Source organism: Bidens hawaiensis, unplaced genomic scaffold, assembly GCF_021521415.1.
Source record: "Bidens hawaiensis isolate Kalapana, Puna unplaced genomic scaffold, B.hawaiensis_p1.1 tig00005873_1, whole genome shotgun sequence".
NCBI classification, from domain to species: Eukaryota; Viridiplantae; Streptophyta; class Magnoliopsida; order Asterales; family Asteraceae; genus Bidens; species Bidens hawaiensis.
In genome coordinates, this window is record NW_027491386.1 from 296,206 (window position 1) to 368,294 (window position 72,089).

The 72,089-nt window shown below is 35.1% G+C and overlaps 1 protein-coding gene across 1 annotated transcript; it reads left to right on the plus strand.

Moving 5' to 3' along the window:
- The first annotated feature begins 28,382 nt into the window (after window positions 1-28,382).
- LOC143630979 (WUSCHEL-related homeobox 9-like) lies at window positions 28,383-32,593 on the plus strand. The gene is made up of 5 exons (XM_077099853.1): window positions 28,383-28,676; window positions 28,974-29,774; window positions 29,873-30,093; window positions 32,518-32,529; window positions 32,576-32,593. Exons 1-5 carry the CDS (start codon window positions 28,568-28,570, stop codon window positions 32,591-32,593), a joined length of 1,161 nt encoding a protein of 386 aa, XP_076955968.1. The 5' UTR covers window positions 28,383-28,567.
- Window positions 32,594-72,089: the final 39,496 nt, after the last annotated feature.

Here is a 72,089-nt window from a genome sequence, read left to right on the forward strand (position 1 = left end):
CAACACGTGGTGTGACACGTGTCTCAGTTACTTAGTGGCTACGTCCCGTAGCACAATGGCCAAAAGGGCAGTTTCATCGCGTAGCGCGACACCATCCAAATTATCCAATATTTCCTTGTCCTTCCCATATCCCGATGGACCTGGATTATATCCATCACGTAGCGTAACGGGCAACCAAATTATGTTTTTCTCGTTTTTCGTGTTGGTTTTCGTCGTATGTATTTGTGGAAGCTTTGATTTCTAACTATTTTGAGAATATTTTTGATCCTTCAACTTTCCAATGTTGACAATTTAATCCGAAGTTTTCGGGATGTTATAGGGGTAGTTTAACATATGGGCCATGTATTGAACTCGGTCTGCCCAAGACACATATTATTATTGATGTAGCTAGTACGTTATGATCTAAGTCGGGTCATACCCAATAACAAGCTATACAAACACCAATAATATTTGTTTATAGATAATATGATAATAGTAAATACATATTAACACTTATGATATTTGGAAAAGGGTTTCTAAATACATTGTACTTGTGAAATAAATAAATCATATGGATTATTTATATTTTTAGAGAGGACATTTCATAATGTATTTAAAGCGGTTAAATAACTATATGTAGGGCTAATTACTCTAGCATGTTATTTATGTTATGTTACATTTTACATAACATAAAGTTTTATAACATAAAATAAAAAAATTTTATTTTGAAATTGGGGTGGGGCCATGGTGGCCGCCCCCTTTCACTTTCTCTCTTTATTTGTTATTTGAAACAACATGCATGAGATGGGATAGGCCAAGTTGGGTGGTGATTCAAAAAAACTCACAACACTCTCTCTCACACATACAAGATAAAAAATTTCTCTCTTCCTTCTTCTCTCAAAGTTTTGGCCAAACAAGAGAAAGAAGAAGGAGATTTCAAATGTAAATTCTAGGTATAAGGGTGTTTGTTGGAAGCTTGAGGGTATACAAGCTTGAGGTTTTCTCCTTTGAAGACTCGTCATTCAACCATCATCTTCTTCAACCTTCTTAACTCCTTGAAAGGTTGACATGCATGTATATCTTATGGTTGTTTGTGTTGGTAAGCATGTAGTTCGTATATGGATCCGGGTTTTTGGGTTTTACATATAAAATCGGATTTATATTCATCTAAATAAGAAGATTTAAAATTATTTTATCTGCTACGTTTTTCATATAAAAGAGGTTATATGACTTTGATAATCTTGTTAAAACCCAACAATGGCATCAGGAGCCGCTTATACGAATGCATGCTTCAATAGACTAAATATTTTCGGCTTTATGGTGTGGTTCACCATATGGCCAAAAGTTTTTTGGGTTTTTGGCCTTAGTTTTTCAAGATTATACTTTACATGCATGTGGTAATCTTGAAGAATTAAGTCATTTGGAAGAATTAAGAATTAAGTCATTTGGATTAAGTCAAGAAAGGAAGCACAAATAAAGAGGATGAGTCACAACACAAAATGGACACTTAAAGCATTTGGATGCGGGATCAAGTGGGAGTTTACTGACACGAGCCTTGTGTCATTTGGGTCCCTTAGGAGAGACTTTATTTGGCACACTTGTTTCGGTCAACAAGTGTTGCTAAGATTAGGTGGCTATGGTTATGGACTTGTGGTTGTTTATTTTATGCTTGCTTGGTTGATTTATATTTTGTTTTATCATATTTGCAATATGGATAGTTAACAACTTAAAATCAACAACTTGAGTAAAATCGGTTCCTTAGAAATCGTTAGGTAATAAAATTTATTTTATTAAAGGCTATTGATTTCATAATAAAATGGGTTTTATTAAAAGAAACTTTGAAAATGGGTTTTCAACTAAGCACGATACATTTGAATGCATGCAAATGCAAGATACATAATTTGTTTTCCAATCTAAAATTTAGAAAACGAAAATCCCTTTAATAAAATAAGTCAAACACCATCCTCTTATACAACACTCGAATCACTTGGGAACTCGATGTAGGATAAAGGTCACCTAACTACATTGGAGGACACTTGTGATTTTGAGTTAGGTTTACTATATTTGTGGGATAAAGGTCACCTAACCACTTATATGTGTAAATTCACACGTGTGTGTATGTAGGACGACCTAATTTGGAAACCATATGAATAGGGTCACCGAAGCATGGCGTACAATGGTGTTGATAGGATTACACATGCCAACTAAACATAAGATGTTTAACCGATCCCATAAAACTAGAAGTTGCAAAGGGTTGCAATCTTCAAACATTGACTACCTTGTTAATTTAAATGGTAGGATAAAGGTCACCTAACTACTATTTGAATGTAACGTTGGGTTCTAGATTTTAATAATTAATTGACTAGGAGACATAAAAAGTATTAACAATTATAAATGATTAATGATATCGAAAATACTAAAATTGAGCTTTGTTAAATTATGTAGATGGCCGCAATCAACAATCCACCTAACGCAATTATCCCATCCGTTCATAACCTCTCACTAAGAGCCATACTTGATAAGGATCGTCTCAACTATAACAATTTCATGGATTGGTATCAAAACTTGAGAATCATTCTCAAGCAAGAAAAGAAATCCTACATATTAGACGATCCCATTCCCGATGAACCTAACACTGACGATGTAATGCCTATAACGATTGGGGTAAACTACACCGAGGATTCGGTGCAAGTTTCTTGCCTCATGTTGGGAACTATGATTCTCGAGATTCAAAAGGATTTTGAACATCATGGGGCATACGACATGATCACCCAACTAAAGGAAATGTTCCTTACACAAGCTAGGGTGGAATGCTTTGAAACGGTTCGAGCGCTTCATGCATGTCGTATAGAAGAAAACCAATCGGTTTCATCTTATGTACTTAAGATGAAAAGCCACATTGATCGACTTGAACGGCTAAATTGTCCCGTCTCAAAAGAGTTAGCCACGAATTTGATCCTTAATGGACTAACCAAGAAATTTGAGACTTTTGTTATGAACTACAACATGAATGTATAGGACAAGAGCATTGGTGAGCTTCACGCAATGCTCAAAACGGCCGAACTGGGAATGGGTAAAAAGGTTTTACCGGTTCTCACGATCAATGAAGGTGGAAATAGAAATAGGCATCACCCGGAACCTAAAGCAAAGGTTTCCAAAGGTAAGGGACACGTCAAGGGTAAGTTCAAAGGGAGGGCAAAAGCGGAACCACCCAAGCTAAAGGTTAGGTGGAGGACCCGTGTTTTGGTTGTGGTGAGATAGGACATTGGATGAGGAATTGTCCAACCTATCTCAAAGAGTTGAAAGCGAAGAGGGATGTGGGGCAAACCTTGGGAACAACTTTCATGATTCACATTGATCTTAATATTATTTCTTCTAACACATGGGTATTGGATACCCGATGTGGAACTCATATTTGCAATTGGTTGCAGGAGTTCAAAGGAAATGATCATATCAAGAAAAGAGACATAAGTCTCTTCATGGGCAACGAAGAAAAGGTTGATGTCGAAGCCCGAGGAGACTACATTTTGAAGCTTTCAGATGGTTTGGAAGTTGTTTTGAAAAACATTTTGTTTGCTCCTTGTTTAACTAGGAATATTATCTCCGTTTCTCTTTTAAGACAATGTGGTTACGATTTAAAGTTTGTAGATAATTGGATTTGTGTTTTTATGAATGATGTTTTTTATTTTAAAGAAATTCCGTCTAATGGCATTTATGAATTAGTTCATGATAATACATCTTTTGATAACACGTTGTACCAATCAAGCACCAAGAAACTCAAAGTGGATTTGAGTAAGAGCTATCTTTGGCATTGTCGCCTTGGTCACATAAACAAGGATCGCATATATACACTTCAAAAGAATGGTCTTTTGGAATCAAATTAAGATGATTCATTTGATAAGTGTGAATCTTGTTTACAAGGAAAGATGACTGAAGAACCCCTTAGTGGAACAAACCAAAGAGCAAAAGACTTATTAGGTATCATACATTCGGATATACGTTGTCCTTTTAAAGAAATGACAAGGAATGGTGAAAGATACCTCATTACCTTTATTAATGATTATAGTCGTTATGGGTATGTGTACTTGTTAAGACACAAAGATGAAGCTTTTGAAATGTTCAAAGTCTTCCAAAATGAAGTATAAAATCAACTCAATAAAACTATCAAAGTACTTCGTTCGGATTGAGGAGTTGAATACCTAAGTGATGCCTTTCAAGATCATCTTATGAGTTGTGGGATCATCTCACAACTTACTCCACCCGGAACACCACAACATAACGGTGTGTCTGAAAGGAGGAATCGAACTCTATTGGATATGATTCAATCTATGATGGCTAGAAGCACATTGCCTCTATCATTTTGGGGTTTCGCATTGCTCCACGTAGCCCGTAAATATGGCCCCAACCAAGAAAGTGGACAAGACACCTTTTGAAATATGGAATGGAAGGGTTCCATCATTATCATATTTAAAGGTATGGGGTTGTGAGGCTTATATTAAGAACAACACCCAAAACAAACTTGAAAGCCGATCCACTAAGTGTATCTTTGTAGGATATCCCAAAGACTCTATGGGATATTATTTCTACAACCCAACCAAGCAAAAGGTGTTCATTTCTTGAGAGGTCGTGTTCTTGGAAACTAAGTTCCTTATGGAAGGAACTAGTAGAATGGTGGAACTCGAGGAGGATCGAGAACTACAAGCCGGTACACGTTTGGTTGATACTAGTAATCAACAAGAGGTTGTTGAGAATAATCAAATGGTTGATCAAGACACACAAAACGTTTACAAATCTGGTAGAATTAGTCATCCACCCGAAAGATATGGATTTTTCATGGATGGATGCTATGTGGTAGATTCAGATGAACCCACCACATACCATGATGCAATGTCACAATCCAATTGTGAGAAATGGGTTAAAGCCATGAACGTTGAGATTCAATCCACGCATGACAACCAAGAATGGGATTTGGTTGTACCACCTCTTAATTCTAAACCGGTTGGAAATAAGTGGGTTTTCAATAAGAAAACCGATATGCATGGAAACTTGGATACTTACAAAGCAAGACTTGTAGCAAAGGTTTTAGTCAAACTCAAGGGGTTGATTATGATGAGACCTTCTCTCCTGTGGCAATGCTAAAGTCAATTAGGATATTGTTTGCCATAGCTTCATATTATGACTATGAGATTTGGCAAATGGATGTCAAAACCGCTTTTCTAAATGGGCATCTTGAAGAAGATGTGTATATGGTTCAGGTTTTCTTGATCCAAAACATCCTAGTAAAGTATGCAAGTTAAAGAAATCAATCTATGGATTGAAACAAGCATCTAGAAGTTGGAATCACCATTTTGATGAATAAGTTAAGGAATTTGGATTCATCAAGAACGCTGATGAAGCTTGTGTGTATAAGAAATCTAGTGGGAGCATCATCACTTTCTTAGTATTGTATGTTGATGACATACTACCATTTGGAAATGACATTCCAACCATGGAAGGTGTAAAATCCTGGCTTGGGAGTTCTTTTTCCATCAAAGATCTTGGTGAAGCCACCTATATTTTGGGAATAAAGATCTACAGGGATAGATCAAGGTGGTTGATAGGTTTAAACCAAAGTACATACATTGACAAAATCTTGAAGAGGTTCAAGATGGAGAACTCTAAGAGAGGTTTGGTACCTATTCAAAGAGGAACGATATTCAGTGCATCTCAATGTCCAAGCTCAAAGGAAGAGCAAGAGAAAATAAAAGGAATCCCATACGCATCGGCGATAGGATCCATCATGTATGCAATGATATCTACTAGACTGGATGTGTCATGTGCCTTGAACATGACAAGTAGATACCAACAAAATCCGGGAAGTAGGCATTGGATGGCGGTTAAGAGTATATTGAAATACCTTAGAAGGACTAAGGACATGTTTCTGATATATGGTTCAGGTGAAGAGGAACTCGTTGTAAAGGGTTACACGATACAAGTTTCCAAACCGATCGAGATGATTCTCGATCACAATCTTGATATGTTTTTGCTACGAATGTGTAAGGCCCCGTTCCTGGTAACCCTACTTTGGTGTTGGATTTACTTATAAACACAGTTCTAAAATCAGAGTAAATTAAAAACTTCACGGAATAATTAAATACTTCAAACATCACATTACAAAACATTCATTCTTGTCTTAACATACAAATTGTCTTTTCATAAGTAATTAATTAAAACAGTCTTGACACTTCTTCGTAGATGCCAATCTCTTCCGTCCATGCCATGTGTCCCTCCTCGAGCCAACTGCCTCAATCTATTTGCCTACATGCATACTAAAAGTCAGCTACGCTGAGTGAGTTCTAGTTAATCATTTAACATACAATACATTCATATCCTTACTCATACGCATCCGAAGATACGTATTCATACCTTATTTACTCTTACTTCTTTCATACAAACTTTATATATATACACATACGCTTACCTACTTTCCTTCATAAAGCCTTGTAATTTACCATAGGCTATTCTATCTCTACCATCACAGATATTATTAGGGTCTGGTCCCTTCTATCTCAGATATTATTAGGGCCTGGTCCCTTCTGTCACAGATATTATCAGGGTCTGGTCCCTTCTGTCTCAGATATTTTTAGGGTCTGGTCCCTTTGTCTCCAATAACCATACCTGTCACGTCACTCATTCATACATTCATTTTCATTCATGCATACTTTACATATCTTCTGGTCATGGATATACGTATATGTACATATTCATTCGTATAAACATTCCATAATAACATTCAATACTTAGTCGTACATATAACATACACATATCATACACTTACCATTTAAGTTAGGTGTATTAACAACTATCACAAAGGACTATGCACACATCCCCAAAAACATAACGGATAAAGGGCTAGAAACTCACCTGAAGTCGGTTTCTCTCGCCGTTAATAGTTATGCCCTTCTTTAGCTGTGCACGGCTAACTGTATAACGCATTACGAGTTTCAAATATCCATTACTACTATTTCTTATATCTAAGTCAATGACACCCTCAACTAACGGGGGTCCGGGGATAGCGCCCCTGGTAGCTGGGTCTAAGGGCGGCAGCCCCTAGCAGAGTCCAAGGGGCAGCGCCCCTGGCTGGGGTTGAGCACCCCTTTCCTCCACCACTCTCTCCACCTCCGCCCCTCAGCCTTCGGCGCCTCCTCCGGCCACCACAGCCGATGGCTAATTTCATAGTCGACCAACACCGCCGCTGCCGCTGGTTAATTTCACCATCGGCCACCACCGCCACCCCACACCTGCCGGCCACCAGAAACCTTAGGTCACTATTGCTTCTTAATTCCGGATACCACTGCTTTGATTCGTCACCAAACTACAAGAAACGTCCCTCAAATCATCTTCCCTTTTCATTTTTTATACGAATATTTTACAACATAAATAGGGTGTTAATTTGTTATCGATTCTTCTATTCGCTCTTTGATGAAGATACACCCACAATCCTTCCAACTTAGTCTTCACTTCGATCTTTATCCTCAAATCGTTTGTTGTTCTGTCGCAAAACATCCTCGGAGTTTCTCCCAAAGGTCTAGTTCTTACCTTAATTCTTTGTAATTATCGATTATCATTTCACTATCATTATTATTATTATTGTTATTATTATAGTTATTATTATTATTATTATTATTATTATTATTATCGTCTTCGTCGTCGTTGTTATTATTATTATTATTATCAAGTTTTTGTTTATTATTAATTTGTATTGAACAGATGAGGAATACTACGGGTGATGAGTTCGAGTGAGGCATTAACCATAGCTTTTTTCTTTATTTTATGTTTTCTAGATGATTGATAGCCACAATAGGCAAAGAATGGAGATAACTATGGTGATGCTCCGGTTGGCTTTCGATGAAAAAAGGAAACGAATGAGGTCCAATCATAAACCAGTAGCAGGACCTTAACCTAAGAGGACTATTTGGAAGGCAATAATTTTATCGTTATTTTGATTTAAATTTTAATTAGTTTTCTATTGTAACCATTTTATATAATAATGATATGTTTTGCTCCAGGTAAGTCGGCATTTGGAGGAAACAAAAAAACTAAAAGTAATCCGCGTGACACGTGGGGCTAAACCAGGATTCCAACATAAAATCCTACGTGTTACCATTTAAACGTAGTTGTGCAAAGGTAAGAGATTGGAAGAGACGAATGGTGTTTTAGAAGATATGTCGAAGGCAGGTGTGTTTCTGAATCGGGGAATTAGGAAGTTTGATGTGAATATCATATTAACATTGTTCCCTCAAGTGGCGATATTTTGGAGTTTGTTTATAGAGTGGTTGTTTGACTTTATTTGTTGACAACAGGCCAAAATGTACTGAGTATCTGCTGTTCACTATTTTTACAAGCTGCTATTGCTGATTTTTACTGTTTTAATAAGACAAAACGTGATGAATTTGCTAAAACAAACTGAAATTTGCTGTTAAACATACCTAAACGCATTGTTTAATTGTTGTCTGCTGTAAACGTGCTGAATCTCCTGTTTTAGTGCTAAAACTTGCTGAAACCGGTGTAACACATGTGAAACGAGTCGTTTAACGCGCTAAAAACATACTAAACTACTGATAAATGAGCTGTTTAACATGCTGAAGTTGCTGCAACGTGCTGAAAACATGTTGTTTAACACACTGAAACGTGCTGAACTACTGATAAACAAGCTTATTAGGTGCTGACACATGCTTAAAGTTGCTGAAACGAGCTGTTCGTGTTCGTTTATGTTTGTTTGTTAAAAATCTAAAAGAATTACGCATCACAATTGAAATATCTCAAACATTAAAATATAATGAACATTACAAGCTAATTGTACTAAATCAAAATGAAATAAAACAAGTCACTACAAAAAATAAAATAGCAAAATGATTAAAATCAAAAACCTAAATAAACCTCCGTAACATGGGGGCCAATACCCAGTATGTGTGTATGTGTGTGTGTGTGTGTGTAGGGGAGGGTTATCCTAAAAACAAGTAGTTTCCAATGAAGACAATGAATAAATCATAGCCAATGGATTATTTTAATCAATTGTTGAGATTTAAAATTACCAAAAATCAACATAGTTTCCTAGAATTGTTTTTTCACCATATGTTATAATACCAATGTCAAAATCTATTGGTTTTTAACATTGCTTGAAAACTTCTTATTTTTATTTAAACTCTTATAAATACACATATATAAAGGATTCAGTTCATTTCAGAAGTATTATTAGTGTGAGAAGTGCGAGAAGTGGTTCTAACCAATCACATTATTTCTTTTTAATTTTTGATTGTTTAAATATAAGGGTATATTAGTAAAATATGATTGTCTTTTTTTGGTAACTAATACTAATTAAATTATATGTAAGTTACATTTCATTATTTCTTTATATTCATTATTATTTGTCTAATCTTTAATTCTATTTTTCTTCATGGTAAATCGATCCAATTTTCAAGACACTACTGTAATTTTCCATATTCTCCGGTTCATTCAAAGTTATTATTTTGATTAATAATTTCAATATTGCTACTACATTAATTTTGCTATTGTGTATTCTCGTATTGTTGTATTTTAAAAAAATTACTAATATATATAAATATGAACTTTGGTTCCGCAAGTGCCCTATTGGGCAACTTGACGGTGTCGTATTAGTTCGTGAAATTTGTTTTTTTATTTAGTTCAGTTATCAGAACGACCACAAAGGAAACCAGCTAAACATTAATTTTTTTCGTTTGAGTTCTAGATAATAGTTCCAAAATTTTTTTTATTAGTTCATGAAATTTGTTTTTTTTATTTGTCCAGATAATAGTTTCAAAATTCAATAGCGCTAATAATTACACAGAGTACTTAAATGAACCTACATAGTACATAAATGAACCTACACCTGAATAAAAATGCGCACACACAATTAAAAATACCACCGACAAAGTATATATACGAACGTAAACAGTACATAAATGAACCTACATACGATAAAAAAAATTACACATATACATTACATATATAAACATAAATAGTACATAAATGAACCTACAATGATAAAAATTTATACATACACAATTTGAAATACCATATACACAGTACATATACGAACCTACATAGTACATATACGAACTTACACAGTACATAGTACATAAATGAACCTACACACGATAAAAATTAGACATGCACAATTAAAATACCACCTACACAGTACATATATGAAACTACATACTACAAAATAAACTGTTTTTTTATTACATTAAACAACAATATATGGATCCTACTTAAATTTTTATATCACAAATACTGTACGTGTATGTATCATACACACACTATATGTATGTGAATCCTACATAAATTTTTATATCACAAACACTGTACGTGTATGCAATATGCAAGCTAGTCTGAAAAAAAACCACTAAAAACAAGAAAAAAGACTTTCATAATAATAGATAATAATAGATGAAATAAAAGAAAATTAAATAAATCACAAATGAATTGAATTTAATTAATTATCAATCAATAAAAATTAAAGGTAAAAGCTTTAAACAAGGAACATTGGGAGTTATACTCTTCTTTTATTTTAATTGTGTAAAACAAGTTACCACATTACCCTTTTTAATTAAAATAATCCCTATAATAAATTCTTATTAATTGCAAAAATGCAACTTTCGTTAATGACCATTGATTAGTAACATCAATGGTTGAAATCGACTTCTCGTACTTCTCGCTATAATATCACTTCTCGCAAGATCCATCCCCATATATATATATATATATATATATATATATATATATAAATGAAACCTCTTTAAATTTCTCAAGCCATCAAATTGCTTTATTTATAAATAAAGGCTTCTCATGCATTTGACCCGAATTCACAGGTATGAGTCTCACCGAACTCAAATAGCTCTTAAACGGGTTGTAACATCTCATTATATTAAAAATTAATCTTATCAGACATTTGATATGAAAATCCTATAAAATAGGGATACACTAAAGATTAATATCCGATTTAAAAAAAGATTATTTTTAATTAAGAAACAATTTTATAGTAAAAATAAAACGGGTCATGGGTCTCACCAAACCTAGATAGCTTTTAAACCGGGTTATAATATCTTATTTATTTGTGAAACCCTTTTATTGTCAAATCCTAAGTATAATATTAACTTTCTTAATAAATAAAATTAAAATTCTAAAAAATATATAAATAATAGAAATGTAAGACCCCGAATCCCGGGAATCCTACAGTTGGTAATCACATCCACAATTTCACCAAATATTTAAAACCAAACATTTCATTTTATTTAAAACCAGTTCAGAGTAATTTAACAGCGGAAATTCATAAGCATAAAAAATTCCCAAAACCGAAAAAATAGCAAATGATAAACAGTGGGAAAAACTTAAGTATCTAAAATCCCAAAACTGAATATAAAGTGATGTGTTTGTTTTATTTTAAAGTCCTCTAGTAGAAATGCCTTCAACTCCGAGTAGCATCCAGCACGTCCAAGCGGTAGCATCCACTCTTTAACCTGAAAGTCAATCTAACATACACACAAAGTCAGCTAGAGTTGAGTGAGTTCAAGTTTTCATAAACAATATTCATACTTTATTTCAAAGTTATAGCTCGAAACAGAGGAGAGGATAATAATAAAATACATAAATTTAGTTCACCAAATAATACATACATCGTCGAACACACGTACACGGGCCTCTCCACCACGAGTCAAGACTCGAGTAATATATTTGACCCGGACGCGGTAAGAACTAAGCACGTGACACGAGCCTCTCCACCACGAGTCAAACCCGAGTAATATATTTGACTCGGTCACATCTTACACATCCAAACACGTGATATGGGCCTCTCCACCACGAGTACAACCCGAGTAATATATTTGACCCGATCACGGTTTAACATACAACGTTCCTCTTCACCACGGGATTTTAAAACCCGAATAATATATTTGACCCGCCAAAATGATGATCACGCCACACGGGCCTCTCCACCATGGGATTTGAAAACCCGAGTAATATATTTGACCCGGCCGTAATCACCATGCACACACACATCAATAAGCCTACTCACATCATTCTCAGTCACAAGGAACTAAATGTCATCACCCAACCGTAGGCTATAAGGTAACACATACTCATACATATATAATCCCAAAATATACCATATCGTAAGTAAGCCATCCTTAGTCACGAATGGCTAACTAACATCGGTAATCATAGGCCTTATGGTAACACATGCACATACATACTTATGTATATATATATATATATATATATATATATATATATATCATCCCAAAATATACCATATTATAAGTAAGCCTATAGGCCATAAGGTAATATATAATAATCAGTCCAATACATGAACTAAGTAAATAGGTCTACTCGTATTCAATTACTACCAAGCCTATTAACATCCTCGAGTCTAGTCCATAACTAGGTATATAAGCTTAATGAATTTATGACCAAACGAGTCTAAAATATCCTAAGGCACAGAATGTAACTCACACTAGATTTTCATAATTGCACAAACATTATCAAAACAATGCAATGACCTTCAAATTATTTTAACGAGTAAAATCGGGTAAAACTGTAATTGAGTGTGTATGCCAGCCCAAAACGTAAAAAGAGTTAAAAAGGGGCATCATGAACTCACCTGACACGAGGCACACAATCAATAACGAGCTAGCGAACCTCTAATCAAATACGTAATTCACAACCTATCGGATTGCACAAAAAGATTACTAACTAAACTGTACTGACTCGTTTATCCTACGAGGTGTACTAACATGGTTTGAGTTACCTAAGCCCCTTCCTTACCACTTTCAATTATAACAGCCCCCGGGGCCTTATATTTACCAACACAACCCTTAGATACTCCCGGGAATAAAGAATTCCCAAATTACCCCCGGAAGCGCTAGGGAAGATAAATATGCGCGTTTAAGAGTTGCTTCGGAACTTAACATCCAACTCAGCCCCATGTGGACCCAATTTGATAAATTCACAGCCCATAAGTCCACACAACGCTACTCGAGTCAAATGGGTCGGTAACTCGCAAGTACAACGCACTGACTATTCAATAAACGCAAATGCGCGTCGTACCGACCCGTTTGAGTAACCGACAACCAATTCAGCCCCAATAGTTATAAAAATCATTTTCCAACAGCCCGTACATTAAACCAAAGCTATCTGAACTGAATTGGTCATCACTTACTTCATCCCTCGCGTTAAACGCAACAATCTACCATTCTAGTCAACCGAAAACTATCTTTCAAACAACAACTAGTTGACCAAACAAACGAACACCAAAGGACTTGATTTTAAAGTATGTAATACTAGACATACCTAGGAAGATGTTGGTGCAAAAAGTCACTTCAAACAGCCCCGACAAGAACACAATTGAACATCCACCGGTTAAGCCTAAAACGAACCTATCGATCAATAACAAATATAACGTGTAGATTTTAGCATGTGAAGATGCATTTAATTACATAGTATAACCTTTGAAATAAATTATTAAATTTTTACCAGACTTTAATAAGTGTCTAAGGTTTATAAAAATATTTTTATTATATTTTTGTAGTGGACACAAAAATCATAAAAATTCCTCCAACACAGAAAGGTATGTGCAGCTATTTCAGTGCACAACAAAATGGTTTTATTTTTATAAAAATCATTACCCAGCCAAATTAAACGATTCCAATTGGGTTTGGTTCCTAACTCAAAATATTAACTTCCAGTAGTGGAACCAACCAATTTGGACTTGTCGAAAAGAGTTATGATGTCGGGAAGACAGACCAGAATCCGTCATTCCGAATCAGCTTTGACACTCGATCTTATAAAATCATAAAAACCATTCAAATCTCGTCCAAAAATTACATATTATACCTTTCTTGAAACTAGACTCAAAGTAGAACATCATAGAAACAAAAATAAATAAAAAACAATAAATTTTCATCGAATTACAGACCGAACAATAAACGAGTACGAATCTGTCAGAAATCGTTATAACCAAAACTCAACCTTAACGACCAATAAGCGCGCTAATATGATCAATTAAGCTGTAAGAGACTTAGGGAACATAGAACTAACCTTCAATTGAAGTTTGAGACCTTAATCATGGCTGCACAAAAGAAAAACGAGGGTGGGGAGGCTGGAGTAGGCTGCCGATCGGACACGGGAATGGGGGGTTAGGGTTTGTTTATTTTGTTATAAAAATCTTACCCTCAAGCCCCTCCAATTATAAAGGATTGACATCTTGGTTGAAAAGTTAAATAAATTAACATACCGGGATGATGAGAAGGTTTACGAGGAGTGTCGGTTCAATTCCCGAGAAATATACATACTTTACAAGTTTTAAATTTTTGAACCGAAAATTAACGGGTGTTACAAGAAACGAATAATGTAAACCAACCTGTAATACGGGGATAAAAACTAATATATATATATATATATATATATATATATATATATATATATAGAAAAGGGTTCAAATAAAAAAACAATTATTTTGTGAGAAGTGTAAAAGGCTTTAAAATAAATCAAACCATATAAATAGGAAACTATACCATGTAAATAACACACTATACATGTTTTAGAAACTACCAATCTCAACTACTAGATCCTAGATCCAAGGCCTAGATTTATTCTTATGTTTCTTCCAAAACTGTTGTTTTTTACGTTACCCCTACCACACACACACACACATATATATTTATATATATGTGTGTGTGTGTGTGTATGTATATGGACAAATTCAAGAGGGAACTTAAAAAAAGTGAGAAACTTGTAAACTCTACATTTTACATGTACACAAATACTAAAAAAATAATTTTTATGTTAAAAACACACTTTTACATAATTTTTTAGAGCTTTTTACGTATAAACATATGTACAAGCCGTTTAAAAAAAACTTTTTTTTATTTCAGTTAAAAAAGGTAAACAAAATATTTTTTACAAAATTAATTTTTTTTATTGAAATGTCTTCTACATGTATTTATAAGCAAAAAGTCTAAAAAAGTTTATGCTAAAACTAATTTTTTTTGGATTTTAATTTTATTTATCGCAAAGAAATTAATAATATATTTAGGATTTGATGATGAAAGGGTTTCACAAATAAATAAGATGTTATAACGCAGTTTAAAAGCTATCAAGGTTTGGTGAGACCCATGACCCATTTTTTTACTATAAAATTGTTTCTCGATTATAAATAATATCTTTTAGAAAAATAAAAATAAAAATCGGATATTAATTTTTTACATATCTCTACTTTATAAGATTTTTATATCAAATATTTGATGAGACTAATTTTTAATATAATGGTATGTTATAAACCGTTTAAGAGCTATCTGGGATTGATAAAACCCAAACATGTGATTTTGGGTTAAATGCATGAGAAGTCTTTATTTAAAAATAAAGCAATTTGGTGGCTTGAGAGAATTTAGGGAGGTTGCGTTTACATTTATACATACACACACACTTGGTTTTAACCCCCGTATTACGGAGGTTGTTTTACATTTTTTGTTTTTTAATATTTATTTTTTAGATTTTAATTTTCTTTATTGTAAGAAAGTTACTAATATACTTAGTGTTTGATAATTAAAGGGTTTTACAAATAAATAATATGTTATAATCCGTTTAAAAGCTAGCTGGGTTTTGTGACCCATGACCAGTTTATTTTTTGTCTATAAAATTATTTTTTAATTATAAATAATATCTTTTTTTTGAAATAGGATATTAATTTTCGGTATATCCTTGTTTTATAGGATTTTCATACCAAATATTTGGTAAGATTAATTTTTAACTTAATGAGATGTTATTACCCGTTTAAGAGTTATCTGGGTTTGGCGAGAACCCTACCCATGAATTCGGGTCAAATGCTTAAGAAGTATTTATTTACAAATAAAACAATCAGGTAGCTTGAGGAAATTTAAGGAGCAACTAGAGAGCTTTTAAAGGTTTCATTTATATATATATATATAGGCAAAGTATAGAATGAAAACCCACTTGAGTTGTGAAAACCCGCGAAAACCCTATCTAACATCGGTTTTTTTTTTTTGTTACATGTAATATATGTTGTAACATTTAATACAAAACATTAAAAAAAATTGTTTTGCGATTTTTTAACATTTTTTTACTAATGTTTTTATATGTTTTTAGGAGGGAGAAGAAGTTATATTTATGTTAACATTTTTTATTAACTTTAATTGTGGACCACAAAATTTAATATTTAATTAAAAAAATATGGTTAAGAATGGGTTTCTAGAGTTTTCACAACTCAAGTGGGTTTTTATTTTAACCTAACCCTATCTATACTATATATAATACATGAGACAAGTGTAAATTAAGACACTTGATTTTAAGAGTTTTACAAATCCTAATGCATAAAGTATATGTGTAAGAAAGGGTAAACTTGTCTTTTAAACACAATTCATGTAACACCCGTTAATCTCGGATCAAAGATTTAAATCTTGTAGAGTATGTATAATTCTCGGGATTTAACCGACGTTTCTCGGAAGCCTTTACGTCATCCCGGTACGTTTAATCGTTTAACTTTTCTTCCAAGATGCCAGATACTTTATACTAGAGGGACTAGAATGAAACTTATTATATTATAACATAAACAAAAAACCCTAACTCCCCCCCCCCCCCTCTCTTGCTGTCCGATCGGCGCACACACCCCCCACCCCTACGAATTTTCTTTTCTTCGGCCAATTCGTGAGCGTAAAACATCAAATTAAAGGTTAGTACTACGATTCCCCAAGTCTTTTACACCATAATTGGTCGTTATAACACGCGTATTGATCGATTAATGGCTTGTTGTAGGCTAACCGGGTGGCTGTCCAATTGAGTTTTTTCGGGACTGTTTTGAGTGAGGTTTTTGCACCAAAATCCTCCTAGGTATGTTTAGTATATCATACTTAAAAACCATATTCATTGGGGTTCGTTAGATTGGTCAACTAGTTATCATTTGAAAGATTGTGTTCAGTTGACTAGAATTGTAGTTTGGTGCGTTTAACGCGAGTGTTGAAGTGATTAACAACCAATTCAGCTCGGGGACACTTGGTTTGATGTACGGGCTGTTGAAAAATCATTTTTATAAGTTATGGGGCTGAATTGGTTGTCGGTTACTCCAACGGGTCGGTACAACGCGCAATTGCGTTTATTGAGTAGTTGGTGCGTTGTACTTGCGAATTACCGACCCATTTGACTCGTGTAGCGTCGTGTGAACTTGTTGGCTGTGATTTTATCATGTTGGGTCCACACGGGGCTGAGTTGGATGTTATTGGCCTAAACGACTTTAAACGCGCGTATTGGTATCACCTAGTGCTTCCGGTGGTAATTTGAGAATTCTTTATTCCCGGAAGTGTCTAAGGGTCGTTTTGGTGAATGTGAGGCTTCGGGGGCTGTTGTGATTTAGTTTGATCAGGTCGAGGCTTTAGGTGACCCGAACCCCGTTAGAACGTCTCGTAGGATAAGCGAGTCATCTTGATGTCATTAGTATTGATTGAATGTAAACCGGCAGGTGTTTGAGTCTTGGGATTACTTAGGGATTCTCTAGCTCATGGTGAATCCGTGTCTCGTGTCAGGTGAGTTCATGATGCCCCTTTTAACTCTTTTAAGTTTTGGGCTAGCATGCACACCTAAACGATTTTGCTTGATGAAACATTTAAACTATTTTATATAGGCTTGCTCATATATGGTTGGCATTGGGATGTTATAGTAAATATATATATATATATATATATATATATATATATATATATATATATATATATATATATTATTGTATGGCCAATATTTGGCGAAGTTGTAGTCGTATCGACTACGGATGTTGCGTATGCCTACTTTGTGTTTGCATACGTTGATGAGATGTTACATGTTTGGGTTGTACGTTTGCTCGGCCCTGATGTTATTATTTGGATGTTATATATATATATATATATATATATATATATATATATATATATATATATATATATATATATATATATATATATATATATATAGTGAGAGAGAAATGCACTTATAAGGATGTTTATTTATATGTATGTATATACATGTAGACATAAGGATGATTATGTACTGAAGATGATGGCCTAACTGATATATCCCTTTTATAGTTTAAAACCTTTGGAATGACTATCACGATTTTTACTTATTGATGTTACTTATTTAAAACTTGAACTCACTCAGCTTAATCTGACTTTGTGTGCATGTTAGTGTGAGTTTTAGGTTAGGAGATAGATGTATTATCGCTTGGACGTGCACGAAGCTACTTGGATGGTGGAGGGCATGCCTGGTCGGATGTTTCAATAAAAAATAAACATTTTCTTTCAATATTTACTTAAATACATTTAAATTGGTTTTGGGCATAATTCCCGGGTTTTTGGGAACTTATTTATTATCTATGTTTTCCGCTAAATTATACTCTGAATTGGTTATTTTAATAAAATGAATTATTCTCAAGTTTAAATATTTTTACAAGTATTTTGTATGAATACCAACTGTAGGGTTCCCGGGGTTCGGGGCCTCAAAATTCACCTAACTTACAAGTTTGCCCCCTCATCTGTAACCATATTATGTTTTTAACTTTAATCTTAAACTAACTTCCCACCACGATTTTTAAACGACCATAATTGTTTTGTACGCTAATATTTTTGTAAAAAATGTGCACCAAAAAATCGAGCATTTTATTCTTTTTTATTTGAGTATGATATTGTTATAATTCTTTCAATTTTAAAATTTAATAAGTTACGTAGGGGTGTTCGATGTTGGTTTTTTATGGTTTGTAAGTTAAACTTGTGAGCCCAACCATTAGCATCGAATTTTCTTCCTCCAAACCAAAATTGAACCATTGAAATTGAAACCGAATCGTTACCAACTCTCTTATATAAAACAAAATAGGAAAAATGATAATTTTAGCTACATAAATGGTAAAGATTAATGGAACACCTAGGATGCGAAGTTATAACAAGAACTAAGATTATTAAAAATTATATTGGAATTAGGTTAATTTAAAGTTTTAATAGTCATGTTTACTTGTATTAAAAGAGACTATGTTCAATTATATCCTAACCATCTATATCTATATCTATACTATATATAATATATGAGACAGGCGTAAATTAAGACACTTGATTTTAAGAGTTTTACAAATGCTAATGCATAAAGTACATGTGTCAGAAAGTGTAAACTTTTCTTTTAAACACAATTCATCTAACTTACAAGTTTGCCCCCTCATCTTTAACCATATTATGTTTTTAATTTTAATTTTAAACTAACTTCCCGCCACGATTTTTAAACGACCATAATTTTTTCATACACTAATAATTTTGTAAAAAAAGTGCACCATAAAATCGAGCATTTTATTCTTTTTAATTTGACTATGATATTGTTATAATTCTTTCAATTTTAAAAAATTAATTAGTTACGTAGGGGTGCTCGATGTCAGTTTTTTATGGTTTGTAAGGTAAACTTGTGAGCCCAACCATTAGTGTCGATTTTTCGTCCTCCAAACCAAAATTGAATCATTGAAAATTGAAATCGAATCGTTACCAACTCTCCTATATATAACACAAAATAAGACAAATGATAATTTTAGCTACATAAATGGTAAAGATTAATAGAATACCTAGGATGCGAAATTATAACAAGAACAAAAATTATAAAAATCATACTGGAATTAAGTTAATTTAAAGTTTTAATAGTCATGTTTACTTGTATTAAAAATAACTTTGTTCAATTATATCCTAGCTATCTATATGTATACTATATATAATAAATTAGACTAGGGTAAATTACGACACTTAATTTTAAGAGTTTTACAAATCCTAATGCAAAAAGTATATGTGTAAGAAGAGGTAAACTTGTCTTTTAAACACAATTCACCTAACTTACAAGTTTGCCCCCCTTATCTTTAACCATATTATGTTTTTAATTTTAATCTTAAACTAACTTCTCACCACGATTTTTAATATCATCATAATTTTTTCGTACGCTAATATTTTTGTAAAAAAAGTGCACCATAAAATGTAGCATTTAATTCTTTTTAATTTGAGTATAACATTGTTATAATTCATTATATTTTTAAAATTAATAAGTTATGTAGTAGTGTTCGAATTCGGTTTTTTATGGTTTGTAAGTTAAAATTGCAAGCACAACCATTAGTATCGATTTTTCTTCCTCCAAACCAAAATTGAATCACTGAAAATTGAAACTGAATTGTTACCAACTCTCTTATATATAACACAAAATAGGACAAATGATAATTTTAGCTACATAAATGGTAAAAATTAATGGAACACCTAGGATGCAAAATTACAACAAGAACGAAGATTATAAAAAATCATACTAGAATTAGGTTTATATAAATTTTTAATAGTCATGTTTACTTGTATTAAAAAAAACTTTGTTCAATTATATCCTAACTATCTATATATATACTATATATAATACCTGAGACTATGGTAAATTAAGACACTTAATTTTGAAAGTTTTACAAATGATAATGCATAAAGTACATGTGTCAGAAAGGGTAAATTTGTCTCCTAAACACAATTCACTTAACTTACATGTTTTCCCCATCATCTTTAACCATATTATGTTTTTAATTTTAATCTTAAACTAACTTCACACCACGATTTTTAAACGACCATAATTTTTTCGTACGCTAATATTTTTTGTAAAAAAGGTGCATAATAAAATCGAGCATTTTATTCTTTTTAATTTGAGTATGATATTGTTATAATTCTTTCGAATTTAAAAATTAATTAGTTACTTAGGGGTGTTCGATGTCGGTTTTTTATGGTTTGTAAGTTAAACTTGCTAGCCCAACCATTAGTATCGATTTTTCTTCATCCAAACCAAAATTGAATCATTGAAAATTAAACCCAAACTGTTACCAACTCTCTTATATATAACACAAAATAGGATAAATGATAATTTTAGCTACATAAATGGTAAAGATTAATAAAACACCTAGGATGCGAAATTATAACAAAAACTAAGATTATTAAAAATTATACTGGAATTATGTTAATTTTTTAATTGTCATGGTTACTTGTATTGAAAAAGACTTTGTTCGATTATATCCTAACAATCTATATCTATATCTATACTGTATATAATAAATGAGACATGGGTAAATTAAGACACATGATTTTTTAGAGTTTTACAAATTCTAATGCATAAAGTACTTGTGTCAGAAGGGGTAAATTTGTCTTTTAAACACAATTCACCTAACTTTCAAGTTTGCTGCCTCATCTTTAACCATATTATGTTTTTAATTTTAATCTTAAACTAACTTCCCACCACGATTTTTAAAATCACCATAATTTTTTCGTATGCTAATATTTTTGTAAAAAAGTGCACCATAAAATCGAGTATTTTATTCTTTTTAATTTGAGTAAGATATTGTTATAATTCTTTCAATTTTAAAAAATTAATAAGTTACGTAGGGGTGCTCGATGTCGGTTTTTTAAGGTTTGTAAGTTAAACTTGTGAGCCTAACCATTATTGTCGATTTTTCGTCATCCAAACCAAAATTTAATCATTGAAAATTGAAACCGAATCGTTACCAACTCTCTTATATAAAATATAATAGGAAAAATGATAATTTTAGCCACATAAATGGTAAAGATTAATGGAACACCTAGGATGTAAAATTATAACAAGAACTAAGATTATTAAAAATTATACTAGAATTAGGTTAATTTGAAGTTTTAATAGTCATGGTTACTTGTATTAAAAAAGACTTTGTTCACTTATATCCTAACTATCTATATCTATATCTATACTATATATAATACATGAGACCTGGGTAAATTAAGACACTTGATTTTAAAAGTTTTAAAAATGCTAATGTATAAAGTACATGCGTAAGAAGAGGTAAACTTTTTTTTTTATCACAATTCACCTAACTAACAAGTTTACCCCCTCATATTTAACCATATTATGTTTTTAATTTTAATCTTAAACTAACTTCCCACCACGGTTTTTAAAATCACCATAATTTTTTCGTACGCTAATATTTTTGTAAAAAAAGTGCATCATAAAATCGAGTATTTTATTCTTTTTAATTTGAGTATGATATTGTTATAATTCTTTCAATTTTAAAAATTAATAAGTTACGTAGGGGTGTTCGATGTCGGCTTTTTATGGTTTGTAAGTTAAACTAGCGAGCCCAACCATTAATATCGATTTTTCATCCTCCAAACCAAAATTGAATCATTGAAAATTAAAACCGAATCGTTTACTAACTCTCTTATATATATCAAAATAGGATAAATGATAATTTTAGCTACATAAATGGTAAAGATTAATAAAACACCTAGGATGCGAAATTATAACAAAAACTAAGATTATTAAAAATTATACTGGAATTATGTTAATTTTTTAATTGTCATGGTTACTTGTATTGAAAAAGACTTTGTTCAATTATATCCTAACTATCTATATCTATATCTATACTATATATAATACATGAGACAAGGGTAAATTAAGACACTTGATTTTAAGAGTTTTACAAATGCTAATGCATAAAGTACATGTGTCAGAAGGGATAAACTTGTCTTTTAAACACAATGCACCTAACTTACAAGTTTGCCCCATCATCTTTAACCATATTATGTTTTTCATTTTAATCTTATACTAACTTCCCATCACGATTTTTAAAACCACCATAATTTTTTCGTACGCTAATAGTTTTGTAAAAAAAGTGCACCAAAAAATCAAGCATTTTATTTTTTTTAATTTGAGTATGAAATTGCTATAATGTTTTCAATTTTAAAAAATTAATAAGTTACGTAGGGGTGCTCGATGTCGGTTTTTTAACGTTTGTAAGTTAAACTTTTGAGCCCAACCATTATTGTCGATTTTTCGTCCTCCAAACCAAAATTTAATCATTGAAAATTGAAACCGAATCGTTACCAACTCTCTTATATATAACACAAAATAGGACAAATGATAATTTTAGCTACATAAATGGTAAAGATTAATAGAACACCTAGGATGCGAAATTATAAGAAGAACGAAGATTATAAAAAATCATACTGGAATAAGGTTAATTTAAAGTTTTAAACTTTGTTCAAACATATCCTAACTATCTAACACATGAGACTAGGGAAATTAAGACACTTAATTTTAATAGTTTTACAAATCCTAATGTATAAAGTACATGTGTAAAAGGGGTAAACTTTTCTTTTAAACACAATTCACCTAACTTACAAGTTTGCCCCCTCATCTTTAACCATATTAAGTCTTTTATTTTAATTTTAATTTTAAACTAGCTTCCCACCCCGATTTTTAAACGACTATAATATTTTCGTACGCTAATATATTTGTACAAAAAGTGCACCATAAAATCGAGCATTTTATTCTTTTTAATTTGAATATGATATTGTTATAATTCTTACAATTTTAAAAAATTAATAAGTTACGTAGGGGAGCTCGATGTCGGTTTTTTATGGTTTGTAAGTTAAACTTGTGAGCCCAACCATTAGTATAGAATTTTCTTCCTCCAAACCAAAATTGAATCATTGAAAATTGAAACCGAATCGTTGCCAACTCTCTTATATATAACAAAATTGGAAAAATGATAATTTTAGCTACATAAATGGTAAAGATTAATGGAACACCTAGGATGCGAAATTATAACAAGAACTAAGATTATTAAAAATTATATTTGAATTAGGTTAATTTAAAGTTTTAATAGTCATGTTTACTTGTATTAAAAAAGACTATGTTCAATTATATACTAACGATCTATATCTGTACTATATATAATAAATGAGACAAAGGTAAATTAAAATACTTGATTTTAAGTGTTTTACAAATGCTAATGCATAAAGTATAGGTGTCAGAAGGGGTAAACTTGTCTTTTAAACATAATTCACTTAACTTACAAGTTTACCCCCTCATCTTTAACCATATTATGTTTTTAATTTTAATCTTAAACTAACTTCACACCACGATTTTGAAACGACCATAATTTTTTCGTATGCTAATATTTTTGTAAAAAAGGTGCACCATAAAATCTAGCATTTTATTCTTTTTAATTTGAGTATGATATTGTTATAATTTTTTCAATTTTAAAAAGTTAATAAGTTACGTAGTGGTGCTCGATGTCGGTTTTATGGTTTGTAAGTTAAACTTGTGAGCCCAACCTTTAGTATCAAATTTTCTTCCTCCAAACCAAAATTGAATCATTGAAAATTAAAACTGAATCGTTACCAATTCTCTTATATATAACAACATAGAAAAAATGATAATTTTAGCTATATAAATGGTAACGATTAATGGAACACTTAGGATGCGAAATTAGAACAAAAACAAAGATTATAAAAAATCATACTGGAATTAGGTTAATTTAAATTTTTAATAGTCATGTTTACTTGTATTAAAAAAAACTTTGTTCAATTATATCCTAACTATCTATATATATACTACATATAAAACATGAGACTAAGGTAAATTAAGACACTTAATTTTAAGAGTTTACAAATCCTAATGCACAAAGTATATGTGTAAGAAGGGGTAAACTTGTCTTTTAAACACAATTCACCTAACTTAAAAGTTTGTCTACTCATCTTTAATCATATTAAGTTTTTAATTTTAAACTAGCTTCTCACCACGATTTTTAAATAACCATAATTTTTCCGTACGCTAAGATTTTTGTAAAAAAAAGTGCACCATAAAATCGAGTATTTTATTCTTTTTAATTTGAGTATGATATTGTTTTAATTATTTCAATTTTAAAAAATTAATAAGTTACGTGGGGATGCTCGATGTCGGTTTTTTATGGTTTGCAAGTTAAACTTGTGAGCCCAACAATTACTATCGAATTTTCTTCCTCCAAACCAAAATTGAATCATTGAAAATTGAAACCGAATCGTTACCAATTCTCTTATATACAACAAAATAGGAAAAATGATAATTTTAGCTACATAAATGGTAAAGATTTATGGAACACCTAGGATGCGAAATTACAACAAAAACAAAGATTATAAAAAATCATACTGGAATTAGGTTAATTTAAAGTTTTAATAGTCATGTTTACTTGTATTAATAAAGACTTTGTTCATTTATATCCTAACAATCTATATCTATACTATATATAATACATGAGACAAGGGTAAATTAAGAAACTTGATTTTAAGAGTTTTACAAATGTTAATGCATAAAGTACATGTGTCAGAAGGGGTAAACTTGTCTTTTAAACACAATTCACCTAACTTACAAGTTTTCCCCTCTCATCTTTAACCATACTATGTTTTTAATTTTAATCTTAAACTAACTTCACACCACGATTTTTAAACGACCATAATTTTTTCGTACGCTAATATTTTTGTAAAAAAAGTGCACCATAAAATCGAGTATTTTATTCGTTTTAATTTGAGTATGATATTGTTATAATTTTTTCAATTTTAAAAAATTAATAAGTTACGTAGGGGTGCTCGATGTCGGTTTTTTATGGTTTGTAAGTTAAACTTGTGAGCCCAACCATTAGTATCGAATTTTCTTTCTCCAAACCAAAATTGAATTATTGAAAATTAAAACCGAATCGTTATCAACTCTCTTATATATAACAAAATAGGAAAAATGATAATTTTAGTTACATAAATGGTAAAGATTAATGGAACACCTAGGATGCGAAATTAGAACAAAAACGAAGATTATAAAAAATCATACTGGAATCAGGTTAATTTAAATTTTTAGTAGTCATGTTTACTTGTATTAAAAAAAACTTTGTTCAATTATATCCTAACTATATATACATATAATACATGAGACTAAGGTAAATTATGACACTTAATTTTAAGAATTTATAAATCCTAATGCATAAAGTATGTGTAAGAAGGAGTAAACTTGTTTTTTAAACACAATTCACCTAACTTACAAGTTTGCCCCCTCATCTTTGACCATATTATGTTTTAAATTTTAATTTTAAACTAACTTCCCACCACGATTTTTAAACGACCATAATTTTTTCGTAGGCTAATATTTTTGTAAAAAAATTGCACCATAAAATCGAGCATTATATTATTTTTAATTGAGTATGATATTGTTATAATTCTTTCAATTTTAAATAATTAATAAGTTAAGTAGGTGTGCTCGATGTCGGTTTTTTATGGTTTGTAAGTTAAACATGTGAGCCCAACCATTAGTATCGATTTTTCGTCGTCCAAACCAAAATTGAATAATTGAAAATTGAAACCGAATCGTTACTCTTATATATAACAAAATAGGAAAAATGATAATTTTAGCTACATAAATGGTAAAAATTAATGGAGATTATAAAAATGAAGATTATAAAAAATTATACTAGAATTAGGTTAATTTAAAGTTTTAATAGTTATGTTTACTTGTATTAAAAAAGACTTTGTTCAACTATATCCTAACTATCTATATCTATAGTATATATAATACATGAGACAATGGTAAATTAAGACACTTGATTTTAAGAGTTTTATAAATACAAATACATAAAGTATATGTGTAAGAAGGGGTAAACTTGAATTTTAAACACAATTCACCTAACTTACAAGTTTGCCCCCTCATCTTTAGCCATATTATGTTTTAATTTTAATCTTAAACTAACTTTCCACCATGATTTTTAAACGACTATAATTTTTTCGTATGCTAATATTTTTGTAAAAAAAGTGCACAATAAAATCGAACATTTTATTTTTTTTAATTTGAGTATGATATTGTTATAATTCTTTCAATTTTAAAAAAATATTAAGTTACGTAGGGGTGCTCGTGTCGGTTTTTTTATGTTTTGTAAGTTAAACTTGTGAGCCCGACTATTAGTATCGATTTTTCGTCATTTAAACCAAAATTGAATCATTGAAAATTGAAACCGAATCGTTACCAACTCTCTTATATATAACAAAATCGGAAAAATGATAATTTTAGCTACATAAATGGTAAAGATTAATGGAACACCTAGGATGCAAAATTATAACAAGAACGAAGATTATAAAAAATAATACTAGAATTAGGTTAATTTAAAGTTGCAATAGTCTTGTTTACTTGTATTAAAAAAGACTTTGTTTATTTGTATCTTATCTATATCTAATAAATATAATAAAACTTGTCAAATGCATACAAATTTAAGATTGGTCTGATTTCATATGGCCGGTTTTCAGCATAATCCGTGAACCAAACCTTTAGCTACGGTTTTAAAGTTTTGAAACCAACAACCGAGTGAAAGTAAAAAAAAAAACGACTGTGAAACCAAACTAATGACTGGTTTAAAAGGTTTAAAGGCTTTAAACCAAACCATGAATACTTTTAATTGTTATGTGATTCACAGGGTTTGCGTTTGGACACCCGCCAAGTGAAAGTAAAAAAAAAAAAAAAAACGACCGTGAAACCAAACTGATGACTGTTTTAAAAGGTTTAAAGGCTTTAAACCAAACCATGAATACTTTTAATTGTTATGTGATTCACAGGGTTTGCGTTTGGACATCCGCCGCATCGCGCTGGCACCCGCCTATTATATATATATATATATATATATATATATATATATATATATATATATAAGGGTGAGATCAAATAAGAACTACTCTTACAGAGAAAACTTAAAACTCATAAATAATTAATTTTATTTTTTTTAAATAAATCATAGTTTCTCTTTCTCCCCCTTATTCTTCTATATTGATGTTATTCAAAAAAAAAAAAAACCTCGTCTGTGTAATGCACATGTGCAATAGTGTGTATTGCACATATATGCAAGAGTGTTGATTGCATAGAATACAAATTATTACACATATTTGATACACAATATTGTATAAATAGTGTGTATCAAATATGTGCAATAGTGTTGTATTCTATGTAATACAACACTTTTATATTTATGCAATACACATGATTACACTTACGCACTACACAGACGAAGTTTTTTTATGAACGACATGAATGAAAGAAAAAGAACAAAAAAATATTTATTTTTTTTTTTAAATTAAAAATAATTCTTTAACAACTTTTAAGTTTTCTTTTTTAAAAAAGTTTTCTTTTCAACTATCAACACACATACATATATATATATATATATATTTATTTATTGCAATATTGTTACTCATCAAATATATATCAAATATATATAAGTTATCACTCTATGATTACTTTTTTATAAAAATAGTAAAATATAAAAGTTGTTCGTAGTCAATAAAGTAGCGTTCACACGAACGGTTACAATTTTTATCTTCTCTTTATCCATTAAAAAATATCCAAAATTGTAACCTTTTGTGTGAATGATAGTCATTAAATTAATTTGATCAAATGCTGAGATATTTTTACTGTATTTTTAATAAATAAATAATAAACTAATTTCTATGTAACTGAACTTAAATGCTGGAGTAGGTGACAAGTCTATGGACTATATATATGGCTTCATAAAGGAATGTTATATTTGTCTAGACTTTTTCATTGTTCTTCACTAAACCAAAAAAAAAACACCATAACACCAAATGGCTATATATAAGAAGCTAATATCTTTGTCTCTGACTTTAACTGTGTGAGAACTGAAAAGAAGTTCATTTCATCAATCATCACACACATACATATCTTGCAATTTAAGATGGCTTCATCAAATAGGCACTGGCCAAATATGTTCAAATCCAAACCCGCATACACCGCTCCTCAAGAACAACAATTGCAGTCCCACATATCATCAACTTACAACTCTGGTAAATTATTGAACACTCAATCTACTTGACAAATGTCTGATGTTCATTCTATCAATGTTTTAATTTTTGTATTCTGAGTGAGTTTTGGTGTAAAACTGAGTGTTTGCTTTTCGGGAAATTTAAAAATCAATGCCTAATAATCTAAAAATGCTGATGAAATATGTAAGTTATTGTCTCCAATTTGTCATGCACAAATCCGGAAAAAAAGTTAGTGATGTTGCATCCGTTACAAGACTAAAAGTTTTTAACCTATAATCAAGAATCAGGAAAACTAATTATGCATTAAAACATTGTTAGGATGTGAAGAAAGAAATCCTGAACCAAAGCCTAGATGGAATCCTAAACCCGAGCAGATCCGGATACTTGAATCAGTTTTCAACTCAGGATTAGTGAATCCTCCAAGGGTTGAAATCAGAAAGATCCGAGCCCGACTGCAAGAGCATGGACCAGTCGGTGATGCCAATGTCTTCTACTGGTTCCAGAACCGGAAATCTAGAAGCAAACACAAGAACCGCCTCCTACAAAAATCACAAAACAACCAAATTCCGCTGCTCTATGAGGCTACTGTGACAACAGCAACCACCTCCTCATCATCCTCCTCTGGAAAGTCGTCGTCCAAGTCATTGGAGTTCTTTTTAAACTCCCCTACAGGTTCGGTTAACCAAAAACAGCAAACCTGTTTAGGTGAAGGTGGAGGGAATTCCCTCCACCAGCACAACGGGGACTACTTTCAAGAACCTTTCTTTTTCCCTGGTGTGCCACAAAAGCCTCTAGCACCCAATACCGCAACTCTCACACAAGATTTTGGCTTTCCTGAGCTTGGTACTATGATTAATCAAGAAAATCATCATAAATTCGATGATCATACGGTTGCGAGTAGTTATGGGATGCTGCCAACCGATTTGATGATGAATCATAAATTTGGAGTGCAATCTAAGATTTCAAGAGGCAAGGATGATGAAGGAGAATATATTATAAATATGCTTAGTCAGAATGCACCACCACCGCCACCGCCCCTTGCGGCACTAGCATCTCCTACTGTAGATGTCCCTTCTCCTACAACAACTAATGTTCCATCAACACTCAATGATCACGAAGGTGCACGCCTTTTCATGGTCGATTCATTATCTTTTTGTAAACTTTTGTGTGCATTCATATATTCAATTTTAGAGAATCATGTGCCTACATAAATGCAGGAGTGAAAGAAGCTGGAACACGAAAATCAATAGTGTTTGTGAACGATGTCCCATATGAGGTTGATGATGGACCATTTAATATTAAGGAGGCCTTTGGAGGTGATGCTATGCTCATAGATTCATCTGGACGGACCGTGGTGACTGATGAATGGGGCGTCACACTCCAATCTCTCCTGCACGGTGCATTTTATTACCAGGTGCCCTCATCCTCATACGATATGGTACATTCCATCTCTTCTTATTATCTTATGAATTTCACGATCAACAATCACAACAATGCACACCGTAGCTTTACTACATAAAAAGCGTGATTTCAATGAAATACACATACTTTTTAGACATACATGTATGCATTTAAAAATGATTAGAACCACATCTAAGCCTTCACATTTGAATTTATATTACGAAGCAATTTTTACAAATTTTACATTTGTGAATTGTAAAAGAAACAAGTACCTAAATATGTGGCACCTTTAAATGTGAAACATTAGACACATTCTGATGTTTCTAATTTATACCTACGTTTGAAAGTTTTTCCAATTTTCATTCAGTAATTATATGAAATTAATGATGAGAACTTTATTATTTTTGCCTTTACTTTCACCACTTTGTTTGGGGTCGTCATGGAGGTTTTCCCTAATCGTTTTTTCCACAAGGAGATCACGGGTTTGAGTCCCGAAATGAGAAATTTTGCCGGTACCCTTACTGGATTAGGAGTGTTGGTTGTTAAAAAAAAGAAAAAATAGTCAAGTGAAACAATTTAATGTACATCATGAATTTTTATTTCATTTATATATATATATATATATATATATATATCGTTATCTCGCAGTTCTAAAAGCTATAATGATGCACCAAGACCGGACAAGCTCTATATGCTAATCCTTCTATAATAATTTTCTTTTTGGCTTTTTCGTTACTGTTGCACTCTCTCCCCTCTCTCTATGAGTTTATGGAACTTTTGTTGGAACATGTAAAGACTTCTTGTTATATATTTTCTGCATTTTGCGATAATCAAACTCAAATAAGGCAATTGCATACTTTTCAGTTTTAACAAGTAATGATGACCCACTTGAGAAATACAAGTATAAGTGTGATATCAATATATCATCGATCACGTATACATGACGCATATATATATATAGTAGACAATACTAAAATGTAAAGATACACTAAAGGTCTGGGTGATATCATCTCACTCGTAATTTATGCCTGTTTTTAGGGTTTGTGTTTTCCTTCGACCGCCAGAGTACCATATATCAAAACAGGTGGAACCAAGGTTTTAGTATAATCTTTTAAATCGAAAAGTTTTTGTAAATTATAGATAGTATGTTTTTATCAAAAGATAAAGAAAAAAAAAAGATAAGGATATATATCTTCCAATGATTGAACTTTCTCCATCGGGCGACTAGAGCCATCTCCAATATTTACTAAAAATTTTTGGCCTTCCGATGAGTAGAAAATTGACCCCGAAATCACAATGGAGCCAACTTTTTTCCATGTGGCACAAATTCTTTCATTAGAGGGAGACTCTAAATGTGAACTTTGAATAACACTTGAAACTACTTTTTAAGAGAGTAAAATATTAGATTTACTTACACAACAGGGTGTTGCAACCATGTCTTGTACTAGACCTTTGTATAACTTGAGACGTTTTTTCTTGCAGCTCCAACAGAAACTTGATGTAAGATAAACATATGCATAAACTAAATGTATTATTTAAAAAATATATAAATTTTAAAAAAAATGTCGACCCCTCTAAAAGACTGGCCCTGGGTGGTTTCCCACCTAAACCTCCCTTGCCGGCCCTGTCGGTTTCCTAATTAATATACAACATGATTTATACTCGCGCGTTGCAGCACTCGGGTGTGTTTTTGTATTTACATGTAGTCGATATACAGAAGAAAAATAACAAAAAATATATACTCTAATTGATATTGAAGTGAAATTATAATTTATATGACAAAAGAAATATACTCTATAAATAATATTGAAATAAAATATATAATCACTTCACCTAAATGAGTAGGTACGACAATTGATACACAAATTAAACTTAAGTGGAAATGTTTGTACCAATTAAAAAGAATATGAGTTCTAACAATACATGGTCCAAATTTCACCATTCGATGAGTTTTTAAATTTTTTTACATATATATAAATATACGTTGGTTATATGTATGTAAAAAAATTATAAGATTTTTTACACATTGAAACTACTTTTTGCATAAGTGTAATGGACGCTTAAATTAGTGTAATCACTGTACATCTTTATTCTCTCATACTTAATTTTTAAATCTGATTTAATCTCAACCACATAATGTAACTTATTTAATTAAAGGTGTGGTTAAAAATGAGGTTTCTAAATTCTTAAAACTCAACAAGTTTATCAAATTATTCCTCCTATATATATATATATATATATATATATATATATATATATATATATATATATATATATATATAGAAAAGTATAGAATGAAAACTCATTTGAGTTATGAAAACTCGTAAAAATGCTATGTAACATCGTTTTTTACATATATAATATATGTTATTACATTTAATACAAAATATCGAAAAATTAAAAAAAAAATTGTTTTGCTATTTGTTTATATTTTTTTACTAACTTTTATATATGTTTGTAGGAAAGAGAAAGTGTAAATTTAATTTTACAAATTTTATAACTTTAATTGTATACCACAGGTTTCAAATTTTAATTAAAAATATGTGGTTAAAAATGAGTTTATAGGGTTTTCACTACTCATGTGGGTTTTTATTTTAACATTTATTATATATATATATATATATATATATATATATATATATATATGATCAGGATCATGTGAGAATTTTTTAGGAATTGAGAACTATGAGAACCATTTTGGACCACAAAAAACCTAAAAATAAAAAAAATCATAAAACAAAAAAACACACAAAAATAAAAAAAGTAAAAAAAACCAAAACTCTTATTTATCATCCCGGTTTCTAAAAAAAGCGAAAAAATAAAATTCTCGTTTTAGCTAAATTTATGTATATATATGTACACATATGTTTTTTTATACACATATGTATAATTTAAGGTAAATTATAATGTACGTATGTGTACATTACGAAACTAGAGATTAAATAAAAGTATACATATGTGTATAGGTATGACACGAATTAAAAACAAGCTTTTTTTTGGTTTTTTTATTATTTTTTTATTTTTATACATATATGTATAATATGTACATAGATGTACATATATGTACACGTATGTTTTTTTATACACATATGTATAATTTAAGGTAAATGATAATGTATATATGTGTACATTACGTAAACTAGAGATTAAATGAAAGTATACATATGCGTAAAGGTATAACACAAATTAAAAAAAAACTTTTTTTCGGTTTTTTTATTAAAATCAGAATGAAATATAAGAATTATAGTTTTTTTACTTTTAAAAATTTTTGTTTTATAATTTTTTAAATATTTTTATAGAGATTTTTTTAGTGGTTCAAAATGGTTCTCAAAGTTCTTAATTTGCCAAAGGTTCTCTTAGAATCCTTACCGTATATATATATATATATATATAGGGAGAGGATCAAGAGAAAACTCACCTTTAGAGATAAAACTTAAAAACTCTTAAAGAATTATTTTTAATTAAAAATAAAAAAATATTTTTAAAATTCTGTTTTAGCCATTATTCTTATATTTTCTTATATTTCACTCTAAAAAATAAAAAAAAAACAAAAAAAAAACAAAAAAAATCCGCTGTAATGCAAATACATATTACTGTGCGATACCGTTGTATTACATCTGTGTATTACTATATATTTTAGAGTTTAATAGTGTTTTATTGCATATATTCAATATTTGTGTATTGTATATGTGTAGTAGTGTTGTATTATATGAAAAATAATAATAATAAAATAAAAGTCGATGTGGTGCACATGTGCGTTAATGTTGTATTACACATACGCACTAATGTATATTCGATGTGTGTATTAGTCTTATATTGCATATATACAATAGTGTATATCAAATATGTGCAATAGTGTTGTATTCTATGCAAATACAAACACTTTTGCATATATGCAATGCATACTATTACACATGCGCACTACACTGACGAGGTTACCGACAAGTTTTTTCAAATAGTTTTTTAGAAGTTTTTAGGAGTTTTTAAGTTTTCTCTTTAAGAGGAGTTTTCACTAGAACCCACCTATATATATATATATATATATATATATATATATATATATGTCATTCTAATGCATATAGGCACCTTTTCAACTTCCCCATTCTCTCTCATTAAGACACCGTAAAATTAAATGTACATTAATGCTCCAGCAAAGACCTAATGCATGTTACCGATCTTACTCCAGCGACATCAATTTCACTTTAGTTACGCAATGTAATAAGACAATCCAAGCAATCAATTCCATTCTTTAGACGAGTCAAGATGAATGCGAACCACCAGTGTCACTTTATAAGCCTACCTTCCATTTCAATCCCTATTCCTTTCAGGTCGCAACCCCTGTTTCACCTCCCAATTGTCATTCATTTGACCTCTAATCACTTTCTTCTACAACCGCTATTATCCAGGTATTCAATTTCGCATCAAATTTACGTTCCAAATTACCAAATTGTATCAATTGTATACATGATTTCATGATTCGTAATTTCAGCAATTAATTGTAATGTTTTTTTTTTATATTTTTTAGCGACTTAATTTGGATTGCGGTGGTAAATTGCTAACTTGATAACTGAATGCATTCATTTGCTATGATTATAATGCGGGGCTTTAGCCTAAAGAGCGTAGGCGGGTAAAGGTTGGTAGATTGCGGTAATGAGGTCATGGATGGAGAAACAAATGTAATATAAATATTAATTGCTTTCACTTTGAATGTATATGTAAGTTCATTTTTTTTTTAAGTTTTCATTTTTTTTTTGTCATCACCACATGCCCGAGACTAAATTACTATGTCTTTATGAGGAACAAAGTGTTAGCAAATTAAGAACTTCTATAAACAAAATATCGGTTTATTCGTCACTTTTTGTTTCATTTGATTAGATTTATTCGATTCATTTTCCGCTTAAACCGGTTATAATTTGGTTATATAATTAAACCGGGCATAAAGATTTGTGGAACCAGCCACCGAACAGAACTGAATTAACAATATGGATACGATTAGAAATATTAGATAACCGAATTTACCATTTGGTTCGGTTATTTCAAGTTCGATTTTCGTATTTTTCTGGTTTTTTTGCACAACTCTACGTTTAACTCGCGACCTCAGCTTGATAATTAATATATAACACAATATATTATTTTTACTTATTACCAATTTTATATACAATAATAACATACCACAACGAACCAAGCCCCTAACGACCCTCGTTGTGACCCTAAATATCTATGATCTTATATAAATTTTATTCAAACCCAAGTTTACCCGCCATTAGGTGGACTCAATACTAGGACTTCTTAGTCATCTAATCTCTTGCCATTTTAAATAAAACTCAGATCGACGTGCCACAAACCAAATTCCCATTGTATCCCCGTTGCAACACACGACCGTCTTAAAAAGGTATCGATTTATCTCAAGGTCAAAACATGTTATAGCCAATATAGATGGTTGAAATGGGTTATTTTTTTAAAGTGCCATAATAGACCGTTATATTTTCTTATAACAAACATTTGTTGATATATTTATCTTAGAAAAAACTTATAATTTACTATTTTTTTCAACTTTCACTTCTTTAGTAGTGGAATTAGCTGCAATTGCTAACCTTTTGATGGTTAAAACAAGTTAAATAATCAATAGTGGTAAAAAGTTTCGGAATAACATAAATATCAAGGAATGCATTATATGAATATTAATTAAATTAGTTCATATTTATAAATATTTAGATTTCTGTTGTTGTTTTCATTAGAATTTATTTATAATATTTGTTAGTAGTAATACTTAGTTAAGTGTATGTTGCTGTTATTGGTTAAAATTATTATTAATAGTATTTTGATTATTTACAACTTATGATATTTCTATTATTGTTTTCATTGTAATCAATAGTATTAGTATAATTACTATTTTAAATATTATTATTATTATTATTATTATTATTATTATTGTTATTTGATTAAGTATGTCACGCTTATGACACACTAATGCTATTAACTCGAAAACTTTAATTTAAATAAAACTATAAAATAAATAAATAAATAAGGAAACTAAAAGATTACTCTACAGTATATCGCAATATGATTGACATGCAGATTGTGTTGTGACATTCGTGACAAAACCGGATACGCCTCAGTATTCAGAAATCAAATAATCTTTTAACCGATTATTGCGTAAAGAACGAACGGATAATCGAACGGGTCTGGTTATGATCTAGATATCCCAGGGAGCCATCTATAAGTGATATACGTTTAATATAAGCTAATATATTAATATTATGGTCTTAGATCAATAGCAAATCAGTTAAACGAAAACATGCTCGTTTAACTACCCGCTATCGATTTAAACGCGAAAGATAGTTACAAACCAAGCATTGTATCATCTGTTAAGCCGAGAAAGACTTACCAAACACTTATTTGAAATGTTTTAAGCGATCCGTGAAAATATTTTTGATTTTTACAAAGGTATAGTATGTTTTTATAATTTTACACAAAAATAGCCCAAAAACACTCGTTTTCGCACTGTTTGACGCACCCGATATATTTTTCTCCCCAAAAACCAAACCAGAAATAAATTTGGACTTGGTATTTCGTGTACGACACGCAAAAAAAGGTAAAATGAATTAAAATGGAGCTAAAAAATGGAGCCCCTTTGGTTCGGCCGCCAAAGGGGACTTACCCCCACCTTTTAGTCTTTCTTTTTATAAAATAGGATCATGATATATTTTAGCCATTATTTCACATACAACCTGTTTTCTACTTCTGGCTTCTTCCAAACTCCATAAAACCTAAGGTATGTAAAAATTTTTGATCAAATTCTAGCATGTTTAAACAAGTTTATACACATAGAAACATAGTTTGGTTGCCAAAAATTACTTCTAACCATGTAAAAACCCTAAAAATGATCCAAAAACATGTTTTGATGCTACACATGGTTAAGAATCTGAAGTGGTAAGTTTTTTGGCCATAAACACGGATTACAGGGTCTAAATCGCGTTTTTACGGTTCAAAAGTTCGGTTTAAAGCCCTAACCAAAACCCTAAGTTTCAAGGCTGATCTTTTGATGATACATGCTTGGTTTTGTGACATACGACCTGTAGTTATATTAATTAGAAGAACAAGAACATGGAAAATTGCAGAAAAGGGTTGAAATGAGCGAAAACCGCAAAGGTAATGCCGAAACACTTGTTTAGGGGCTGTTTTGGATTCGATTGTGATGTGGTTATTGTTAGCTTATGAAAATTTACAGGGATACTAGGGACCATATTATTGAGTCCCTTTCCAAATTTGGTAATATTTCAACTATCCGAGAATATTTGGCGAATTTATTACCGATTTGGGGTGTTTAATTGTGAAAAATAGTTAAAATGCTTAAAAAATTATGAAATTTTGTGGGGAACTCAGATTTGGTATATTATGATCACAGATGAAATTTAGGGTCTTTTGGAAAAGCCTAAATATGTTTGTACATTTGCGTTTAATTGAGATTTCGTAGTCGTTTTTGGCTCGAAAAAAATATTTGGCAAAGGTGTTAGAGTTTGGAATTTTTCCAGGTTATTCTGGGATATACTATGGTTACTCATAAATTTTGGCGGATTTTTCAGAAATTGTTTGGTATAAATGGATGATGTCCGGGCTTAATATAACGGATAAAATAAATTTTTAAAAATTAATAATTCCAGAAATATTTTTATATGAATCTACATATTTTAATTGATAAGTGGCTAATTTTTCATAATTTAATGATTTTAGCATAATTAATTGTGCTAAATTGAAGATTTAATAAATTCGATTTTGACATAAACCGACGAGTTCGTGATTAACGAACCTGTCAGAATATCAGAACATCAAAAGTGACAAAAAATCATAATTTTGGATTAATTAAGTAAAAATGAACTTTTTATGAGAAATCCGGACAATCTGGATAGATTGTGCATGTTTTACTCCAAATCAAACTGAATAGACGGAAACGAGCCCCGTAGCAAATCCAGACCCCCAAATTATGATATTTCTTTATAACTTAATCATTTTTATTGACAAACACATTTACCCAAGCTTACTTCCCCATAACTGTTTTCTGAACGCATAAACGAACAACTTGGCCTAGCTTGGAAAACGGGGAAACTGAGCCAAGTTCGGTTTTAGGCATTAGACATTGAACAACATCACAACCGAAGCCTATTGACACTTTTTGGGCGTTCCAGTCATACCCAGATTAGTTATACAACCCATTTTAGTATTGAGATTATAATAATATTAAAATATTAATATTTTTATAATATTCATTAAAGGGAATAGTGATACGAGTCAAACGAACTACGAGCCGACGCTGTACTGAATCCTGATTAAACCATGAGTTTCATGACCACACTTTAAACTGTTTTTATGAACTTTTGGGGTGAAAAACATGTTTATACATATCTATATACTATGAATTGTTTAATGATGGGAATTATCTAAGTGCTAACACACAAAAGTTCCCACGAACACAGTGATTAACTTCGAGCCGGTGGCTTGTGAATAGTACTATTGGTTTGACAAACCCAAACGGAATTGACCTGGTTGCCGTGTCACATAGCGCCGTTTGCACATGACCATACTTATACAAACATGCTATGTAGTGTTAGACATAGCTATCGGGGCCTGTTGTGGGCGGAAGGGGAGTCACAGTGGTTGATTGGGTGTGGGAAACGGATGCACGCAGCATAGAAAGTCTAGGCTTTACTGTAGCTTAGCATAATTACATCATAAGCATACAAACAAACGTACTTGTTAACGTATATACATACATACTTGCGTATTTACAAACTGTGATTGTTATACGCACAACTGATTTCTTGAAACTCGTGAAACTCACTAACTATTTGTAGTTGACTCGTTTTAACATCTTTTTCAGGTACTGGATTGGATTAGAAAGTCAATGTGCTACGTGTTTGACTTGCGATCAATGCTGGGTGAATTGATACAAGTGTGCTAATAGGATGTAAAGCCTCTTAACAGGCTGGACTTAGTTTGTATCACCTAGTTATAATGAAGTTAGATCAATGTAAATATTCTAAAGTAGTTTTTATTGTTATTTATAAACAATGTCGTTGATATCAGATATTTCTGTTACATTTCTGTTTTACGCTTCTGCAAATCGCTTAACGGGGTGTGACAAAAGTTGGTATCAGAGCCTGGTTATAAAGGATTAGGTTATCCCTTAAGGTACCTAAAAGATAACCGTAGGCTCGATGAACTCTGGGAAAATAAATAATAATTTAATATTATATACTGATTGATGCCGGGATGAACTTGTAGGGCAAGTGAGTTATTGTGGTCCGGAACATAATAACAGACTTGCTTGTACGAGGAAATTCGGGGAGAAGTCGCGGAACGTATGGGTAGGTAAAAATGGCAAAATATGTGTATAAAAGTTAATGCTGAGTATGTATATATATATAACACGCATACGTGCTTATCTGGAACAAGGTGTACGAATACGTGTACGTACTGTACTGTTGATAATACTAAGTCTCCGTGTAAGGAATATTATATTCGATTATAATCAATATTAATTTAAAATTTTATTTTGTTGAAAAATAATATTATATTTATCATAATCAATACTGTACCTGACCATAATAAATAAAATATTTTATTTGGCCTTAAGTAATAATATTCTCTACTCTAATTCCTACTATTGAAAAATATTATTTTTATGACAAATTGTGAAAACGAAATATGTTGAAATCGGTAGTCTCGTATCGGATAAAGAACTGATGTTGTGTAACATCCTAAAATTTATAATGTTGAATAAAGAAAGTTATGTTTAGTGATTTCGCGTTATTAATTATTAAATATCGAGTAAGGAGCGGATCATGGACTTAGATTAATTGAGATGGGTTAAATGAGAAAGGGGCCTTAGGTCCATGGGATTTAAGGGATATAAATATCCCCTAAAACCCCAAACTATCTTTCATTCCATCTATTTTCTAAACACACTCCAAAACACACACACCACACACCACACCCGCCGGCCGCTCGAGGGGAGGAACGAGCGAGATCCGGGTAAGAGAGAGAGATTAGTTGTGATAACAAGTTAAACGAGATCCAAACAAGCTCAAAAAGGTATGATTCTTGATCTTTGAAGTTTAAAAATCCAAGCTTTATAGCGTATATACGACCGGAAACGGTTGGGGAACGTAGTGGGTGATGTCGAACCATAACAAGGGTGTTAAAATCGCCCAAAATGCTGGACAGAAATCAAAGCCGTGGCTGATCTGGGCAACTTCGCCTGCAACTGGGCAACTTCGCCTTCAAAGCGATAACTTCGCATTCAAAGCGATAACTTCGCCTTCAAAGCGATAACTTCGCCTGAGGCCAAGTTCGCCTAAATGATAACTTCGCTTACGGCCAAGTTCGCCTAACTGGTAACTTCGCCTGAGGCCAAGTTCGCCTAACTGGTAACTTCGCCTAAAGCCAAGTTCGCCTGATAACTTCGCCTAGAGCTAAGTTCGCCTGAGGTTTAACTTCGCCTAAAGCCAAGTTCGCCTGATAACTTCGCCTAAAGCTAAGTTCGCCTAAAGTTTAACTTCGCTTAAAGTCAAGGTCGTTTAGAAAATAAATTAAAAATCTAATGAAAAATGTGTTAAGACAGTTAATGTAAATAAAATTTTTCCAAGCTGACCTGGCAGCTCGACCCCAGCCAGGGGCTCTGCCCCTTGGACCCTGCTAGGGGCTGCCGCCCCTAGACCCCGCTGCCAGGGGCGCTGCCCCCGGACCCCCGTTCGTTGTGGGTCATATAAAGATAGAAATACATTATGAGAAGTGATAGTTAATTGATACGTATACTTGTTATACAGTCAGCCGTGCACAACTGAAGAAAAAGATTACGATTAACGGTGAACGTAACCGTGTTCAGGTGAGTTTCTAGCCCCATTTATGTGTTATGTTTTCGGGGCTGTGTGCATACTTGATATGTTTGTTAATACGCTTATCCTAAGAGGTAAGTGTATGCCTTATGTGAATGATATGATATGTATGAATGATTGCTTGATGGTACGTGAACGATCTTCGGATATTGCATTTACTGTCAGGTTGTAACGCTATGTGTAAGGTAAGTATGATATGTATGCTTATGTGTATGAACGTGATAAAGTTAATAAAAGAAGGAAATGACGGTTGCATGGTTGTATGGTTACGAAAAGGGTACCGAGCCCTAATAATACTCGAGGTATGATGTATAGTTGTATGGTAACGAAGAGGGAACCGAACCCTACTAATATTCGAGAACTAGGGAACCGAACCCTACTAATATTCGAGGAAAGAGGGAAACCGAGCCCTACTAATACTCGTGGAAAGAGTGAAACCGAGCCCTAATAATACTCGTGGAAAGAGGGTACCGAGCCCTAATAATACTCGAGGAAGGAGGGTACCGAGCCCTAATAATACTCGAGGAATGTAGGGCGTAATGCTCTTTATAACGTAAGATATGAAGGTAAGTTAATACAAAAGAAAGAATGAAAGAATGAAAGAATGAAAGTATGAAAGTATGAAAGTATGAAAGTTTGAAAGAATGAATGAAAGAATATAAGTTTATGTATATTGTATAGTGTATGATTAACTAGAACTCACTCAGCGAAGCTGACTTTTAGTATGCACGCAGGTGAGTAGGATGAGGCGGCTTGCTTGAGGAGACACGTGGCATTGAACAAGAGTCTGGCATCTGAAGACTTATGATGTTTTAATTTTAATGCTTTAATGTTGAAAGACAAAGGATGTTTTGAGACAAGTTATGAATTATGTAATGTTTTATGAAAGTTTTATATTCCGCGTAAATGTTTTAATTAACTCTGATATTTAGAACTGTGTTTATGAGTAAATCCAACAAGAAAGTAGGGCTACCGGTAACGGGGCCTTACATGTTTCCTGTAAATGGGAATGCAAGGACGTTCTAGCAAGTCCAAACTAAACCTTATTGTATGATTGAATCACAGACTGATTATAAATTCAAGGCCTAGAAGGGAACTATGGAAGGTATGATATACGCATGCCCATCTCAAGGGAATACGACACTTCTCGATTCGGACCTAATCTTTATCTCACATACCAGTTTCTAATAGCAAATTGAACTGTTTTCTAGCCATCTCTCCACTTCCATTGTTTAAAAATAAACACTACTCCCAAGAAAATATTTATGAAAGAGTGTGGTTTAACAAATTATAAATATAATATCTATCCTATTAAATTTTTAATAATATAACAAACCGTGGCCACCTACATATATCATACACCAGTTATGAAAATAATAATTCCTCAATACCTCACCAGTACCACCGACCTTGATGAACCTTCCTAACTAATAAAATTACCAAATCCTCTGTGTATGAGTACCTCTAACCACTCCTATATTGTTGTCACTCCGACCAGTTTATCATAAAAGAGAACCCTCACACTCGTGGACCAATAATGTATCTTGGCTGGTAGATCTCATGCTTACTCCCAACTAACAAATTATCATTTTTAGTAGACACAGCATGCTTGTGGGTATCGAATGACCTAATGAAAGAATATTCTATAGTTACATATAATAACATCCAAAGGTCAAGGAAAATATGCAAATACCTCCCGACTACAACACACTATTTAAACTCATAACGAGCAAATGTCTATTTACGAGAGAGACAGGATAAAAGAGTTGCCCAATGGTGGGATTACATCTATATATTGTTGTACAAGTTGTGAAATATTTGTGATTATTATACTATGTGCCTAGGATAGACAAGGATAGTATGACAATGTTGAGTATAGTTTCGATACTCCATGCAAACATTTGGGAGTGTGCTATGCTGATATGGGAGACGAATTAGAACTATTAGTACAAACATTGACTCTTACCGGGTGAAATTTACTTGTCACGGGATGACAATTTTTGATACATACATGCAAACAATGGCCTTATTAGACTACATCTATGTACTTTCCTGGATTTATAGATACATGATTTGGTGTGTGTAATACGTATCTGCTATTTGAATTACCTAACTGTTAGCTAATGTGATTCCCTACGCAATGAGTTATAGGGAAAATTACTATTATGTGAAGTTTAGTTGTTTATCATTATATAATGGCCCCGAAGAAAACAAACACGTGATTGAGGCAGTTGTGGCCGAAATGATTGTTCGGCGACTGCAGATAGTAACTCTGGCTCGCAGTGAGATTAACTGCCAACATTAATACATCAATGAATACAAATCAAAGGCCAAGCACTATTACGACCGTAATATTATGTGAGAACCGAGCCCCGGTGCGGAAGTGTGAATAATATTCGTTATTAACGGAGGAGCTCGGATCTGAGCTAGGATCGAATCGTATTCGCTCTTGAGAGGGGGTTTTGGATGGATGAGTGGTGTTTGGGAGAGAGCCTGAATCGATTACAATGAAAAATAGACTAGATGAACAAATATATGCAATCGAAACATAAAGATAAAGAAGTGGCAGTATGATTTCATTTATCAAAAGATTATCATACATAGCACTCAGACATACAATAAAGATCAGCCACCTCCAGGAGAGATCATCCTGGAGGCGACGGCTCACTCAAAGAGATAAACCCTAGATCTCACACAATACACAATACACTCATGCTAGACAAATTAGCAAATACATCTATTTATACTAGTCTAGCATGTCTTGGTCTTCAAGCCATCCACCCTTGGTTGAGACCAAAAATATTAATTATTTTTCACCCATAATTATAATAATTTGATGCGTCGGTCTAAAATATAAGTCCCAACAATCTCCCCCTTAGACCGATGCATCGAATTTCAACTCTATGTGATCAGCAAATAATCTTCCATTCTTCAAATCCGTTTCTTTCCTTGTAAGTCATCTTCAAACCTTTCCTTTGCTAGGTATGCTCGATGAGTGTCTTCGAGCAGATTTTACTTGGAATATATTCTCTTTCGAAGAATACATATTCCCTTTGAGTAAGCTTCGTTCCTCTTAACTTGTTCAAGCTTTGCTCGAATAAGTCCATTGAGCAAGCTCATTCTTCTTGATGTCTTCAGCCTTTCTTATTCAGCAATCTTTAGCATGCTCGGATGTAAATTTTGCTCGGTAATTGAACTGTGCTCGAAGTCCTTGCTTTGATCATGTGACATCCTCTTATTGCATCCATGCTCGTCCCCATGTGCTCGAACATCCTGTGCTCGTAACACTTGGTTAAAACCAGTATGATCAAGCTGTTTGCTTGATTGGCAATCCATGCTCGATAGAAGAATACTCTTGCTAGATGAAGTGTAGCTTGCTCGAAGCCTTAACACTTAGAGGAATCAACCATTTAAGGTTCAGAACCTTACTCGAAGTAGTAAATCATGCTCGATCGTACCACACTCACAAACAATGAAACATCTCTAAAGAATCTTGGATTATTGATCAACTTTTCCTTAACTTGAGTCTTTTCACATGATTTGAAGCAAGCAATTTGTAAAGAAATTCCCAATTTCATTGCAATTGTCTTTGAAAATTGTGTCTTCAAATCAAGTATGGGTGAAACAACCTTGACCATCCTTATCAAGATTGTTGAATCTGTAATAAACAAAGATAAACAAAACATTATATGGTTGACACTCATAAGTGATTAAACCCGTGAGCTTGGTCAACCCTTTTTCTTGTAAAGCTCTTTGATGAAGTTGTGAAAAATTGATAAGGCTTTGATTTCCTTTTGCTTGTTGATGATTGGATAAAATTTACCAAAATACCCATGGTATATATCTTCCGTAAAGATCAGCTTGGTCAAACGGTCAACGGCACCAAAAATCTCAAGTGTAATTCATTCATGGATTATCGGTTCATGAGCACACATAAGTCAAAGTCCCTTCACGAGCAAATTTTTTTTTTGCTCGAGCATGGACCTTGCTCGAGAAAATACTTGGTCTTTTTCTCGCATCGAGCATGCTGGAGGGCTTGCTCGAGGCCCTTGTTTGAGAAAATAAGTCTTTTTCTCTCATCGAGCATGCTGGAGGGCTTGCTCGAGGCCCTTGCTCGAGAGAATACTTAGTGTTTTTCTGTGTCGAGCATGCTTCTGTCTTTACTCGAGCTTGCTCGAGACCTTGCTCGAAAATACTTAGTCTTTTTCTGTCTGTCATCGAGTATGCTCGAGACCATGCTCGAAAATTACTTAGTTTTTCTTTTCTTTTCCTGAGCATGCACAAAAGCAAAGTGTGCTCGAAGAAGGTTTGCTTGAGTAGAACAAAGTGTGCTCAAGACCAAAAGATTTTGAGATAAACCAGGATGTGCTCGAAACCAAATTTGATGTGCTCGATATAAGATATGCTCGAGATAAGCTGTGCTCGAAGCAACACTTAGTCATTTTACATACTTGAGACCATTCTTATCATGCTCGAGACATCTAGACTTCTTTTCTGCATTATCAATCAATGATTTTCCAATACAGAACCTGCTTGAATATTCCCTTTGCATCTTCCATCTGCTGCTACAAACAATGATTAGATTGCTCCTGGTACCTATTCATTCTTGACTTCTGCATATCAGATTGTACCAGCAACAATGTTCTTCAATATTCCCTTTACTGTTCAAGCAGCACACTCATATCAGAAACAGTTACAAGCACATAAAACCCTAATTTTCAGATCAAGAACCAAGCTTCTTCATCTGAAGTTAATCGTTGTAGCAATATCCCAGTCATCTCGATATTAACCATCTATCTTCAATCTATCAACAGTCGTTACAGATCTGAAAATCATCTTCAATAATAGCTTTGCCCCAAAACGAGCTAAAAACACTGTTACATCAGATCTGGACCGATATGACCAAATAAACATGAAATTGATGTTGAATCTCCGAACGAGTCATCAACCCAAACATCAATCCACATAAATTTTACCCAAATCATCAAATAATTTCAAAACCCTAAAAATTTTTCAACAAACCTCATCGGTTTAACGTCAATGGTGGATTCAAGAACGAGGTGAATCAGATTCAGCGGTTAGTTTGAACGATTCGGCGACCCTCTCTGATACCAATTGTGTGAACCGAGCCCCGATGCGGAAGCGTGAATAATATTCGTTATTAACGGAGGAGCTCGGATCTGAGCTAGGATCGAATCGTATTCGCTCTTGAGAGGGGGTTTTGGACGGATGAGTGGTGTTTGGGAGAGAGCCTGAATCGATTACAATGAACAATAGACTAGATGAACAAATATATGCAATCGAAACATAAAGATAAAGAAGTGGCAGTATGATTTCATTTATCAAAAGATTATCATACATAGCACTCAGACATACAATAAAGATCAGCCACCTCCAGGAGAGCTTATCCTGGAGGCGGCGGCTCACTCAAAGAGATAAACCCTAGATCTCACACAATACACAATACACTCATGCTAGACAAATTAGCAAATACATCTATTTATACTAGTCTAGCATGTCTTGGTCTTCAAGCCATCCACTCTTGGTTGAGACCAAAAATATTAATTATTTTTCACCCATAATTATAATAATTCGATGCGTCGGTCTAAAATATAAGTCCCAACATATTATTTCGCCGCCCAATACTAACACACCTACAAATGTTATTTTCTTGATAAATACGAACATTGTTATGAATAATACTCTCCCATGGGACACTGGTGATACTACCAATAACAATAATTTCCCCCACTAAATGCCATTGGCAACAAAAATCTTTTACCGAACATGAATAATAGTCGTAACAGTGAAGGATCACTTGTTTAAACGATTTAAATCGTGCAAACATGTAAATTTTAGTGGTACTAAATAATCAAAGGAATTAGTAAAATGGATCGAGACGATAAAGTCTGTTATCCGTACCAGTAGCTCCCGTCAAATTATATCGTTAATTATGTTACTATTACATTACTTAGCCACGCCCTTGTGTGGGAGAAAGCGATTGTACGAATTTGGGAACAAAAGGCAATTATTCGCGTGACCTGGGCAAGACTTAAAACCCTTATATTGAAATATTTTATCCAAGGAATGAAATCCAAAATGAAAAGGCGGGTCAACTGGGATGCACAAATCGTTCTAACAATCTGGTTCGACTAATACTATGTTTAGCAATCCGGAAGTAGAGACCTTAATTAATCTAGTTAGCCACTTAACTTTTAAGAATACTAGGACGAAAGCCAGAATGGTAACTTTGAATTCGGTCTGTAAAGGGGTGTTGAGAGTACCGGGAAATCATCTAGTACAAAACAAGCTAATCACGAAACAGGAGTACAAGAGCTACAACAATTGAAACATGCGTACCCTACAACTCAAAATAATACGACAATTAACTCTAGTTCATAATTAAACATATACAATGAACCTTTGCTAAAGAGTATGTCGAATAAAAGGCATTTCATAAAAGCGGGAAGATTGGATACTATACATGTAGCTGTGAAACCATTATAAGTGCTTTAAACAAACCATTCTAACCTCACCATTCCCAGTTAACCCAATGGCAAACAATTCGCGCAAAACCTATGACAAACTCTCATGCTCTTTTTGAGTGTGGAAGTACGAAACGCTTGAAAAGGAATTTTCCCAAGTTAAACCAAGAACAACATTGACGTCTAACTCAGCTAGAGGCCGTGATTAGTGATCGGACCCAATAAAACACGACAAAACTTAAATGTGGTGAAGAGTACATTTGTAAATTTTGATTAATATATTTCAGTCTCGTTTGATATAAGCAATGAGGGAAGTCTTATCCCCATTAAATTCTTATCCCCGAGAAATGTACTAGTTAAGAAAGCAGAAATCGTGTGTAATGACTAGATAGTTAAAAATTCCTCACCCAGATGACGAAACGATTATGGTACAAGGAGAGGAGTTTGGTTCAATATCACCTCTCATGTCTTTTAAAATATTAAAAATCTTATGCCAAGGGTGTATGGAATTTCTGGAAAACACAACCATGAAAAACCCCAATGAAACATATAGGGAATATCCCCGTAATGCTCGAATACTTCAATATCCTTACTGATGAAATACCCGAAATCCCACTATCCGACAAATTGAGCTCCGAACTGACCTAACCGTAGGGGCAACTTTTATTACTAAGGCACCTTATCGTCTGGCATTCTCCGAAATGTAAGAACTAATTACACAACTACAAGAATTATTAGATAAGGATTTCATAGAACCTAGCTATCCTTATTGGGAAGCACCGACGTTGTTGGTAAAGAAAAAGGATGGAGGCTTAGGATGTGTGTTGATTACCAGAGAACTAAACAAAAATCATTATCAAAAACTAACATCCCCTCTCATGATTTGACAATTTGATCAATCAACTCCAGGGAGCGAATTACTTCTTGAGAATCGACCTCCGATCCGGCTGTCTTTAAATTATGATCCAAGAAAAAGATGTTTCTAAATTAGTGTTTCGAGCTCGGTATGGTTACTATGAACCCTTAGTTATGCTTTTCGAACTGACTAATATACCTGTAGTTTTCATGGATCACCCGAACCGAGTTTGTAAACCGTACCATGACAAATTCATTATAACTTTAGTAATGATATCTCGATATATTCGAAAACTGAAGAGGAGCATGAATGTAACGCCCGGAAATTTCGTGAATCGGCTTGATCGTTTATACGAGTTTGTCAAAAAGGCGGGGTTTCATCTTTCTAATTTAGGAGCCTTGTAGTACAATGTAAAAGTCCATTTATTCATCCCTTTGCCCAAAACATCGCCTCTTATAACTTAAAGTGTTAGATTAGTATGTAGGACCCGACATTTATGTTATCGGCATGGGACATTTGTAGAGTTTGTATAAATTTCCGGGATTGATATGGCATTCTTCGGGGACCTCCTTGTCATTTCTGTAAGTCAAAATATCTAACCTTTCATCCAGGTTTTCATAATTTACAAGTTTGGGGGCCTAACTGTAACTTTTATATTAATAAACCCTAACTCTCTCTGTTCTCTTCCTTCTGCCGATCGCAAGAATCCAGCCACCTCCCCTTCACGTTTTTCTCACCTCTCCAACCATTCTCAAGTTATTTTCATCCAATTCAAGGTTAGTATTATATCATGGATTGTCTTTTTCACCATTAAAACGTTTATTGAACCCTATAGATGTCATAAACATGTTAGGGTTTGAGTTTTGATTAAAACAGTTGCTGACAGATTCGTACGCATTTATTGTTCGGTCTGTAACTCAATGAAAATTTATTGTATTTGATCGATTCTTGTTTCCATGATGTTCTACTTTGACTCTAGTTTTCAGAAAGGTTTTATAAATTTTGGATGAGATTTGAATAGTTTTTATGATTTTATAAGATCGAGTGTCAAAGTTGATGCGGGATGACTGATTCTGGTCTGTCTTCCCGACATCATAACTCTTTTTCTACAAGTCACAAATTTGTTGGTTCTACTTCTAGTAGATAATATTTTGAGTTAGGAACAAAACCCAATTAGAATTGTTTAATTTGGTTGGGTAATGATTTTTATAAAAATAAAACCATTTTTGCGCACAGAAATAGCTGCACATACCTTTCTGTGTTGGAGGAATTTTTATGATTTTTGTGTCCACTAGAAAAATATAATAAAAATATTTATATAAACCTAAGAGATTTATTAAAGTCTGGTAAAAATTTAATAATTCATTTCAAAGGTTATCCTATGTAATTAAATGCATTTTCGCATGCTAAAATCTGCATGTTTTACTTGTTATTGATCGATAAGTTCGTTTTAGGCTTAACCGGTGGATGTTCAATTGTGTTATTTTCGGGGCTGTTTGAAGTGAGTTTTTGCACCAACATCTTTCTAGCTATTTCTAGTATTACATACTTCAAAATTTTGTTCATAGGTGTTCGTTAAGTTGATCAACTAGTTGTAGTTTGATTGTTATGTTCGGTTAACTAGAATTGTAGTTTGGCGCGTTTAACGCGAGGGTTGAAGTGATTAACGACCAATTCAGCTCGGGGACACTTGTTTTGATGTACGGGCTGTTGAAAAATCGTTTTTATAAGTTACGGGGCTGAATTGGTTGTCGGTTACTCAAACGGGTCGGTACAACGCGCAATTTCGTTTATTGAGTAGTTGGTGCGTTGTACTTGCGAATTACTGACCCATTTGACTCGTGTAGCGTCGTGTGGACTTGTTGGCTATGATTTTATCATGTTGGGTCAACACGGGGCTGAGTTGGATGTTAATGGCCTAATCAACTCTTAAACGCGCGTATTGGCATCACCTAGTGCTTCCTGTAATTTGGGAATTCCTTATTCCCAGAAGTGTCTAAGGGTCGTTTTGGTGAATGTGAGGCCTGGGGGGCTGTTGTGATTTAGTTTGATGAGGTCGAGGCTTTAGGTGACCCGAACCCCGTTAGAACGTCTCGTAAGGTAAACGAGTCATCTTGATGTCATTAGTATTGATTGAATGTAAACCAACAGATGTTTGAGTCTTGGGATTACTTAGGGATCATCTGGTTTGTGGTGAATACGTGTCTTGTGTCAGGTGAGTTCATGATGCCCTTTTTACTCTTTTTACGTTTTGGGCTAGCATATACACCGAAATACAAATTTTATACGATTTTACTCGTTACAACGATTTGAATGGTATTACATGGTCTTACTCGTGATTGTGTATTTTGAAAGCTATATTGGAATTATTTGCTACGGTTTAGGATATTTTAGACTCATTTATGGTCTTATATCCTTTAAGGTTACATACGTCGTTGATGGTCTAGACTCGAGGAAGTTAACAGGCTTGGTAGAAATTGAATACGAGTAGACCTATTTACTTAGTTCACGTTGGGATGATATATACATATATATATATATATGTATGTATGTATGTATGTATGTATGTATGTATGTATGTATGTATGGAGGTATGTATGTATGCATGAGTACGTGTTACCTTATAGCCTACGGTGTTGTGATGATATTTAGTTCCTCGTGAGTAAGAATGATGTGAGTAGGCTTATTGATGTGTGTGTGCATGGTGATCACGGCCGGGTCAAATATATTACTCGGGTTTTCAAATCCCGTGGTGGAGAGGCCCGTGTGGCGTGATCATCATTTTGGCGGGTCAATATATTACTCGGGTTTTAAAATCCCGTGGTGAAGAGGCCCGTTGTATGTTGAGCCGTGATCGGGTCAAATATATTACTCGGGTTGTACCAGTGGTGGAGAGGCCCGTATCACGTGCTTGGATGTGTAAGCTGTGACTAAGTCAAATATATTACTCGGGTTTGACCCGTGGTGGAGAGGCTCGTGTCACATGCTTAGGTCTTACCGCGTCCGGGTCAAATATATTACTCGAGTCTTGACTCGTGGTGGAGAGGCCCGTGTACGTGTGTTCGACGATGAATGTATTATTTGGTGAATTATATTAATTATTTTATTATTATCCTCTCTATTGTTTAGAATTATAAGTTTTGAAATAAAGTATGAAATATTGTTTATGAAAACCTAAACTCACTCAGCTCTAGCTGACTTTGTGTGTATGTTAGTTTGACTTTCAGGTTAAGGATTGGAGGTTACCGCTTGGACGTGCTGGATGCTACTCGGAAGGTTGAAGGCATTTATGTTCATGGATTTCAAATAAAATGGATATTTTATTTACATTCTATTTTGGACACTTGTACCCGTGTTTGGGATTTTTAAATACTTACACTTTTTCCGCTGTTATTTACTCTAAACTTGTTTAAAATAAAAACGAATCGTTTGGTTTTAAATTTTTTAGAATTTTTGGATATGATTACCAACTGTAGGATTCCCAAGGTTCGGGGTCTTACAAGTTGGTATCAGAGCCTTATTTCGAGGGATCCGAGCATTCCCAAATGCTTGGACTCGAACTGTAAAATAAAAGACTAGAAATGCCAACCGCGAGTAGCTGCATGCCAAGAGGTAAATTCTATATTTATGTATTCATTTTTATAAGCATGAGGGTTTTATTATGTGCATAAACTGCTTAAGTGTTAGATGGGATGCTAATATGTTTAGGGGCAGGGGGTGCTTAGGATGGGCGGGTAAAGTAAACAATTAATAACACTTGATCAACGTTATTAGTAGTTTACCCATACTTTCCATGTTCTAAACGCTACCTGTGCTTGACTGTGTTAGGGTTCTGTCTTAGTAGGGATAGGATATGGCTAATGCTCGTGTCGTTAATGTTACCGTTCATCTCATTCCTTGAATTCTCTCGTTCATTCCTCAACGTCTCGAACGCTTTGCGCGTAATTGTTTAGCTGAGGCATAGCACGCTGTCACTCTAGATTTCCTTTTTACTTGTTGAGCTACGGGCTTTGTTCCTGTTTGTGAGCTTCGTGCCCGTAGGGTTTTGTTTCTTCCGTTTCTTGTACGATAAGAAAATCAGGATTTGGCACCATCTACGTCCGTTCCAGTATAGCGGGATTCGGGGACGAATCCCATTTTAAGGGGGGTAGACTTGTAACTCCCGGAAATTTCGTGAATCGGCTTGATCGTTTATAAGAATTTGTCAAAAAGGCGGGGTTTCATCTTTCTAATTTAGGAGCCTTGTAGTACAATGTAAAAGTCCATTTATTCATCCCTTTGCCCAAAACATCGCCTCTTATAACTTAAAGTGTTAGATTAGTATGTAGGACCCGACATTTATGTTATCGGCATGAGACATTTGTAGAGTTTGTATAAATTTCCGGGATTGATATGGCATTCTTCGGGGACCTCCTTGTCATTTCCGTAAGTCAAAATATCTAACCTTTCATCCAGGTTTTCATAATTTACAAGTTTGGGGGCCTAACTGTAACTTTTATATTAATAAACCCTAACTCTCTCTCTTCTCTTCCTTCTGCCGATCGCAAGATTTGAATAGTTTCTATGATTTTAAAAGATCGAGTGTCAAAGCTGTTGCGGGATGACTAATTCTGGTCTGTCTTCCCGACATCATAACTCTTTTTCTACAATTTCAAATTGGTTGGTTACACTTCTGGTAGATAATATTTTGAGTTATGAACCAAACCCAATTGGAATTGTTTGATTTGGTTGGGTAATGATTTTTATAAAAATAAAACCATTTTGTTGCTCACTGAAATAGCTGCACATACCTTTCTGTGTTGGAGGAATTTTTATGATTTTTGTGTCCACTAGAAAAATATAATAAAAATATTTATATAAACCTAAGACATTTATTAACGTCTGGTAAAAATTTAATAATTAATTTCAAAGGTTATCCTATGTAATTAAATGCATCTTCTCATGCTAAAATCAGCATGTTTTACTTGTTATTGGTCGATAAGTTCGTTTTAGGTTTAACCGGTGGATGTTCAATTGTGTTCTTGTCGGGGCTGTTTGAAGTGAGTTTTTGCACCAACATCTTTCTAGGTATGTCTAGTATTACATACTTCAAAATTATGTTCATAGGTGTTCATTAAGTTGATCAACTAGTTGTAGTTTGATTGTTATGTTCGGTTAACTAGAATTGTAGTTTGGCGCGTTTAACGCGAGGGTTGAAGTGATTAACGACCAATTCAGCTCGGGGACACTTGGTTTGATGTACGGGCTGTTGAAAAATCGTTTTTATAAGTTACGGGGCTGAATTGGTTGTCGGTTACTCCAACGGGTCGGTACAACGCGCAATTTCGTTTATTGAGTAGTTGGTGCGTTGTACTTGCTAATTACCGACCCATTTGACTCGTGTAGCGTCGTGTGGACTTGTTGGCTATGATTTTATCATGTTGGGTCAACACGGGGCTGAGTTGGATGTTAATGGCCTAATCAACTCTTAAACATGCGTATTGGCATCACCTAGTGCTTCCCGGGGTAATTTGGGAATTCCTTGTTCCCGGAATTGTCTAAGGGTCGTTTTGGTGAATATGAGGCCTCTGGGGCTGTTGTGATTTAGTTTGATGAGGTCTAGGCTTTAGGTGACCCGAACCCCGTTAGAACATCTCGTAGGGTAAACGAGTCATTTTGATGTCATTAGTATTGATTGAATTTAAACCGACAGGTGTTTGAGTCTTGGGATTACTTAGGGATCATCTGGTTTGTGGTGAATACGTGTCTTGTGTCAGGTGAGTTCATGATGCCCTTTTTACTCTTTTTACGTTTTGGGCTAGCATATACACCGAAATACAAATTTTATACGATTCTACTCGTTACAACGATTTGAATGGTATTACATGGTCTTACTCGTGATTGTGCATTTTGAAAGCTATATTGGAATTATTTGCTACGGTTTAGGATATTTTAGACTCATTTATGGTCTTATATCCTTTAAGGTTAAATATGTCATTGATTGTCTAGACTCGAGGAAGTTAACAGGCTTGGTAGAAATTGAATACGAGTAGACCTATTTACTTAGTTCACGTTGGGATGATATATACATATATATATATATATATATGTATGTATATATATATGTATGTATGTTTGGAGGTATGTATGTATGCATGAGTATGTGTTACCTTATAGGCTTATTGATGTGTGTGTGCATGGTGATCACGGCCGGGTCAAATATATTACTCGGGTTTTCAAATCCCGTGGTGGAGAGGCCCGTGTGGTGTGATCATCATTTTGGCGGGTCAAATATATTACTCGGGTTTTAAAATCCCGTGGTGAAGAGGCCCGTTATATGTTGAGCCGTGATCGGGTCAAATATATTACTCGGGTTGTACTCGTGGTGGAGAGGCCCGTATCACGTGCTTGGATGTGTAAGCTGTGACCGAGTCAAATATATTACTCGGGTTTGACCCGTGGTGGAGAGGCTCGTGTCACATGCTTAGGTCTTACCGCGTCCGGGTCAAATATATTACTCGAGTCTTGACTCGTGGTGGAGAGGCCCGTGTACGTGTGTTCGACGATGAATGTATTATTGGTGAATTATATTTATTATTTTATTATTATCTTCTCTATTGTTTAGAGTTATAAGTTTTGAAATAAAGTATGAAATATTGTTTATGAAAACCTGAACTCACTCAGCTCTAGCTGACTTTGTGTGTATGTTAGTTTGACTTTCAGGTTAAGGATTGGAGGTTACCGCTTGGTCGTGCTGGAAACTACTCGGAAGGTTGAAGGCATTTCTGGTCAAGGATTTCAAATAAAACGGATATTTTATTTACATTCTATTTTGGACACTTGTACCCGTGTTTGGGATTTTTAAATACTTACACTTTTTCCGCTGTTATTTACTCTGAACTTGTTTAAAATAAAAACGAATCGTTTGATTTTAAATTTTTTAGAATTTTTGGATATGATTACCAACTGTAGGATTCCCAAAATTCGGGGTCTTACAATGAACAACACTTATGATCAATATTGGGGGTGTTGAGGCAGGAGGAATTATATACCAAGTTGTCCAAGCATGGATTCTAGTTACAAGAAATACGATTCTTAGAACACGTTATGGTTGACACGGAATTCACACACACCCGAGAAAATTTGGCAAGCACCAGGGTCATCAAGAGGAATTCACTAAATTTTGGGATTAGTTGGATATTACCGGCGCCATATTGAAAATTTTCTAGTATAGCCCAATCCTTGACCTTCTTAACCCAAAACAATCGAAATTGTGACTGGGAAGAAGAACAAGAAAAGTTTTTTTTAATTGCTGAAAAAGAAACTATGTTCAAACCCGATGCTAAGTCTCCCAGAAATGACTGATGATATTATAATCTATTGGGATGCATTCCGAAAAGGGTTAGAGAGCGTATTAATGCAGAAAGACAAGGTCACGATATACGCTTCCCAACGATCAAAAGCACACGAGAAGAATTATACTATCTTCGACCCAGAGTATGGGGCAATTACTTTTACACCTAAGGCATGGTACTATTTATATGTCATTAAATGCACAATTTACATGAATCACAAAAGCCTTTGACCTGGAATTGAGCGTTCAAAACTAGATATGGGGTAAGGAAGACGAGTAGAATCGTGGAACAATTGAAATAAAAAAAAAGGATGCCTTAAGATGAAGGATTAAAAGTTAAACATTGGAAAGCACAGGTATTTGAAACGATTGTTTAGACAAAAATTGTCGGGCATATTCATATCGCCCAAAAGAAAGCCCTAAGAGCATAACAAAAAAAAAATTGTACGAGGACGATGTAAGACCCCGAATCCCGGGAATCCTACAGTTGGTAATCACATCCACAATTTCACCAAAAATATGAAACCAAATGTTTCATTTTATTTAAAACCAGCTCAGAGTAATTTAACAGCGGAAATTCATAAGCATAAAAAATTCCCAAAACCGGAAAAATACCAAATTAAAAACAGTGGGAAAAATTATCTAAAATCCCAAAACCGAATATAAAGTGAAGTGTTTGTTTTATTTTAAAGAACTCGTCTAAAAATGCCTTCAACTCCGAGTAGCATCCAGCACGTCCCAGCGGTAACATCCACTCCTTAACCTGAAAGTCAATCTAATATACACACAAAGTCAGCTAGAGCTGAGTGAGTTCAAGTTTTCATAAACAATGATTCATACTTTATTTCAAAGTTATAGTTCTAAACAGCAGAGAGGACAATAATAAAATAAATAAATATAGTTCACCAAATAATACACTCATCGTCAAACAAACGTACACGGGCCTCTCCACCACGAGTCAAGACTCGAGTAATATATTTGACCTGGACGTGGTAAGACCTAAGCACGTGACACGAGCCTCTCCACCACGAGTCAAACCCAAGTAATATATTTGACTTGGTCACAGCTTACACATCCAAACACGTGATACGGGCCTCTCCACCTCGAGTACAACCTGAGTAATATATTTGACCCGATCACGGTTTAACATACAACGGGCCTCTTCACCACGGGATTTTAAAACCCGAGTTATATATTTGACCCGCCAAAATGATGATCACGCCACACGGGCCTCTCCACCACGGGATTTGAAAACCCGAGTAATATATTTGACCCGGCCGTAATCACCATGCCCACAAACATCAATAAGCCTACTCACATCATTCTTAGTCACCGGGAACTAAATGCCACCCCACAACCGTAGGCTATAAGGTAACACATACTCATACATATATATGATCCCAAAATATACCACATCTTAAGTAAGCCATACTTAGTCACGAAGGGCTAACTAACATCACTAATAATAGGCCATAGGGTAACACATGCACATACATACATACATACATACATACATACATACATACATACATACATACATATATATATATACATATATATATATATATATCCCAAAATATACCATATTAAAAGCAAGCCTATGGGCCATAATGTAATATATAATAATCAGTTCAATACATGAATTAAGTAAATAGGTCTACTCGTATTCAATTACTACACAACCTATTAACATCCTCGAGTCTAGACCATAAACAGGTATATAACCTTAAGGAATTTATGACCAAACGAGTCTAAAATATCCTAAGGCACAAAATTTAACCCACACTAGGTTTTCATAATTGCACAAACATTATCAAAACAATACAATGATCTTCAAATTATTTTAACAAGTAAAATCGGGTAAAACTATAATTGAATGTGTATGCCAGCCCAAAACATAAAAAGAGTTAAAAAGGGGCATCATGAACTCACCTGACACAAGGTATGATTTCACCACAAGCTAGAGTATCCCTACGTAGCCCCACAACTCAAACTCCTGTCGGTTTACATACAATCAATAGTATTGACATCGAGATGACTCGTTTATCCTACGAGACGTTCTAACATGGTTCAAGTTACCTAAAGCCTCGAACTCAATCAAAACAGCCCCCAAGGCCTTACATTCACTAAAACAACCCTTAGATACTCCCGGGAATAAAGAATTCCGAATTTACCCTCGGAAGCACTAGGTGACACTAACACGCGCGTTTAAGAGTCGTTTAGGCTGTTAACCTCCAACTCAACCCCGTGTGGACCCAATATGATAAATTAACAGCCAAGAAGTCCACACGACACTACACGAGTCAAATGGGTCGGTAATTCGCAAGTACAACGCACCAACTATCCAATAAACGCAATTGCCGACCCGTTTGAGTAACTGACAACCAATTCAGCCCCATAACTTATAAAAATTATTTTTCAACAGCCCGTACATCAAACCAAGTTCCCCCGAGCTGAATTGGTCGTTAATCACTTCAACCCTCGCGTTAAACGCATCAAACTACAATTCTAGTCAACTGAACACTAACAATCAAACTACAACTAGTTGACCAATTTAACGAACACCAATGAACATGGTTTTTAAGTATGTTATACTAGACATACCTAGGAAGATTTTTGTGCAAAATCCTCAACCAAAACAGTCCCGGAACAGCTCAATTGGATAGCCACTTGGTAAACCTAAAACAAGCGGTTTAACGACGAATAAACGAACCATAAGGATTAATTAAGGAGAAAAAGAGTTGTAGACATCTAATACCAACCTAGAATTGAACTTTGGATGGCTGGACGGTGGCTGATTGCACGCAAAACAAGGAGGGGGGGCTGTTGGGCGCCGATCGGGATTTAGGGTAAGGCTAAGGTTTATTTTTTCATATAAATAATATATTAACAATATACATTCTAGCCATTGGAGTTAGAGCTCTGTTTCCAATCTTTTCCAGATTCAGTTGGGCTCACCATCTCTCTCTGTTCATACAATGTGCCTGCCAGGGTAACCACCGAATGGAAAGAGCTCATGCCGGTGGTCACCACACCCCTACGAACATCTGCCGGAAAACCCTTCACATACTTTTTGATTCTTTTACCTTCAGGTATAACTAGATCGGGACATAAGCAAGCCATTTGGTTGAATTTTGTAGTATACTCTCGATGTGACATATCACCCACTTCTAAAACTAAGAACTCCTGCTCCATCTTATCTAATTCATGCGGAGGGCAAAAATGAACGATAACCAACTGCTTCAACTCTTGTAACGCCCGTTAATTCCGGTTCCAAGAGTTAAAGCTTGTAGAGTATGTATAATTCTCGGGATTTATCCGACACTTCTCGGGATCCTTCTCATCACCCAGGTACATTAAATCACTTAACTTTTCACCCAAGTTGCTACACACTTCATACTAGAGGGACTAGAGTGTAATTATTTATTTTATATCATAAAATAAACCCTAGCCTCCCCCTATGTCCGATCGGCAGGAAGCAAGACCCAAGAACCCGCGATTTTTCTTTTTTGCAGCTGTGATTAAGCCATAAAACTTTAATTCCAAGTCGGTTTTATGATTCCCCATGTCTTTTACACCTTAATTGACCTTTATATTGCGCGTATTGATCGTTAAACAACTTGTTTTAGGTTAACCGGGTAGTTGTCAAATTGAGCATTTCCGGGACTGTTTTGAGTGAGGTTTTTGCACCAAAATCCTCCTAGGTATGTGTGGTACATCATACTTAAAAACCATATTCATTGAAGGTGTTTAGGTCAGTCAATCAATTTTAGTTCAAAAACTAGGATTTATCGGGTGTAGAATCCTCAATTGTTGAGTTTGATGCGTTAATCGATTGAATGACCAACCGAATGAGTTTGTACAGCCCTAGGAGGGTTTAAGGGCTGTGGGAAAATTATATTTTTGGTACTCAGGGCTGATTAGGTTGGTGATTAGTCAATCGAGTCGGCGGTGCGCAAATTGTTGTTTAAACGTTAAATTGAGTGTTGTAAAAAGGAACCGTCAACCCTATCAACTCGGGTGACATAATTATGATGTATGAAAAGGTTAATATGGGAATTTGGTCCATTTGGGGCTGATTGGTTTGACAATTGGTTTTTAAGATTTAGTACGCACGTATTCGACTCGATTTGCATACTGACGGGTGAGTTGTGCGTCATGGTTAGCCCCGACCATGATCTTAGGGTGGTTTTGGTTAATTGAAAGGTTTTAGGTGCTGAGGTAAAATAAAAGAGAATGGGTTGTGCCTCGGGCCAAATTGTTGGGCTCGAACGGCCCGTTAGGCAAGTGTGTTCTTATGGTCTAGTTTAGTAACGCGTTGTGTACAATCTATAGGCCCTTACTTGTGAGTGTGCACTTAGAGATTTCCTAGCTCGTTGCTGGTATTTGGTTGATCTCAGGTGAGTTCATGATGCCCTTTTTACTCTTTTAAACTTTGGGCTAGCATGCACACCTAAGTGTTTTCTTACTTGATGAAATGTTTTAAACAATTTTATATAGGCTTGCTATTATATGGTAGGCCTTGGGATGTTAAATATTTATATATGTATACACATATATACATTATTATTTGGCCTATATTTGACGGAGTTGTAGTTGTTTCGACTACGGATGTTGCGTATGCCTTATTTGTGTTTGCATGCGTTGAATGTTACGTGTTTGGGTTGTACGTTTGCTCGACCCTGAATGTTATACGTGGATGTTATATATATATATTGTTATATATATAGGGATGTACTTGGAAGGATGTTGATATATATATCTTTTGTATATGTATGTATGAGAATGTTTAGTCTTTGGTAACTATGACTTAATGGATGCACTCTTTTTACTTTAAAAACTTTTGGTATGTCTACCATATTTGTTATTACTGATATTGTTTACTTAAAACTTGAACTCACTCAGCTCAAGCTGACTTTGTGTGCATGTTAGTGTGAGTTTCAGCTTAGGAAGAGGATACTATATCGCTTGGACGTGCACGTGGCTACTTGGACGGTGAAGGGCATACGTGGATGGAAGAATGTACTTTGAACAATTTGATTTTAATAGTTTTATGAATTATATTTAAAATTGTTTTGGGCAAAATTCCCGAGTTTTAGGGAACTTATCTTACGATTTATGTTTTCCGCTGAATTATACTCTGAATTGGTTATTTTAATGAAATGAATCATTTTTAAGTTTAAATATTTTTACAAGTGTTTTGAATGATTACCAACTGTGGGGTTCCCGGGGTTCGGGGCCTTACAAGTTGGTATTAGAGCCATGGTTCGAGGGATCTGAGCATCCCCGAATGCTTGGACTCGAACTGTAAGAAAAGAGACCAGTATGCCCACCGCGAGTAGCTGCACGCCAAGAGGTAACTTTAAATTATTAGTCATTCCTTTAAATTTAAAAGTTTCTAGTATGTGATTAACTGTCTAAGTGTTAGATAGAAGGCTAACGAGGTTAGGGGCAGGGGTGCTTAGGACGGGCGGGTAAAGTAAATGACTAATTACACTTGATCAACGTCATTAGCAGTTTACCCTTACCTTACATCTTCTAAATGCCACATGTACTTAATCATGTTTAAATTCTGTCTTTGTAGGGATAAGTCATGGTTAATACTCGAGCAGCTAAGAGAGGTGGACCTAGTGTTCGCGGCCGTGGTCGTAAGCCACGTGCCGAAGCCGAGAGTGAGATTCCTACTCCCCAGCAGGAGACCCCGATTCATGAGGAGGGGGATAACCCCGCCTTAGATCCTGCTATACGCGCGGCTATCACAGATGAGGTCTGCCAGGTGCTCCATAGTGCCATACCTGAGATCATTGCTGAGGCCGTTAGGGCCATGGAGGAGTCACTGGTTGATAAAGGTTCAGATAAGGGAAGGAAGAGTAAGGAGGCGTAGATCAAAGAGGAAGAGGAAGTGTATGTGCCGAGTGGGGATGAAGATGAGGTGCGGACTATTAGTGTATCTACTCGGGGTTGCTTGTATGGTGACTTTAAGAAGTGTGACCCCCTTTTTTTCGATGGTACTAAAGATACTTTGGCGGCACATCAGTGGGTGAGAGAGATGGAGGCCGTTCTGAGGGTTAGTAAGTGCAAGGGGGATGACATGGTGACTTATGCTACTGCCTCGTTTCGTTCCGAGGCACTGTGTTGGTGGGATAACTTGGTGCAGGCTATGGGTGATCGTTTTATTAGGAGGATGACGTGGGATGAGTTGAAGAAATTGGTTCTCGATCAGTTTTGTCCTCCGCATGAATTGTAAAAGATAGAATAGGAATTATTGACCTTCGAGGCTGGTACTATGTCGCATCAGGAGTATACCACCAAGTTTAACAAGATGGCTCGATTATGTCCCGATTTGGTTACTCCTGAAGCCAAGAGGATTAAGAAGTATATGAAGGGGCTTCCGGTGGATATTCGTAGGGGTGTGTTGACTACCGACAAGAACTCTTTTCACTCGGTGGTTACTCTAGTAGGTACGTTGTATGATCAAAGGGAGAAGTTACTGACCGAGACTAGGAAGACATGGAACTCAAATTCGTACGGTAAGCGGCCCGGGGGAAACAATTTTAATTCATCTGAGAAAAGGGTAAAGACGGAGACTTCTGAAATTAAAAGGGATGAGACGTTCGGTAATTGCAAGAAGTGCAGGAAACTGCACAGGGGGAATGTAAGAGTGGGTCTGGCACCTGTTTTTGTTGTGATAAGGTTGGACACCCCCATTTCGAGAGTTCGACATTGACTTGTTTCCGTTGTAAGGGTTCGGGTCACTTGGCATCAAACTGTCCTTCCAGTAAGGCGGGGGGGGGGGTCTGGTCAGGGGACTTCCTCGAGGTGGAAGATGGATGAGAAACCGAAGGCCAGGGCGAGGGCCTTCAACATCTCCAGAAGGAAGCGAAAGAGGATGCGTATGTCATTTCTGGTACTTTTCCTTATTTAGCTTTCATTCCACCGGTATAATTCCTTATTCCTTTGAAATCGCATGTGATGATCGTGTAGCTAAGCAGTAGTATAATATCGTCCCAAGTACTTTTCTACTTGATGAGTTATAGGCATCAGTTTTATTTGATTCGGGCGCCAGTAGAAGTTTTGTGTCTACCGCTTTGTGTTCCTCGTTGAATAAATCGCCCGAGCGCGTAGTCAATGTGTTTGAGGTTGAGGTCGCCGTAGGAAAATCTGTGTCCGTATCTAGGGCTATTCAGGGTTGTTCCATCGAGTTGTCTGGGTATAGATTTCCGGTGCGGTTGTATTTGATGCCGCTTAGTTCTTTCGATGTGGTGCTCGGGATGGATTGGCTCGCGAGTGGTGATGCTCAAATCATTTGTGGTCAGAAACATGTTCGTCTAAGGGCACCGGATTGGACCCAAATCACCGTATTCGGTGATCGGAATGGTGCGACGCCACATATCATATCTATGCTTAAAGCGGAGAGATTGATGCAGCGGGGTTGCGGGGCGTATCTGGCGTATGCTATAAATATGAAAACCGAGGTGGCTACCGTCGATGATGTTCCTACTGTTCGGGATTTCCCGGATGTATTTCCAGATGATTTTTCAGATGTGCCGCCGGACCGCGAGGTCGAATTCCAGATAAACCTTGTGCCGGGCACAAAACCCGTTGCTCGAGCCCCTTATCGTCTAGCACCGAATGAAATGAAAGAACTGATGGCCCATTTGGAAGACTTGCTTGACAAGGGCTTCATTCGACCGAGCATCTCACTTGGGGTGCCCCGGTCCTGTTCGTTAAGAAGAAGGATGGTAGCATGCGAATGTGCATTGACTACTGTGAATTGAATAAGCTCACTGTTAAGAATCGGTACTCTCTCCCAAGGATCGACGACTTATTTGATCAGCTCCTAGGTGCTAGTTGGTTCTCGAAGATCGACCTTTGGTCCGGGTATCATCAGCTGAAAATTCAGGAGGAGGATATTCCTAAGACCGCCTTCCGCACCCGTTATAGACATTATGAGTTCCTCGTGATGTTTTTCGGTTTGACCAACGCACCGGCTGCGTTCATGGATCTTATGAACCAGGTGTGTAGACCGATGCTCGACCATTCAGTTATTGTATTCATCGATGACATTCTGGTATATTCCAAAAATGAATCCGATCACGCCAGTCATCTCATAGTAGTCTTGGAAGCTCTGCGAAAGAACAAGTTGTATGCGAAGTTTTCTAAGTGTTCTTTTTGGTTGTGCGAGGTTCAGTTCTTGGGTCATGTTATTAACCCGAGCGGTTTTTTGGTTGACCCTGCAAAGGTGGAAGCCGTGAATGAATGGGAGTCTCCTAAGACCCCATCTGAAATCCGTAGTTTTCTGGGTTTGGCAGGGAATTACTGCCGCTTTATTCCCGACTTTTCGAAAATTACTTCTTCACTGACCAAGTTGACGAAGAAAAGCGTTAAGTTTGTTTGGGGTACTGAGCAGGAGGAGGCTTTTCTCGAGTTAAAGAACAGGTTGACGCATGCCCCGATTTTAGCTCTACCTAATGGCACCGATGATCTGGGTGGTTTATTCTAATGCCTCTTATCAGGGGCTTGGGTGTGTTTTGATGCAGTGAGGTCGAGTCATCGCTTATGCCTCACGGCAGTTGAAGCCTCATGAGGTGAATTATCCCACTCACGATTTGGAGCTGGCGGCGGTGGTGTTTGCGCTTAAGTTGTGGAGACATTATTTGTACGGTGTTCCTTGCGTTATTTATACCGATCATAAGAGCTTAAAGTATTTCTTCGAGCAAAAGGAACTGAATATGCGACAGCGTCGATGGTTGGAGTTGATTAAGGACTACGATCTGGAGATTATGTACCATCCGGGTAAGGCTAACGTGGTAGCCGACGCGTTAAGCCGGAAGGAGAGACCAAAACCTATTCGTGTGAAATCCTATCAGCTTATTCTCAAACCCGACATTTTGAAGCAAATAGCCAACGTCCAGAATGAAGCATTGCAGGTGGAATGGATTATGTCAGAACGTATTTGGGGTCAGGAAAAGTTGTTGGAAGACGTCGGCGATGGGGTAAAGTATAAGGATGGGCGTTTATGGGTACCGAGGTATGGGGGATTCAAGGGTAAAATTTTAGATGAAGCGCACAAGTCGCGCTATTCCATTTATCCGGGCGCGACCAAGATGTACCAAGACCTGAAGAAGAATTATTGGTGGCCTGCGATGAAGTTTGAGGTGGCTCAGTATGTGAGTAAGTGTTTTGACGTGTCTACAAGTTAAGGCCGAGCATCAGAATCCGTTTGGGAAACTTCAGCCGTTGGAAATACCTGAGTGGAAATGGGAACATCTTATGATGAATTTTGTGACTAAACTGCCTCGTACCCCTAGGGGTAGTTATGACACCATTTGGGTAATCGTGGATAGGCTGACCAAGAGCGCTCATTTCTTGCCGATTCGAGAGACTTTTAATTCTGAGCAGCTAGCCGATGTGTTTATTCGTGAGATCGTTTCTAGGCACGGGGTGCCGGTATCTATTATTTCGGATAGGGATACGCGTTTTACCTCCAGGTTTTGGAAAAAGTTTCACGAGGAGATGGGTACCAAACTCCTTATCAGTACTGCCTATCACGCGTAGACGGATGGTCAATCCGAGAGGACCATTCAGACTCTTGAGGATATGTTGCGGGCCTGTGTAATCGATTTTGGTGGTAGGTGGGATCGTCACTTACCGTTGGTAGAGTTCTCGTGTAACAATAGTTATCACGCCACGATTGGGATGCCACCGTTTGAGATGCTGTATGGTAGAAGGTGTAGGACTCTAGTCTGCTGGGGTTCCATTGGCCAGAAACAGTTGGGTAGTTTGGAGGTGGTCGAGACGACGACTGAAAAGCTCGATAAGATTAAGGCTTTTATGAATGCCGCCCAAGATCGTCAAAAGTCTTATGCGGATAAAAGGCGAAGGCGTATTGTGTTTGAGGCCGGGGATCGGGTTATGTTGAAAGTTTCTCTTTGGAAGGGTATTATTTGTTTTCGTAAGAGGGGGAAGCTTAGCCCAAGGTTCATTGGTCCGTTCCGTATATTGTCCCAAGTTGGTGAGGTAGCCTATAGGCTGGAATTGCCCGAGGAGCTCGCGGGGATTCATCCTACGTTCCACGTGTCCCATCTGAGGAAATGTTTAGCCGATGAGGAGGCCCATTTGCCTCTTAATGATATTGAACTGGATAGTAAGCTGAACTATGTTGAGGAACCTATTGCTATACTAGACCGTCAGGAAAGGCGCTTGAGGAATAAGGTGGTTAGGCAGGTGAAGGTGCAGTGGAGGCACCGTAGGGGTTCCGAGGCTACTTGGGAGTCCGAGGACGAGATGATGAAACTCTATCCGCAGTTGTTCCTGCCGCGTTGGGATTTGGGGACGAATCCCGTTGTAAGGGGGGTGGACTTGTAACGCCCGTTAATTCCGGTTCCAAGAGTTAAAGCTTGTAGAGTATGTATAATTCTCGGGATTTATCCAACAGTTCTCGGGATCCTTCTCGTCACCCCAGTACATTAAATCACTTAACTTTCCACCCAAGTTGCTACACACCTCATACTGGAGGGACTAGAGTGTAATAATTTATTTTATATCATAAAATAAACCCTAGCCTCCCCCTATGTCCGATCGGCTGGAAGCAAGACCCAAGAACCCACGATTTTTCTTTTTTGCAGCTGTGATTAAGCCATAAAACTTTAATTCCATGTCGGTTTTATGATTCCCCATGTCTTTTACACCTTAATTGACCTTTATATTGCGTGTATTGATAGTTAAACGACTTGTTTTAGGTTAACCGGGTGGCTGTCCAATTGAGCAATCCCGGGACTGTTTTGAGTGAGGTTTTTGCACCAAAATCCTCCTAGGTATGTGTAGTACATCATATTTAAAAAACATATTCATTGAAGGTGTTTAGGTCAGTCAATCAATTTTAGTTCGAAAACTGGGATTTATCGGGTGTAGAATCGTCAATTGTTGAGTTTGATGCGTTATTCGATTGAATGACCAACCAAATTAGTTTGTATAGCCCTAGGGTGGTTTAAGGGCTATGGAAAAATTATATTTTTGGTACTCGGGGCTGATTAGGTTGGTGATTAGTCAATCGAGTCGGTGGTACGCAAATTGTCGTTTAAACGTTAAATTGAGTGTTGTAAAAAGGAACCGTCAACCCTATCAACTCGGTTGACATAATTATGATGTATGAAAAGGTTAATATGGGAATTTGGTCCATTTGGGGCTGATTGGTTTGACAATTGGTTTTTAAGATTTAGTACTCACATATTCGACTCGATTTGCATACCGACGGGTGAGTTGTGCATCATGGTTAGCCCCGACCATGATCGTAGGGTGGATTTGGTTAATTGAAAGGTTTTAGGGGCTGAGGTAAAGTAAAAGAGTTTGGGTTGGGCCTCGGGCCAAGTTGTAGGGCCTGAGCGACCCGTTAGGCAAGTGTGTTCTTGCGGTCTAGTTTAGTAACGCGTTGTGTACAATCTACAGGCCCTTACTTGTGAGTGTGCACTTAGAGATTTCCTAGCTTGTTGTTGGTGTTTGGTTGATCTCACGTGAGTTCATGATGCCCTTTTTACTCTTTTAAACTTTGGGCTAGCATGCACACATAAGTGTTTTCTTACTTAATGAAATGTTTTAAACGATTTTATATAGGCTTGCTAGTATACGGTAGGCCTTGGGATGTTAAAAATATATATATATGTATATATACACATATATACATTATTGTTTGGCCTATATTTGGTGGAGTTGTAGTCTTTTCGACTACGGATGTTCCGTATGCCTACTTTGTGTTTCATGCGTTGAATGTTACGTGTTTGGGTTGTACGTTTGCTCGACCCTGAATGTTATACGTGGATGTTATATATATATTGTTATATAGATGGGGATGTACTTGGAAGGATGTTGATATATATATATCTTTTGCATATGTGTGTATGAGAATGTTTAGTCTTCGGTAACGATGACTTAATGGATGCACTCTTTTTACTTTAAAAACTTTTGGTATGGTTACCATATTTGTTATTACTGATATTGTTTACTTAAAACTTGAATTCACTCAGCTCAAGCTGACTTTGTGTGCATGTTAGTCTGAGTTTCAGGTTAGGAAGAGGATGCCTTGTCGCTTGGACGTGCACGAGGCTACTTGGATGGTGAAGGGCATACGTGAAGGGCATACTTTGAACAATTTGATTTTAATAGTTTTATGAATTACATTTAAAATTGGTTTTGGGCAAAATTCCTGAGTTTTAGGAAACTTATCTTACGATTTATGTTTTCCGCTGAATTATACTCTGAATTGGTTATTTTAATGAAATGAATCATTTTTAAGTTTAAATATTTTAACAAGTGTTTTGAATGATTACCAACTGTGGGATTCCCGGGGTTCGGGGCCTTACAACTCTTCCCAAGCCATTCTCCTAATATAACGATTACCCATAGCCTGAGCTAGATTATGCCACCAACACAGCGCCTCGGAACGAAACGAGGCAGTAGCATAAGTCACCATGTCCTCCTATTTGCACTTACTAACCCTCAATACGGCCTCCATCTCTCTAACCCACTGATGAGCTGCCAACGCATCTTTAGTACCATCGAAAGCGGAAGGGTCGCACTTCTTGAAATCCCCATACGAATAACCTCTAGAAGATACATTAAACGCTCGAATTTCTTCCTCTTTCTCAGTTGACACCACCACCTTGTCTTCAACCTAAGTCTCTTGACCCTTTCCCTGCTTATCCACACTCTTACCAACCATTGACTCTTTTGCAACCCTAACCGCCTCAGCAACAATCTCAGAAATAACGCTCTGAAGAACCTAACAAACCTCATCTGCGATGGCCGCGCATATAGCGGGGCCTAGGGCGGGGTTATCCCCCTCTCCATGAATTGGGGTCCCTTCTTGCTGTGGAGTCGGGCTCTCTCTCTCTCAGTCTCGGCACCTGGCGTACGACCACGACCTCTAGGACGACCACTCCTCGCCGTACGGGTATTGGCCATATCCTATTCCTATAAGGACAGAACCCTGACACGGTCAGACACAAGTAGTATTTAGAACGTGGAAGGTAATGGTAAACTGCTAATAATGTTGATCAAGTGTTATTAATTGTTTACTTTACCCGCCCATCCTAAGCACCCCCTGCCCCTAACCATATTAGCATCCCATCTAACATTTAAGCAAATATGCACATAATAGAACTCTAATGCTTATAAAAATGAATAAAGAAATATAAAATTTACCTCTTGGCGTGTAGCTAATCGCGGTTGGCCTTTCTAGTATTTTCTTTTACAGTTCGAGTCCAAGCATTCGAGAATGCTCATATCCCTCGAACCATGGCTCTGATACCAACTTGTAAGACCCCGAATCCCAGGAATCCTACAGTTGGTAATCACATCCACAATTTCGCCAAAAATATAAAACCAAATGTTTCATTTTATTTAAAACCAGCTCATAGTAATTTAACAGCGGAAATTCATAAGCATAAAAAATTCCCAAAACCGAAAAAATACCAAATGAAAAACAGTGGGAAAAAGTTTATCTAAAATCCCAAAACTGAATATAAATTGAAGTGTTTGTTTTATTTTAAAGTCCTCGTCTAGAAATGCCTTCAACTCCGAGTAGCATCCAGCACGTCCAAGCAGTAACATCCACTGCTTAACCTGAAAGTCAATCAAACATACACACAAAGTCAGCTAGAGTTGAGTGAGTTCAAGTTTTCATAAACAATGATTCATACTTTATTTTAAAGTTATAGTTCTAAACAGCAGAGAGGACAATAATAAAATAAATAAATATAGTTCACCAAATAATACACTCATCGTCGAACACACGTACACGGGCCTCTCCACCACGAGTCAAGACTCGAGTAATATATTTGACCCGGACGCGGTAAGAACTAAGCACGTGACATGAGCCTCTCCACCACGAGTCAAACCCGAGTAATATATTTAACTCGGTCACAGCTTACACATCCAAACACGTGATACGGGCCTCTCCACCACGAGTACAACCCGAGTAATATATTTGACCCGATCACGGTTTAACATACAACGGGCCTCTTCACCACGGGATTTTAAAACCCGAGTTATATATTTGACCCGCCAAAATGACGATCACGCCACACGGGCCTCTCCACCACGATATTTGAAACCCGAGTAATATATGTGACCCGACCGTAATCACCATGCACACACACATCAATAAGCCTACTCACATCATTCTTAGTCGTCGGAACTAAATGTCATCACACAACCGTAGGCTATAAGGTAACACATACTCATACATATATATGATCCCAAAATATACCACATCGTAAGTAAGCCATCCTTAGTCACGAAGGGCTAACTAACATCACTAATAATAGGCCATAGGGTAACACATGCACATACATACATATATATATACATATATACATATATATATATATGTATATATCATCCCAAAATATACCATATTACAAGCAAGCCTATGGGCCATAAGGTAATATATAATAACAAGTTCAATACATGAACTAAGTAATATGTCTACTCGTATTCAATTACTACACAACCTATTAACATCCTCGAGTTTAGACCATAACCAAGTATACAACCTTAAGGAATTTATGACCAAACGAGTCTAAAATATCCTAAGGCACAGAATGTAACTCACACTAAGTTTTCATAATTGCACAAACATTATCAAAACAATACAATGATCTTCAAATTATTTTAACGAGTAAAATCGGGTATAACTGAAATTGAATGTGTATGCCAGCCCAAAACATAAAAAGAGTTAAAAGGGGCATCATGAACTCACCTGACACAAGGTATGATTTCACCACAAGCTAGAGGATCCCTACGTAGCCCCACAACTCAAACTCTTGTCGGTTTACATACAATTAATAATATTGACATCGAGATGACTCGTTTATCCTACGAGATGTTCTAACATGGTTCGAGTTACCTAAAGCCTCGACCTCATCGAATACAATCACAACAGCCCCCAAGGCCAAACATTCACTAAAACGACCCTTAGATACTCCCGGGAATAAAGAATTCCCAATTTACCCTCGGAAGCATTAGGTGACACTAACACGCGCGTTTAAGAGTCGTTTAGGCCGTTAACATCCAACTCAGCCCCGTGTGGACCTAATATGATAAAATCACAGCCAACAAGTCCACACGACGCTACACGAGTCAAATGGGTCGGTAACTCGCAAGTACAACGCACCAAATATCCAATAAACGCAATTGCGCGTTGTACCGACCCGTTTGACTAACCGACAACCAATTCAGCCCCATAACTTATATAAATTATTTTTCAATAGCTCGTACGTCAAACCAAGTTCCCCCGAGCTGAATTGGTCGTTAATCACTTCAACCCTCGTGTTAAACGCATCAAACTACAATTCTAGTCAACCGAACACTAAAAGTCAAACTACAACTAGTTGACCAATCTAACGAACACCAATGAACATGGTTTTTAAGTATGTTATACTAGACATACCCAGGAAGATTTTTGTGCATCCTGGAACTGCTCAATTGGACAGCCACTCAGTAAACCTAAAACAAGCAGTTTAACGACGAATAAACGAGCCATAATGATGAATTAAGGAGAAAAAGAGTTGTAGACATCTAACACAGATCTGTAATTGAACTTTGGATGGCTGGACGGTGGCTGATTGCCCGCAAAACGAGGAGGGGGGGCTGTTGGGCATCGATCGGGATTTTGGGTAAGGCTAGAGTTTATTTATTTATTTTTTTTATATATAATATATTAACAATATACATTCTGGCCCTTCCACTTTACTAACGGTTGAACTTGTAAGAAAGTTATGTATGACAAGCTTACGAGGGTGGCTAGGAGCTCTCTGGAGAATGCCGGGTCAAGCCCGGGAGGTGCACACAACACTACAAGGTTAAACCTTTTATCGGAAATTGACGGACGTTACAGACGATAAGAACTTTGGAAAGGAAAACCGATGAAATTCTATACCTCAAACCAACCTAGTCTAGAATCAACTAAAACAGAATATCAAGAACGCTCAGTAATATTACAACAACCGAAAACACCTGGTGGAAGTGAGAACAGATTACTATGAGCCTCATAACACCCAATCACCCCTAAAACGCAGTATAGCCCGGGTACTAGTTGACCCACTAACTTAATTTGAATACTCTCTTCCGATCCAGAACAACTACATGACTGAAAGGCACACCTACAATTATGTCAACAAAATCATACCTCGATATAGTATGTCTATTTCGATTACTTCGAACTGAGATAGTCATTTCGCCTCTTATATTTTGACAAACTTAAGAAACCGAATCGGTTTAACCATGACCTGTTGTTCCCAACAAACGATCGATTTTGACAAACTATACAAGCGGCACTGTAATCGATACAATACGAACAAAAACATGAATTGATACTTTATTAGACTGAAAGTTGACAACACTCGAAATACGAAATTCAATATGATTACGGAAACCACAGATAAAACTATATCGATATACATAATG

What these genes read in the sequence shown, in the direction of transcription:
- LOC143630979 (XM_077099853.1), top strand. Translation starts at nt 28,568, where the DNA reads ATGGCTTCATCAAATAGGCACTGGCCAAATATGTTCAAATCCAAACCC. An exon ending in ATCATCAACTTACAACTCTG is followed by an intron (nt 28,677 to 28,973) that starts GTAAATTATTGA and finishes AAACATTGTTAG; the next exon opens with GATGTGAAGAAAGAAATCCT. An exon ending in AACACTCAATGATCACGAAG is followed by an intron (nt 29,775 to 29,872) that starts GTGCACGCCTTT and finishes ACATAAATGCAG; the next exon opens with GAGTGAAAGAAGCTGGAACA.